Source organism: Ylistrum balloti, unplaced genomic scaffold, assembly GCF_031769215.1.
Source record: "Ylistrum balloti isolate Yb309-2 unplaced genomic scaffold, AGI_CSIRO_Ybal_v1 Utg370024, whole genome shotgun sequence".
NCBI classification, from domain to species: Eukaryota; Metazoa; Mollusca; class Bivalvia; order Pectinida; family Pectinidae; genus Ylistrum; species Ylistrum balloti.
The window spans coordinates 881599-953687 of record NW_026782090.1 but is presented as its reverse complement, the minus strand read 5'-3'; the positions used below and the strand labels follow the sequence as shown (position 1 = coordinate 953687).

General features: G+C 35.8%; 5 protein-coding genes across 5 annotated transcripts in view; 3 read left to right on the top strand and 2 right to left on the bottom strand.

The window, feature by feature from the left end:
* The window catches only part of LOC132548714 (myosin-4-like), a 16684-nt gene extending 11725 nt beyond the window's left edge, over window positions 1-4959 (top strand). The window contains exons 12-15 of the mRNA XM_060212593.1: window positions 794-959; window positions 2515-2648; window positions 2865-2973; window positions 4655-4959. Of these exons, the coding sequence (XP_060068576.1) occupies window positions 794-959; window positions 2515-2648; window positions 2865-2973; window positions 4655-4959 (714 nt within the window). The remainder of the gene's footprint in view (window positions 1-793; window positions 960-2514; window positions 2649-2864; window positions 2974-4654) is intronic.
* Window positions 4960-12960: 8001 nt separating this feature from the next.
* On the top strand, window positions 12961-13548 carry LOC132548696 (uncharacterized). Its single transcript, XM_060212575.1, has one exon. The coding sequence runs from the start codon at window positions 12961-12963 to the stop codon at window positions 13546-13548; it is 588 nt and encodes a 195-aa protein (XP_060068558.1).
* A 3364-nt stretch (window positions 13549-16912) lies between these two features.
* LOC132548695 (uncharacterized) lies at window positions 16913-17512 on the bottom strand. Its single transcript, XM_060212574.1, has one exon. The coding sequence runs from the start codon at window positions 17510-17512 to the stop codon at window positions 16913-16915; it is 600 nt and encodes a 199-aa protein (XP_060068557.1).
* A 14304-nt stretch (window positions 17513-31816) lies between these two features.
* LOC132548694 (sodium- and chloride-dependent glycine transporter 2-like) lies at window positions 31817-48059 on the top strand. The gene is made up of 13 exons (XM_060212573.1): window positions 31817-31952; window positions 36832-36963; window positions 37307-37565; window positions 39155-39287; window positions 40847-40981; window positions 42044-42147; window positions 42389-42513; window positions 43032-43144; window positions 43412-43540; window positions 43968-44067; window positions 44983-45083; window positions 45591-45758; window positions 47946-48059. The coding sequence occupies exons 1-13, from the start codon at window positions 31817-31819 to the stop codon at window positions 48057-48059; spliced, it is 1749 nt and encodes a 582-aa protein (XP_060068556.1).
* Window positions 48060-51496: 3437 nt separating this feature from the next.
* Window positions 51497-66969, bottom strand: LOC132548692 (sodium- and chloride-dependent betaine transporter-like). Its single transcript, XM_060212572.1, has 17 exons — window positions 66765-66969; window positions 64851-64982; window positions 63603-63921; window positions 61963-62095; window positions 61220-61354; window positions 60854-60957; window positions 60336-60460; window positions 59942-60054; window positions 59159-59290; window positions 58404-58503; window positions 57118-57218; window positions 56213-56380; window positions 55541-55612; window positions 54181-54254; window positions 52801-52902; window positions 52389-52558; window positions 51497-51732 (listed from the first exon to the last, which is right to left on the bottom strand). The coding sequence occupies exons 1-17, from the start codon at window positions 66967-66969 to the stop codon at window positions 51497-51499; spliced, it is 2421 nt and encodes an 806-aa protein (XP_060068555.1).
* Window positions 66970-72089: the final 5120 nt, after the last annotated feature.

Below are 72089 nucleotides of genomic sequence, written 5' to 3'. Positions count from 1 at the left end.
ATATTAAGAACAGAGAAATTTTGGAAACTTTTTGACACCTAAATTACAATGTACCTATGAAATTTATTGCTATGACTCTTTTTCCCAATTCCATCAAAATAACAGATTTTTTTCTTAAATTCACTTTCTGTGTTGCTATCACATTTTCTACACAATACATTGCTATACACTTATGGTTAGTCAATATTTTCGATGTTAGTCGTCATCTCAAATTTGTGTGTGGAATATCTTGTTTATCAAAAGATCATATAGTGCACTGCTTGTCTGTGTATATGTTAGGACACAATGTATGTTAAAGTTATGTATTCTAGAACTGGTAGCTATGTTGTTAGTTTTCAGTAAAATTACCACCCCTTGTACCACTGAAATCAAGGTGTGAATGGCATCCATATTGTGATGTCTGTCCACCTGTATGTGTGTTTATTGCCATTACGGAATTGCATACTATTTGTTTTTCACAATGATTGAAAGTAGTTCAAATTATTGCTGGTTTTGGAGCTCCATGTTTTGATACACCAATTGAAGTATCTCTCAAACACTATATGTAAGTGAATTCTAAGCATGGTTTAGCTTTTGCCTCATTTGAATTATTATGAACTAACCAGAGACTGGCATATGTTTCAGTGTAGGATTTCAATCGTTTTTTTTTTTTTTTTTTTGGCTTTATATTATTTTGGAAAATGTCAGTAAAATAAAATAATAAAATCAATGACTTATGATACTTTTAAGGTCTACATCATTGAATATGAAAAGTTAAATGCTAACATTTTTTATTTGAAATTGAAATTTGCAGCTAAAAGCTCAGCTGAACTCATTGGAGAGTAAGTACCGATCCGAAATTCGAGATCTTCAGCAGTTTCTGTCAGACACAAAAGAAAGAGCAAAGGACAGTGAAGACTCATTACGAAAGGAAGTGCAGAGCCTCAAATCTATTATTCAGGACCTGGAGAACAGATTAGGTAAGGGGACCAAGGGTCTCAAGTGTGTTATACCAAACCCAGAGAACAGATTAGGTAAGGGGATCAAGGGTCTCAAGTCTGTTATACCAACCCAGAGAACAGATTAAGTAGGGAGGTTTATCATCTCAAGTCTGTTATACCAAATCTGGAGAACAGATTAGGTAAGGGGATCAAGGGTCTCAAGTCTGTTATACCAACCCAGAGAACAGATTAAGTAGGGAGGTTTATCATCTCAAGTCTGTTATACCAAATCTGGAGAACAGATTAGGTAAAGGGTTCTAGGGTCTCAAGTCTGTTATACCAACCCAGAGAACAGATTAGGTAAGGGGATCAAGGGTCTCAAGTCTGTTATACCAACCCAGAGAACAGATTAAGTAGGGAGGTTTATCATCTCAAGTCTGTTATACCAAATCTGGAGAACAGATTAGGTAAGGGGATCAAGGGTCTCAAGTCTGTTATACCAACCCAGAGAACAGATTAAGTAGGGAGGTTTATCATCTCAAGTCTGTTATACCAAATCTGGAGAACAGATTAGGTAAAGGGTTCTAGGGTCTCAAGTCTGTTATACCAACCCAGAGAACAGATTAAGTAGGGAGGTTTATCATCTCAAGTCTGTTATACCAGACCCGGAGAATAGATTAGGTAAGGAGATCTAGAGTCTCAAGTCTGTTATACCAGACCTGGAGAATAGATTAGGTAAGGGGTTCTAGGGTCTAAAGTCTGTTATACAAGCCCAGAGAACAGATTAGGTAAGGGGATCTAGGGTATCAAGTCTGTTATACCAGACCTGGAGAATAGATTAGGTAAGGGGATCTAGGGTCTCAAGTCTGTTATACAAGCATACAAGCCCAGAGAATAGATTAGGTAAGGGGATCAAGGGGATCAAGTCTGTTATACCAGACCCGGAGAATAGATTAGGTAAGGGGATCTAGGGTCTCAAGTCTGTTATACAAGCCTGGAGAACAGATTAGGTAAGGGGATCTAGAGTCTCAAGTGTGTTATACAAGCCCAGAGAATAGATTAGGTAAGGGGATCTAGGGTCTCAAGTCTGTTATACCAGACCTGGAGAATAGATTAGGTAAGGGGATCAAGAGTCTCAAGTGTGTTATACAAGCCCAGAGAATAGATTAGGTAAGGGGATCTAGGGTCTCAAGTCTGTTATACCAACCCAGAGAACAGATTAGGTAAGGGGATCAAGAGTCTCAAGTCTGTTATACCAAACCCGGAGAACAGATTAGGTAAGGGGATCAAGGGGATCAAGTCTGTTATACAAGCCCAGAGAATAGATTAGGTAGGGAGGTCTAGGGTCTCAAGTCTATCATACAAGACTTAGAGAACAGATTAGGTAAGAGGATCCAGACTCTTGAGTCTATCACACATGAAAGGAGGTCTCAGGTTTCTATTCTATCATTTATGACAGGAGTTCCAGATTATTAAGTCTACCATACATGACAGGAGGTCTTGAGTCTCAAGTCTTTTATACAAGACCTGGAAAACTGATTGATATAATTTAAATGTTGGTTGATATAGATGCATTTCATTCTGTTTTATCCAGGACGTTTGGACTCGGGAAATGAGGAGATGATTTCCACTCTGAAACAGCAGTTAAAGGAGACACACGATGAGCTAGGGGAAACCAGACAACAGATGGAAGAGCAGGCAGGCCAGCTAAAGACTGCCAAAGAGGAGGTAAGGGGAGATAACTTTCACAGCAAAGAGGCATAACCCTAATGGCTTACCTAATAAGATATCATATAGATATTATACATTTGTTGAACAACAATAGAGGAGATGGATACAGTACTGTGCTTAATAAGTGAGACAGTATCAGACATCAGTAATTATTGTTATCCAGTCAGTATCTGTAATTATATACACATTTGGTTTGTATGTTGCTTTCTACAGAATGCTTTTCTCCAAGAAACAGTGAGGAAAGAATGTGAGGAAAGATTTGAATTGATGGAAAAATTCAGCGAGGCTAAAGAAGAACTTCTGCAGTTGAAAAAACCATCAGGTCAGATATATAAACATGTTGATATTCTTGTAAATGATGATATTGTGTATGTATTTTACTTCACCTCTTCTAAATCATTGATAGACTACTTCTATTTAAATATTTATAAGAAACTACAGGACAACCATCTCTCTGTAATTAACACCAACAACTACCATCTGCCTATATCTACAACCTGAGGTCTTCTTAATTACCATCTGCCTATAACTTTCACCTGTTTATAGCTACAAACTATATTTTCCTTAATTACCGTCTGCCATGTTTCATTATTTTTCTCTCATAAATATACTTTAAAGAAACTGTAACAAATTGTGAGTTGATGTCAAACCTAATTATTGTGCCATCATCAATGTCCCATGAAATATATGTTGAAATTATCAGTTTGTGACATAGTTATGGTATATAAATAAATGATGTTAATGTTAGGTAAGTGGCAACATAGATCGTGTTGACATTACCTCCCTACCCTGTGTGAGAGAACTTGAATTCCCTACCCTGTGTGAGAGAACTTGAATTCCCTACCCTGTGTGAGAGAACTTGAATTCCCTACCCTGTGTGAGAGAACTTGAATTCCCTACCCTGTGTGAGAGAACTTGAATTCCCTACCCTGTGTGAGAGAACTTGAATTCCCTACCCTGTGTGAGAGAACTTGAATTCCCTACCCTGTGTGAGAGAACTTGAATTCCCTACCCTGTGTGAGAGAACTTGAATTCCCTACCCTGTGTGAGAGAACTTGAATTCCCTACCCTGTGTGAGATAGAATTATCCCATCCTTAACAACTACAGGATCACCTGTGAAGTATAAAAGACATTCTTTTTACTGTTGATTGGACTTTGTTAATTGTAATTTGGCCATGTTTAAGTTTTCCAATTAAGCTCAGTATTCATCTTTATCTAAGATGTCATTACCAAACTTACAATATATTTATTGGTTATATAGTCATCCCAACTCAAATTTCACATTCTGAATTTCACCTTCAATTTACTATCAATTAGACGTTGTTAAGTTATTGATGTCACATTATTTTTGTCCATTAAGCACTTCATTCATTGCAGTTTATTTTTCTCCACATACATATTTGTGTAATCCTGATGATGTGGTGAAGCAGGAACATGCAAGGCATATAAATACCTGTCATTCTTGTTTTAAAGTGTGTTAAAAAAATTAATTCAGGGGAATTTTAATTGTTGATATATAAAATTAAATTACGGAGCTGGATTTTTATCTTATAAGTTTCACTTGTATCCTACTTCCTCTTCATTTGTTGGTCTTGTAATTCAATTAGGAATGAAAACAAATTTGATCCTTTTAGAAATAAGGAATATTGACATGGCAGTCCTGTATTGCTTAAGTCAATGTGTGATTGAAAAAAAAACACTGCATGTTAAACTTGGTTAACAGCCAAATTGTTTCTTTAGTTTTTTATCTGACCATTTAAACTGACAACAATATACATCAAAAGTGAAAGGATGCAAGAATATCAGTATTTAAAAATGAGATGGGGCACTTTGAACTACATGTATTGGTATTTTCAGAATTCTGGTTTGTTTAATTGATGTAGAGGATATGCATATATATTAAAGTGCCAGGGTATTCATATTACATTAACTCTGCACTGAACTTTTTATCCTAAAATATTTATTGTTTTCTGTTAAAAATTTTTTTTTCTGTCTCATGTAGGTGGATATTCTTCATTAAACTCATCTCGGAACTCTTCTGCTGTGAATTTGAAGAAATCAGAAAGTTTCAACACTCCCAAGCCAAGCCCTCCTGATGATGGGCTCTCTCGAAAGGATAGTGAGGGCTCCAGCCCTAACAAGACAAAAATACCATCAGCCCCTTCTAATAGGGATGTTGGTCCAAGTACAAACAATGAGTTAACATTTGGTGGAGAATCAGCAAAAACACCCGGACGATTAAAGGGCAACTCCCTCGCAGAGAACCGTCGCAGAATAGCTCAGATACTTGGACGTAGGGAAAAGTAGTGTGGTTATTGTATATGAATATATTAACATGCTGAATCTCTCTGTGATATTCAGATATGTATATTTCAGTGTTTATTCAAGAAGTTCTCGCACCTGGTTCATGATTTTTCATAATGATAAATCACTTCTATATATTGAAGACAGAGACATCTGAAATTAAGGCCAGGTAAGATTTTTTAAAGGGAAGTATACTGCTTTGCCAAGTACTGAATTTAAAGAAATTTATCTAGAATATTGAAGTTTTCTTTCGATCATACACCGAAATGATTTCTTTCACACTTTGCTATTTTTAATGATTGTAAGTTGTAAGGTGCACTCAAAACATCATACATCAGTAATGTAATTACATGATATAGTGAAAATGTTTACAAGTGTTTACCTTCACTAAAACTTAAAATTGATAAATATTGAACAAAAGGTATCAATATATATAGACAAAATGTATTTCTGATCCATTGGAATGGGAAATAATGTAAAAAAAATAAAAAACAGACCAGCTTTTAAGGGTAAAGTCCCAAATCCAATTCTGTCACTAGTTTGGTTTTATTTCAACATGTTAATTACAAAGATTTAGCTGGTGTATTTATTTACTGAAATTGAAACAAAATAATTCATATTTATGAAACATAAAGTTGTTGTGGAGTTTTGGTTATATATTATAAATCAATACTCATCAACATAATTATAATAAAAGAATCATACCAATATTTAGCAATACATCATCTCCTGTATCTCATTAGTGTTTAACAACATGTTATTTATTTATGGGTGAAATATTTACATGTGATATGTGTGTCAAAACATATATTGCCAGATTGCATTTAAATTATTTATTATGTACTATATACATGTTAATATCTAGCCTTGATAAATGATAATTTGGTTGTTAATCTTGAAAATCCAAAGATTCCTATCTCAAAACACAAATCTTTTCATCATTGGAATATATCATGAATGCATGGAAGGTCGAAGGTATTCTATTCGTTTGGTACATTATATACATGTACAAATATATATCTCAGCCAACCCCAAGGGAGATAATTGTGAACAGTTCTTATGGAAAATGTCAGCCAACCCCAAGGGAGATAATTTGTGACCAGTTCCAATGGAAAAGTAATTTTTTAACAGGTATGCTGATGTCTGAGTAAACTTTATATTTCTATAATACAAATACTGCTGAACAAAGCTTTAATTCATGAAAAGGTATTTCATTTGTAACAATAGACTGTGATACATATCTGTAAATATAGCAATGACTAGATATTATAGTTGTTATATTAGATGTATGCTTGATTGATTTCCATTTATTGACAAGTTTATTTGTGTAAATTGTAAACATTATAGAAAGAGGGATTTATAAGCTAGCATTTGGCTTATGTTAATCCATTTCTCTTTGAAACCAGACATAATAATTGGCTCCGAAATATAGACGTATTTCATGTAAAGCTTTTAATATAAAACCTTGATAAGGTGGGTCAAATTTTAAGACAAAAGATTTCTGACATAGTCATATATCCCTAGTTCAAACTTCAGATTATGAAATGAACCTTTTGAACAGTAAACACATGCATGCTTTATAGAGTACAAAGAGAATATTAAGTACATTCTGTGTAACAAATGAAAAATTCTTCTTAAGTGCCAATAACCACAATTCAGTCTAGTCTAATGTAGTGTGACACTGTCTTAATGAAAACCGGGGCTCTCAACAAGATATATACATTCAGTTTTAAATAATGTCTTCCACAGAATATTTATAGAAGTTTCACCGCAAACAAAATTGCATTCCACTGAACAGATGTGTATCAAAACATGACCGACAAAATAACTTAATATGATGTTATGTTGTTTATATGAAAATTTATGCCATAAAATTTGGTATTTTAATAATCTAAGCTTTTGTTTCGAATTCATTAACATGCAAGTTTTGAATTAATCTTTTGGGCCATATATATACACAGCCAAGCGTCAATATCTTAGTGCCATTTAACATAATTTCGTATATGTGTGTGCTGTTGATTACATATATATATATATTAATTATTTATATGAATCATATAATTAATGCAAATATGAAGTAGATATATTCATAAAATATAAAAAGCTAAAAGCTGTTTTTTTATCATGTAAAAAAAGTGGGGTGGGATGGGTTAAAGGTGTTAAGAATGCTATGACTAGCTGACATGTTGTAATGAATATTTGTAGTTCTGTTGTTTTCAAATTTTGTGATACTTCACCACCAATATTTCAGGTTTTTCAGTATTGCAGAACATAACTTCATTCCATGGTACTAAAATGATAAAAAATTATTTCAAATAAAATCTGATCTTACATCTAAATAATACACAAAATTATTTCTAAGTTCATGCTCAATATCAAGAAGAATCTTTCTACTTTCCAGTCAAATGGAAGCGTTCCATGAATGTTATATTCATTACTACATCCTTTTAATCAACAGAAGGGGCCAATTTTAACAAAGAGATACTCTAAGGCAATACATTTTATTATTTGCAAGGCTGTATATCAATCAGGAAACCCTGACACTTCCATAACCTGGAAAATATGTATTTTTGTCTACGGAAAGTGTCGCTGGTTCCCGTTTGTACTGTTTGCCAAGTTATTGTTTAAGTTATCATAACATATATTGAAACATGTAAAACACACCTGTGTTATGATGAATGGTAGATTTTGTTGTTGAGTACATGAGTACAGATGAAAATTACATTATCTAAGTGTGTGTGTGTTGTAAGATATTGATATCTATAGGACATGAACATGCTTTATTAACCTGAAGCATTATAATTTATATCATAAAATAAATATATCAGATCTAAGATTTGTGTACTGTTTACCTTATCTGAATTATTTATATTTTATTTTCCCTGTGAGTATGATTGTTAGGAAATTGCCCCTCCACTATAAGACTCCATATGAAGGCAATACCATGGCCTTCCTCTAAAAAACTCATTTGTTTGATCTGTTCTAACTTTGACATTAGTGTTTGTAAGGAGCTAACAAGTAGTTGCAGAAAGGAAGTGTTCAGTACTATTGTAGATGACCATGATGTTAGAATTATACTGCAGAAAATGTGAATATTTTACCAAGTGCCAAGGTGCCTAGTAGGGGAAGGGGAAGGGTCTAAAATACTGGTTGCAGCGACAGGACATGGTGCTACATGTGATGTTTTTTTAACGAATAGATGTTGGGTCTGTGAATTGTTGTAAACTAAGTTTGCTTCTTTCTATTTCCCTATTTGAGTTTTTATACTCTCGAAAAATCCTTCTGGGGAGAACATATTCCCAACCTTGACCTTCCCCTCATCTGTCCGTTCGTCCTTTGGTCAGTCCTTTCATAGACATGCATATTTTTGTCCACAGTTAAGCAAGGATCATGCAACTCATACATTGGTCATACTAAGGTGATGTGTCATGTACCAAATTCATGGCCCCCAACCCTTGAATTACTGCCTTTTGTTAAAATTTTGTGTCTGGAACATAACTTTGCTTGCATTAAAACTAGGAATATGAAACTTGGTGTATGCATTCATCTTAATAAGACGACGTGCAGCAAACCAGTTTCAGGGCCCACAATCCCTTTATTACAGATCTCGAGTTATTGCCGTTTGTACACTTTTTGTGTCCAGAGCATAGCTATAAATTGCTTACATTTAAACTTTTTAGGACAATGAAGCTTATTGCATACATAGATCATACTAAGAGAATGTGCAGTGTACCAAATTCAGGGACTGCACAATTACAACGTACAGTAATTGCCCTTTGTTGAAAATTATTGTCTGGTGCATAACTTTACCCACAGTTAAGTAAGGATCATGAAAACGTAGTGTGTGCATTAATCTTAGTAAGACAATGTGCACCAAATTCAGGGCCCTCGACCTGTTATTGCCTTTTTTCACAATATCTTTTCCAGAGCATATATTTGCATGTGTAATGATTGTATGTTCCACTTACTTCTGTGTTGATAACTCTGATCGACGCCAAGTACATGCTTTGATATGGTAAAGTGAAAGTACGTCTGATCGTATCTTTCAAACGCACGAAAGACCGAAATATCAGGACGAGTCCAAAATTCAGTCAACTCCCCTCATGGGATGACCCAGTTCTTTATAAACTGCAAGCTGCAGTGCTTTTGTATCTCTCTTTTTATTTCTGTACATAGATTTTGTGTTTAAACCCCTCTTGTTAGCCAGTTAGAACAGAGATTGAGGGTTCACTCAACTCCACATGTGTCTGATTCTGGTTTTCAGGTTTTGAGCAACAAGGTGCACGGCCTAAACACACGTTACATGTGGCACCACCTACACCACTAGCTTGAGCACGACGACGATAATGAGTACTATTTACCCCGAGCTTTTGACAATGGTCCACAAAGGCTAGGCTCAGAAGTGGCAGCGAATCAGCCAGAGGATAATATAACCAGGAGTGCTTTTGTTACTACACGGAACTCGAAACCGTATTCAGAAACTGTTGCAATTCACAAGAGGGCAAAGTCCTCCAGGACCTCAGGGAGAAACTCAAGCATATAAAGACTTTACATGTCAACCCTGCTAACTATGATGATTCTGGATCGTGGCTGGACTATAGGTCTCAATTTGACGTTTGTGCTGTACTTGATAACTGGACCGCAGAAGAAAAAAGGCTAAATTTAGCTGTTGCTCTCCGAGGTCAAGCACAAGGCGTGCTAGGGAATTTGACGGGTAATGCAGGTCGGTAGTATGATCTTCTCGTTAAGGCATTAGAGGAAATGTTTGCGCCACCAAATCAAACTGAACTCTACAGGACGCAGTTGAGAGGACGAAAGCAGAGATCTTCTGAGACAATACCTATAAAAGCACAAGACGTTCGTCGACTGACCAATTTATCATATTCGACGGTTCCATCAGACGTCAGGGAGCAGTTGGCGAAGGACCAGTTCTTGGATACACTTGTTAGTTCGGGTTTGCGGATACGAATCAAACAAGCACGCCCTCATACTCTCAACGATGCTGTTCGTCATGCCGTTGAATTGCAGGCTTTCTTGAATGCTGAAAGAAAGATGACAGAAGGACAGGTCTAACTGAGAACAGTCAACACCTCTACCGAAATCCGAGTCAAATGATGATGGATTGGGTCAGATACAAGATATGATTACGACCATGCAAAAATCTGTGAGCGAGCTGACAAAGGAAGTGAACAACCTGAAATATCGAATTAGAGGTCAGAATGAACATGGTTCTCAGAAGAATAATTATGGTAGTCGTCGGCATATGCAAAACTTACAGTCAGCAGCTTAAGGTCAAAATATACTCGAACGCGAGTGTTTCATCTGTGGATCAAAACAACATTTAATGAGAAAATGTCCGAACAAGAAGACAGGGGGTGCCGGAAATAATGATCAGAACGCTGATAGAGTCGATCTGAACAATATTCAGAAGGAAGCCGGTCTGTTTATCAGAGGCAACGTGAATGGACATGAGCTGAAAGTGCTTGTTGATACAGGTGCAACAGTGACTTTGCTTGGAAGTCATGTGTATGACTTACTAGAGGCCCGGACAAAGCCGAAGCTGGTTACTTTGACCTATGAAATCATTTCTGCATGTGGCACTCCACTTGAGGTCAGAGGGATATCTGAGTTCCAAATTGATATAGGCCAGTTTTCTTGTGATCATGGCATGATTGTGGCCAAGTTGGGCATTGACGGAGTACTTGGGCTCGATCTGATGCAGAAACATGAATGTTAATTAAATCTGGCAAATAAGTCATTTCAGATCGGCCATGAACAGTATGGAATGAGTTGTGAAGGTATGAAGGGGTGCTTCCGTGTACACAGTGATTATACCACCACGTAGTGAAGCTGTGATTGACTGTGAGGTGAAGATTCCTTCGGGGAATTTGACACCAATGTGCTTGGGCATCGTAGAGCCTATAGAGTCATTCACAAAAACTGACAGAGGAATGGTCGGGAAATCACTATTGAGAGGAGGAACGATCATACCTGTACGGTATCTGAATCCGTCTGAGGAGGAACAAATGATCTATGCCGGTACAACTATTGGCCAATTTAGTAAAGTGGATCAGGTCGAGACATACGAGCAAAGCGAAAAACGATATCAAAACGTTAATGCCTAAACATCTCAAAGAGCTGTACCAAAGGAGCATCAAAAATCTGTCCTCAGGAGAAGTAAAGCGGGTCCGCGCCTTACTGACCAACTACTCTGGCTTATTTGCCGAGTCAGACATAGACCTGGGGAAAAACAGATATCATCAAACACAAAATCGATACGGGAATGCAAAGCCCGTCAAACAGCCCTTAAGAAGAGTGCCTGCACATATAGTATCTGAGATTGACAAACATTTAGATGATATGCTACGCCGAGATGTTATACAACCTTCATCCAGCCCTTGGTCGAGTGGTGTGGTTTTGGTCAGAAAAAAGGTGGGTCGACGCGATTCTGTGTGGACTGTAGAAGGTTGATTGCCTTAACTGTCAAAGACGCGTACCCATTGCCGAGGAGCCCGTCAAACAGCCCTTAAGAAGAGTGCCTGCACATATAGTATCTGAGATTGACAAACATTTAGATGATATGCTACGCCGAGATGTTATACAACCTTCATCCAGCCCTTGGTCGAGTGGTATGGTTTTGGTCAGAAAAAAGGTGGGTCGACGCGATTCTGTGTGGACTGTAGAAGGTTGATTGCCTTAACTGTCAAAGACGCGTACCCATTGCCGAGGAGCCCGTCAAACAGCCCTTAAGAAGAGTGCCTGCACATATAGTATCTGAGATTGACAAACATTTAGATGATATGCTACGCCGAGATGTTATACAACCTTCATCCAGCCCTTGGTCGAGTGGTATGGTTTTGGTCAGAAAAAAGGTGGGTCGACGCGATTCTGTGTGGACTGTAGAAGGTTGATTGCCTTAACTGTCAAAGACGCGTACCCATTGCCGAGGATTGACGACTCATTAGACCATTGGTCCGAATCAAAATGGTTCACCACGTTGGACCTATGTTCTGGGTTACTGTCGGGTTCCTTTAGACGAAAAGGATAGATAGAAAACTGCTTTCACCACCAGACGGGGTTTGTTCGAGTTCAAAGTAATGCCATTGGGACTCTGCAATGCACCGGCGACGTTCGAAAGGGTTATGGAAACGGTTTTGGCCGGACTCCGCTGGTGTAAATGCTTGATATATCTTGATGATGTAATAGTGGTAAGCAAAACATTTGACGACATGGTCAAAGATCTTAAGGAGGTGTTTGATCAGTTGCTCTCGGCCGGGCTAAATCTGAAGAAATGCTTACTCTTCAGAAAACATTTGGAACTTCTCGTGCACATAGTATCAGAGGAAGATTATGCAACATATCCAAAGAAGATTGAAGACGTCAAACAGTGGACTACACCAACAAATGTATCCGAGGTTCGTTCGTTCCTTGGGTTATGTGGATACTACCGCAGATTCATAGACTCATTTGCCGCTATGGCAAAGCCGCTCTATAAGCTCACCAAGAAGGGTCGACGGTTTCTTTGGACAGATGAGTGCCAGGAGTCACTTGCTAGGCTCAAAGGAAAACTTACAAACGCACCAATCTTGGCTCATTCAGATTTCAGCATATCTTTTATACTGGATACCGATGCCAGCAACTTCGCCATCGGGGCAGTGATTTCACAGATCCAAAATGGCATGGAGCAAGTTACTTGAGAGGTCCGTTTGAGGTTGTGAAGAAATGTAGCGATGTACGCAAGGTTCTATGTGGACCAAATGGGAAACATCAAGTGATACATGTAGATCGCATGCGTCGCAGTCATCAGCAATGTCTCCGGTACGAAAACGATCGAAATCCTGACGTTAATGATGCTCGCACCTAGCGATGTTGACGAGTTATGTTGTGAAGAACATGACACGGGGTTTAGAAACTCAAGAAGAACTACACATAACCCTGTCTGGTTGAAAGATTAAGTGCAATATTAGTTTCCCTGCTAATAAGTTGTGTTCTTGTTTCAGAAAGATGCCGCAAACAAAGACTACCCCTAGGCTGCCTGAGTTGAAGTGTCCCCGGTGTTCGTCCGCAACAACAAGCAAACAGGCTATCACGAAGCATGTGATAGAATGTGGAAGAGATGTAGAGAAGAGCATCGCTTGCAACCAATGTAGTTTCCGAACTATAAAGAATTATTATTTAAATAGACATATTAAGAAGCATCATGGGCAACAGAATGAGCAGACTGAAGATTCCAGTGCCGAAACAGGAGATACACCAGTCGATGTCGATGATATACCGGAGGTTTTTGTCGAGAGCGATAAAGATGGTGACTCTGACTGGGGACGTGAGGATCCTGGTGACTTCATTAAAGATCATCATGACAGTAGCAGCGGCTCTGACAAGGAGGCTTCCGTGCATGAAGTGCCGTCCTCATCTACAGAACAGCAGTCACCCCTTACTGTCAAAGAGGAGCTGGCTAAGGATTGTGGTGACGTGGTGCCAGTAATAGGTAGAATAATCCGAAAGCCTACTCGACCTGATAGAGTCGTTTCTTCCGTACCTCAGAGAAGTGCTGTAGGGGCTCAGACCGACCCATTTGTGTATAGGCGATAAATCAAGCGCATAATTACTTTCTGTGAAGGAGGCAAGAAAATTAAAAAAAAATATAAGGGACAAAATCCTTTGAAGCGCTAACCTGAAGTTCCATTCGGATTTGCAATAACCTGAAGTCTGAGTGGTGTTGAAGGCACGACTCTTATCGAAACAGTTGATTGTTTTTGTTTCTTTTTCTTTCTTCTTATTTTGTTTTCTTTTGTTTCATCGTTGTCCTCATGTGAACACTTGTATCATCATCATTCACTCATTAAGTTAGGTAATGAATTAATCGAAAACCAGTAGTTGTTGATTAATTGTTGACTTGTACTTTTATTTCAATCGAATAATATGCGAGGACTCATATGGCATACGAAGGCGTGGTTAATGTAATGCTTTTATGTTCCACTTACTTCTGTGTTGATAACTCTGATTGATGCCAAGTACATGCTTTCACATAGTAAAGTGAAAGTACTTCTGATCGTATCTAAACGCACAAAAGACCGGAATATCAAGACGAGTCCAAAATTCTGTCAACTCCCCTCGAGAGCTACGGGTGGGATGATCCAGTTCTTTATAAACTGCCTCGACGCTCCCAGCCCCCTCCCCATTAATGTCCTAGGCTCGGTTATAACCGGAACAAGGACGTTTAGCTCCAAAAAGTAGAAAGAAGGCTCTGGTATCTTATGTTCCTATCGACCGTCAGATGACGACCATAGAAGGTATGAGTAGCAGTATAGCGTGCATGCAATATAGCAGATGAGGTTTACTGAAGATAGGTCTGAAAGACTGCCTCATCCGATGTAATTAAAGTTGCCTTAGTGAGATAGTCGCTATATGGTTCCTGTGAATTGGTTCGTTAGGCTTAGTTCGAACTACGTGTAGATTAGTTCGAGGCGACACTGTGATTAGATGCTCAACACAATAGTTTGCTTGGCTTAATTCAAACTAAAAGGCCCCTTTATGCAACTCGGTTTGGTTTGCACTGAATATCAGTGCAGTTATAAACCATAAGAGTAGGAAACCCCGAGTAACCGGATTAATTGTTTTAATAACGCTAAATAAGCGTATACAGAATCAGAGTTTATTCATTGGTGATTTTTAGTTTCCTTAACCTGTACATAGTGTAGTATAATGTGTTCCATTCGTATGCATATCTGTGTATATTTTGCTTCGTCAGTAGACCCTCAATTCGTCAAGCTGATTCAAATAGATTCCCAGCAAGGTAATCTGAGACTTGCTCACGTTTCTGACCCTCATAACAAATAGTTGATAGGGTTGGATGTTACACATGCATTTAAGATAGGATAATAAAACGTAGTTTATACATTAACCATATAAAGGAAGTGTGCAGTGTACCAATGTTAAGATCCACAACCCCTTAATTATAGCGTTATTGCTCTTTGTTTGTTTGTTTGTTTGTTTGTTTGTTTTGTCCAGAGCATAACTTTACCTACATTTAAACTAAGATATTGAAACTTGGTGTGTGCATTGGTCAAACTGCAGGAATATGAATTATACAAAATGTATGGCCTTCAACCCCTAAATTACATAATTATTGCCCATTGTTATAATCATATGTTCCATAAATTCGTTTTCGGCGAGCATTCATCAGTTTCACTGAAGCCCTTGTCTATTAGAAAGTAACATTTCAGCATCCTTATCTAAGGTGTTTATATATCTCTGTTGAATCAGTACTCTACGGATTGTTTCCAATATTATGATTTCTGTGTGGGAAGCTGATAAACTTAAACGCATGGTTTCGAGAGATATAAGGTGAGAAAGGCTATGGTAGGTGTGTGGTTTCATGGCTTGTAAATTAGGCAACGAATGATGACCAAGAAATTTCATTCATATACCTACACATGAACATATATATATGAATTATCTAAATGCGCGAAATTTGGATAACATTCTAAAATTGGGATTTAGCTATTAAAACGACGCATTGAGAAATGATTATTTGTCACAACTCTTCCGCTTGTTATGAATGCTCACTGAACTGTAATTGGCCACTATGGTCTTAGAATGAGTACTTCAATATAACTGCCTTGTTATGCTTGTCATTTTACACCTGGTATACTTTATTGTAAGAAATGTCCGATTCAATTCTGGTGCTTCAGATGAGCGGGCCTTGAAGAAACCAGATTTTTTATGCTACCCTCTTGTTCCGGTAAGAAAAGCTTGAATATTTTGTTAAATGACTCAATTTCTTATCATTCTCGCTTGGCAATTCCTCGGTTTTTGCTTAGAAATTTTGTAACCTAGAAATACGAAACAGCTGTGTGATGTTGTTTAGCTAATCATTTGACTAATCCTGACTCTGAATCTATGTGTGTGTCTTTAGCGTAATCTTAAACTCCTGTAACAACAACTATCTTCAATGATGATTCTAATGTGATGTGATATTTATTCTGTGTAAGGGGAAAGGGGATCACCTGAAACAAAGGTCTCAGTTATATTTTATTTCCGTATTGTTTTACTGCTCTATATATGATTATACTGCAGTCTACCAATAAGAATTGCATAAAATACAGCCGATACATGAGCCCAGTCTACTTTATATATTCAAAAGATGGGTCGACATTTAATCCGCTTTAAAAGAACGTTGATGACGTCAATCAAGGTGGAGATCAGTATCTATTATGTGAAAGTATTATAACTTCAGTTTGGCGTTAACCCATGTATTCAAATGTTGGATAGAAAAGTGTGACTTTTCCATCCGATGTGGTCTACCTCTTCAGAATTCTTTACATACTTTAATGATATCTATTTCATTTGACGAGTTGGATTTCCGAATCCCATTTAACCTACATGCGCTGGAGAAGGTTTGGACGATTTTATCTCCATAATAAAAGGGGTTTACAGACATAGTCTATCTATTGTGAGTTTAGATCTTTATATATACCTGTCTCTTTTTTAATATAAAGTTTACAGTGTCTTGTTGTCAAATCTCATATCCATTATACATCGTAAATTTATAGGATTATAAAGGATATTTTTATACGCTATATTTTTTCATTACTTTCGGGGTTCTTAGGAACATGATATCAGCAACATTTACAATGACAACAACTTGTTGACAAGCATGACGGGTTACAGCTACTTAATATTAATTTCCATGTTGTAGAGTGATTAAATGCCTTTACAATAATTTGACCTTGTCATGGAATACGAGACAGAATTAAACATAAGTAACATGTTGTCTAGTAACTACTTAACGTCACATCGAAGCTCAGATAAAACATCACCTGCATAACACCAGCTTATCCTCGCAAGAAACACCAGTTGTACACTGAATCTACTTTTAAAATTGTTATTCTGGCTTTGCAGGACGTACATTTGCATCACATGTCTTTTCTTTGGTACCAACGTACGTCCGACATCAATCTCTATTGCTGCTTGTATATTGGAATCTAGCAATTTTTATATCTTTTTTATTGGTGAGTCTATTATGTATTTCTTGCTGAAATGCTTCGTCTGACAAATTTCTGTCCAGTAATTGATTATGCCCTTCACAATCATCTTTCAGAACTTTTTGCAATATTCTTTGAACTTTTCTATGATCTTGTTGGTACATTTTTCGGTTAATTTCCGGTTGGAACCATTTCCTATCCAAACCAGAGTAATATGCCCTTGTTTCTAATTTCAAATGTCTTGCCGTTCTAGGTGAAACAGGTCGTAGTCTATACCTGTTGTTAAAACCTCTTTCCATTGTTTTGAATTTCCGCACAGTATAATCTTTGGACAAGACTTCTTGGAATCCAGTTATGTTTTTCAGAGAAGCTTCTGTTCGAGACATGACACGTGTCCTGAGATTGTCACTGACACGTTGATTTCTGATCATGCTTCGTTGAATTCTTTCCAATTTTTCGGCTTCTCTTTCATTTAGGCGTTTAGCGCGTTCCTCAAATTTCATAGATGCCTCCAACAAGTCGCCAAGGCAATGTCCCTTACTACTAAGTGATCGTGAAGCATTCCTCATTTAGACAGTACACCTGAAGTACACAATACAAAGAATTATACACCAATGCCAGTAAATGTCGGTTAAATAGACAAATTACACATAGGTAGTTGTAAATGTGATAATTGATGAAAAACTTGATATATTTGGACATGAAATATAATCACGAAAAAATATTACAATAAAGATGAAATTAGGGACATGTGCACAATTTCATGACTAAAACTACGTCTTTTTGAGAATTACGCCATAGAAAACGAATATTTGGGATGTTTGTCGAAGCTAACATCCCATCCTGACAAGTTTATCAGAAGGGCAAAAATCTTATTTCTCATATTCTGTTTATCTGTCTTCATGCGGCAAAACAGAAGAAACACACGCCCTGGGACACTTACTACTTATTGAATTGCTTTTCTATTAGCACAAGTTATCACTAACTCCTTAGAAGACAAATTGGCAGGTCTGATGTAGAAATTTATCATACTTATATATATCATAATTATGTTACAATGAAAAATTAGTGCAGTTTCCGTCATCTGAGTAAAAAAAACCCGAAACATCTGCGGAGAAATGACAATTCACCTACCTTTACGTAGTCTTACACAAGGGGTTAGCTCAAACACAACAACATGACCTGTGATATCGAACATCTATATACACTTGGCACCAAATATACTGCTTGATGTTCGAATCAATGAAAAATGTTTAAACAAAATCGAACAAAACCTACACTCAGGTATATTATTTTGCATGTGCAAATCGATTAACAATGTTTCCATAGTGTAACTTATCGATAACCTTTTATTCAACATTAAAGAGCAGTATGGTTGAACCTATAAATCATTTTTGATTTCAATAGGAAGTTTGCTGACAGGTGTGTCAATATTGCTCCATACGTAAACTGTATCTAATCGAACATTACGGTCAATAATTCTAACGGATAAATAATGGCAACTAATGGCTTATATACATGAGATGTTTTCAATGATTTGATTTTTTCATACCTCAGTACATTTTAATTTACCTATTCTTGCTAAAGAAATTGCATATATAATCGATATACCAAACTTTTTTATTGTTTACTTATCAAAATATTTATCCTAATTGGTAGAGATTGTGACTTATTTTAAGTGTTTTTACTATCTGATCTCTCTCTGTATATGATATTATACGACCATTGAAGTCCTAATAGAGGCGAGGTGTTTTGACGCGATGTTGTGTTGTGTTTCGTTAAGACTCTGATGGTTTTTTTTAAGTGGTTTGTTTTTTATACACGATTTACCTGCATGAAGTAGTCATTAAGAGTGGCGTGTATGTTATTGTACCTTTGAAGTATTATCACTTGGAAACGGTAGTACGCCATTCCATCTGGTAACGTTATATTACACTTAAAGTTGGGAGCAGTTTGTTTCACAATTATAAATAATATGTTTTTTTCTCTGTCAGAGGAAACTCACATCAGTTTTCGTTTGGACATGCGCACAACACTTTAACCTGAAACAAACTGGAGGGAGAAGAGTGGAGGCGTGTAATGAAGCGACACTCCAGTAGGTTATTTAGGAAGCAGAGACTGAAGTAGCCTTGTAATTTATAATTCATAGGGAGAATATGTAAAAAATATGCCTAACCGTAGAATATCGGTGTAAGAATAAAACTTATTATTGATATATATACCACAACATAACCTACATTGCTGAAATTTCTATTTTTGAGGAAGTGTTTAATTTCAATTTTCGATATATTAATTAACATAGCAAATATGGGAGACATCTGTAACAATCAGGTAAGACACCACAGACTCACCCAAAAAAAAATTGACATTGTATACTCACAGGAAGACTTTAAACAGCTGAACACAATACAATATCCAATGACAAGTTATACTATCCTTGCTCGCAGTAACACAGCGTCTTGTCGAGCCTACAAAGAATGTATGAATAATTTTAGCCCTTGGTGTGATCATATGACACGAAACAGCCGATAACATTTAAGTTCTAATGCTCCTCCATGTTTAAAAGGATAAAGCAAAGGTCAAATAAGTAGATTGAAATAGTTCCATCTAAAACTATGATCGGTATAAAATCCATTTTTTTCCGTTTTTGATTATGCATTATAAATTCCATAGCATGATTATTTTAGTTTCTCCAGCGTCTTAAAGTTTTCCACTTTTGACGTGTTAAAATTGTTAACGTATTTGGAGGGATATTTGTCTTACACACATTGATGTTTTGTGCTTGTCCTGCCATTTGTCTTACATATTTCAGGTAGAAGATAGAATTTTGTTTCTTCGACTTCCAATATTTACGATTTCTAAGCGATGTAAAGAAATTATTATAAAATCTATTATTAGATAAATGTCTCGGTGCACCCCTAATACAGAGTGACTTGGGTATTGTTAACAGTAAAAACATATCAATCAAAAGGTAGTCGTTGAAAAGTCTATAGAAATCAAATTATTACTACAAATGGCTCGTCGTCACGATATTTTTTTAGTTTACAATTGGTCTTTAATATGTCTGAAATTAGTTTCTTTCTTTACTCTCTATTCCTGGTGCTTCATTTGGCAATGTCTTATTATTGCAGAGATTAAAAGTTGCCGTAAAAATCAAATTAAATTTGTCCCTGTCTCTCTCCTTTTAAAATTCAACAACAAATGTGAGAGAGGTAACACTAGATTGCCCATGTATGACCAGTATATGGTGAATGAATGGGGGTTACAAGCTACGTATTACATTAATATATTATATCTTTTATGTCCTATAACAAAGAAATATTACAGTAAATCATGTTAATAATACGCATTATATACAAGTACATGTTGACTATTACACGCCATGTTCATCGAACGGATATAAATATCACAATTATTAGAAAGGATTTCACACATTCATGACGTTTAATACGAAACTAAACCCTACCCGTCTCTGTGTACTTTTTGCATCAAACATCAAAGGCCATAATTCAACTGTTATTCTACTGCATCTAAAGAACTTCAAATATACTGCGTTTTATGTTTTTTTCATTATGTATATATCGACGATATGAACATGATAATGACGAGGTGATACGTCGATTGCAATATGGGACACTATAATCGTTTCATCTGAAAGTACACAAGTATGGAAGTTACGATGATACATTCTACATTGAGATTATACAAAATGTTGCACAGGAGAATAGCACACATCAAATAAAAATTAGAATTAGATACATAAAATAAAAATAAACTGTATCATAAGTCCTTTAATGACTCTTCAGTGATATTACGGGCAAATGGTTTGAAATCAAGTCACTAAAACGGATCGATAGTGTTAAAAACTAAACGAGGACCGGTAAAATTAAATCAATATTAACAGGGTATTTCCAGCTTTACATCAAATGGAGAATAAAAGCCAATGGCTTTGTATGTACATATCCTGTTGTTGAAAACTGGGGTTGACAAGACTGAATAACTTAAGAGGGTATGTTTCACAAGGCGAACACCTCACAACATCGTTTCGTTAGTCTGGTACAATGGTACGATCTTAAACGATTAATCTTACTGAACTTAACAGTCTGACATAGCTTGAACTTTAGGCAATAGTCATTTTAAAGTAATATCCCTCGAAACAGGGTCACTTAATCAGCAACTAAAACGGCATTTACTTACCTTAAGGTGAGTTTTGGCGTAAATACATGTACTCCTGTCCAACTAATCGTCATCTAAAACACACACACAAGTTAATATAGGCGACTTAAGACTTTTCTTCATAAAACGATCTCATGTTTTTATCGATACATAAAATGTACTAATATAGGTTGATAACACATCAGATGTAGAGCACGTAAAGGGATTTTAAATTATGACATCTCGGATTCTATTTGATCTCATTCACTGTGACAATATTGATATACCTGCCTTTACCTGGCGTCCCGTTCTGTGTACACAGTAGAGGGGGTGTATGGTATATACGTACTTCAGGAGACTCAATAACGCTACCTTGTTTACGGGAGACCATAACACGTTCCATTTTAACAGCTCAATTTACAATACTTATATAAGTTGTATTTTAAAATTGTGTTCAACCAATCTTCAATAGCACTGAACCAGAACGTGTACATACGCACTCATGTCTCAATTATATCAATAAATAAAGCATGTAAAAGTACAGACATGTTGTATAAAAATCAAAGTAAAACTACATATTATCATTTGAATTAATAAATCAGATATCTGTTACACTCAATAGGAAGAAAATCAAAATAAATACTACCGGATCTAACGTCCGACAAACAGTTATCTGCCCAACATATGAACGTCCATTCACAGTCGCACATACATACAGTATAGGTACTCACTTTATGATACAAAATAGTGGTGTGTTGATGAATTATGTATCATTAATCAAGTTTTCTCTGATTTTAATCGTTAATTAACACAGAAAATGTCATAAGGGCAAATACTCAGTGATTAAAAAGCTATAATATAAACATGAAAACAGAGATGTATAACATCAAATCGCATTGATTGGATAATGGACAAAAATGTCGTTCATATTATAAAGTTTTTGACAAAATGTGACTGTCAATGTTCAATCTTATAGAACAGCCCATCAGCTCATAGTAGTATATATGTTGTGTTTGCTAACGGTTTCAAATGCAGAGTTTTTGAGACTAGTTATAATCCATTAAGATGTCTCGTGTTATCTGAAATATGAATGACTCATTGGTAGATGGGCAAGAACAAACTCGTCTCTTTGGCTTTTGTTTGCATACCAATTACTGATTGAGGGATGATAGTATACAAATGGTTTTCGACACATTTTTTAATCTTTCGGCCACGTTGACATGAAATCTCAACGCATAAGATGTATAAAATCTGTAAAATTAAGTTAAAATCAACGAGGGATAGTTAGTAGGGTCGTTTAGCACGATCTGGTGTCAATATCGTCGTTTCAGGTTAGAAATTTATGAACGTCAACCAGCATGTATCCTTAGGAGATTCAAATAACCGAAACTGCACAAGGGAACAGAACAATGATAGAGGAGTCAAGGGTAAATACATTGTGGTCAAAGTAGCTATTTCATGAATTGGATCAATTTGGAATTATTTTCTCGTCTCTTTATCCTGACTTTCCACCTCTCGCTGTCTCACTTAGCGATTCCTTACTATTAGTACCACAGCAGGTTTATCATATCAGGTGTAAAACAGTCGTTAATTTTTACTCGATAACGTTTGTAAAGCTCATTATAAATGGATGAATACCACATCCAATCGTAAAATTGTAATAAATCCATATCATTAGACTTGTAAAAATGTTTAGATAATTTTGAAAAGAATTTGAAATTAGATTTAAAGAACAGATGGCTGTTATTGTAGAAAATTTTCTGCAACGTACGAATTATAACACATCAACACGCCGATTTATTGAAATATCCATTAGAGACGAGAGGACGTTTCAACCGGACTGGGAAACATCTACCTAATTATTCTCATATTATTTTCTAAATTTGTTAGGTCATCAATTGGTCAATACTTGGACAAATTCGTTCATCAAACAAGTGCTGGAAAGGTAAAATATTTTTTCTTAAAGGTATTGTATGTGTCAATAATACCTACAATCGTAAAACTATATGTCCAGTTTTCAGGGTGTTACAACCCTTGTCATTATAACATATATGTATCAACAGTGGGTTGTTAATTCGTGACAATTCATTGTGTCGCCAACGCTATCCTGTAGACTTACTCATTCATTATCACCTGAGAAAATAGGTCTGATTTTTTGCCAGAAAAGCAAAAAGTATGAATAGTTAAGGTATATAACACTCGATACTAGACTATGTTTCTTAATAATACCTTGCTTATGACCATTGTGGAAAACCTTTCTTTAGTTTAGAAAGGCTAGAGATTTATTGCACAATATATTATCCAAAAGTTTAATTTGAACGTGTTATACACTTGTGTGTCTTTTGTGGGAACCTTTCAAACGTTGACAACTTTGTTCTGCAATACCGTTTACATTTGGGAACTCGTAAAACAATTACATAGAATTATGACTTCTGGTGTAATCTGTCCTAGTTTCATTATACTTGATCCATTCAGTGATCTCATGGTTTGTGTTGCCAAACTTCATTATCAGTAACATGTGTGTCGTAGGAGAACTGAATATCACCAAAAGCAGGTAGATACTGCCTTACTAACCTGGATCTTACGATAATCAGTCTATGTATCTTGTTAAAGGATACTTTCATTTCAGCTGAAATAAGACTCCTAATAAGATGATGCGGAGCTTCATGAGACAGGTGTATGTAAGCGAACACAAACACACCATATGGAGTTTTTACGGTTCAGTAATCTGTATCGTAATCAAGAACAAATATGGTGTTTATTCGATGTAATTTCTTGACAATGGTATTTACTTATCACAATAACCGCGAACCGATCTGTTCATTCGAACTTTTGACAAGTCCTTCAATATTTTACTTATATATAAATACAAATGATGTCGGGCTGTAAAAATAACACAAGAAGTGTATGACCTACGTCAATTTTATATACTCTCCAGAATTTGAAGTCAGGGATACGAAAAGATAGTACAGAGCCACGACATGTGAATCGAATATTTTGTTCCGTTCCTTGCGTTGCATTTGTTCAAACATTAATGCAGCAGTTTTGGATCCATCACTCATGGCGGTATCTCTGTGCCTTGATAAGAAACTGTTTCCATCGAACGTGGAAGACACGGATATACTTCAAAATATGTCGTTTACCCATATTAATTGTATAACTTATAATGATAATACATGGCGCCCGAACGGAAAACATTGGTGCTTTTAGTTTTCAGTTACAAAAGTATAAGAGGAGGGAACATAACGCAGGGCTTGATATTGTCCTTTACATACAACCAACGTTTTTATTAATGGAATCATATTGTTAAAAAAACAAAAAGTAGCAGTCACAATCAGAGTCGTGGTCGTCTAGACGAAATTTTGAATAATGTACTCTGTTGATATATCTGTCTATAGATATGAAACAGGTTCTGATACATACTACGAAGAGTGCTAATTTGAATACTGAGTCAAATATGCTTATTCTTCCGTCGAGGTAATTATGTATGGATATTTACAGCAACTAATTAAAAAATTTTACAATGTACCGTTAAGAGCTTATGTTTCGTGGACCCTAATGTTCTGGGCATGGCCAAAGGCTCAAGACATGTCAAGGGGTAAAAAACAAGTCTCAATTAAAACAATACTTTGTTCCATCGTTTAAGATTACGAGTAACCTTGAAAATGTAACTGATGTCTCTGACATTCCATTGATATATTTTCTAGTTTGTTAAAGACATAAAAAAATATGAATCTCTTCCTCTAACTATTAAATAACATTAATATAATCCTTGTGCCAGAAAGTACATATGGATAAAATTGAAACATAGAGTCAACCTTCTCGATTGAATTATTATATCTGTGTTTATAAACAGAATTCCCATTCTAATTTCTAAAATGAAGTTCTTACAATACTTTGTTTGTACAAGTATATGTAAGAGGTTGAGGAATGTTATTTCTGATGTGCAAAGGCTTTTTATATTCGACGTTGAAGATAATTCTTCTCGGTTCTGATGAGTTGATACTCCTCCGATAACTGTGGAACCATGCTCGATATTTTACTCGCCAGTTATCGTCTTAATGTGGAAACGAATGTTAGTCGTTTCATTTTTTATTCAGGTTAGGCAAAATCAATCAGATTTTGATATTCCAATTATTTCTAGTCCTAAAACGCCCGAAACATGCAATCGTTATAGGGTTGAGTATGCACTCCTAATTTATTACTGCAATGAAGTAAATCCATGGCTTACAAAAGACGGCTGGTTAATTATTTTGTTCACAAAGTAAAACATAGTAAATGTGCTGAGATACGAAACAAATAATGTGTGTTTGATGTTTCAGACGCTCTGTTTATGAAATAAAGCTATAAAAAAGGTGTCAGTGCAATTATACAAATACCTCTCAAACAGAAAAATGCCAATAAGTGTCATGGAGAAATAGTTGTATCTAATTCATGAGGATCTTCTTTCGTTGTTTACTGCACGAGCTGATATATCCACAATGTCGTTTTCATAACTAAAACGCTGTGACACGTGACAGAGGTTAACGCAATGGGATATGTATTACGACAGAACACAATAATACAGCAAGTTTTATAATTTACCTGACGATTATGTCACTATAACCAAATTTTTTTATATTGCGTCGAGACATTTCAACATGAATTCTTTAAATGTCGATCTTTCATCGATTTATTAAGTGTGAGCTTTATTGTGTCGGATACCTGACCCTCAAACAGTGAATAATTGTTTTTATTTTATAGTTATTTATGTATTTATTTTGAGAGCATTCAGCAAATATGGTCTTTTTATACGACGGTTCCAGAGATAGATAAACACACATCATATCTCTGAACGTTTGTAATAGGAAACGTCATCTTGATACTTCATCCGATAACAGTTGCCTAACAAAGGCTAGAATATTATCGCTATATCAAAGTTGTCCAGTATCTATGACAATAGTAAGTTAACACGTTTAGGTGGTTACGTTTTTAGCCAGATAAAAATGTTAAAGATGTATACCCGTTACCATGCCACATCGCAAGTACGTTCTTATAAAACCAGCTCATATATTTACATATCCCAATAACAAAGCCTACATGGGTATGACGCTGTGATGCTATTTACGGATACCATATTATATACATACCCGTTCATGTAGGTGTACAGCGGTAATTTCATCGTGCAGTGTAGAATTTACAGGGTATTCCTTGTTGTAATTTTAACTTTTATCCTGGTGTCTGGACTGGTGTCTTCAGAAAAAGGTAAGATAGGTTTTCTATATTTTGTTGCTTCCCAAAATCATCCGCCGAAATATTTACATGTATTCGCTGTTTTGCTATTTCGTTTAAATGTTCCATACTTGTTATCTCTATACATTGGTGGTAGGCGTGTGATAATTTCCTTTCCACGAGATTTTCTTGGAATAATTTATACAAGAACGAACCAGCTTTATAATACAGTTTAAATCATTGTTTGGCTTAATTGTATCTAACTGTGAATTTGTATCGTTTGTGCACTCTTCGATAATGCAAGTGGTAGACACTGCTTGTTGACTTTACCTCCCCGAGGTTTGCCGTAACCTGTTCTAAATCTATCAAATATATGGCAATTACGGAACATATTTAATTATCTAGGTTACAACTTTTCTTTTCAATTATTTTGACAGGTAACATTTGACACAAGGTCAAGATGACTATTATATGTAAAGTTTTATTTATTATCCATGACTATTTATTGATGGTGGGTTGATGCAGTTTTGCGATATATTGTTTTAAAAAGTAGGCAAGACTATGTATCAAATACCATTGAGGGATGCACACGTCAAATTAAAATCTTAGGCATAAGTTCAAGTTCCTGTTACAGTGACATGCTATCGCATTTTGTTTAATTTGTATATATGTGTCCTTCTTGCGATCTAGATGTCAACTATGTTTTTGATTTCTTTCTTTGAAGGGAAGAAAACTGAGCGGGAAGAGGTTATGTCAATAAAATAAGATATCACGAAAAAATGTATCAGACATTCCTAGGAATCAAATTACCTCGGTTGTGTTATTATGACGGTAACCTTATCCCACGAACTCTCTCCCATGAATATCAAGAAAACATTTCAGTAAATGACACGCCCAACTGAATATGGACATTTCATTTTTTAAACATTAATTTTTACAGTCACTGATCATGATGTTAGTTTCATTACCGCTACCTTTCCTCAGCAATAAGTTCAAGAATAATGGAATTTTCATGGAGAAATTTCAACCAATTCAAGTTTTGGAAAACTGTTTGTCATATCATTGTTGACTTAAAATATTTACAATTTTACCGAAATCAGAGTCCGGTAAAATTGTTCCAGGGACAGATTTTCTTGTGAAAGCAAAATCATGAAAATATTTCTAATTTTATCAGTATGTTTTTTTGTAATGGAATAGAAACAAAAGGGCGTGGTTACTACATACATGTGTTTCGACACTGACGAAGCTTTTTGAAATATCTTCCTAATCAAAAATAATTTCTGATAATGATTGTTGCCATATTTCAGGCATACAATCATAATAGTTAACAAATATTAACTACTTTTGTCAATTCAGATGTCTGGCACTTATTTTCTGTTAGTTCATAGAATAGAATCTTCAAGTTTGTTACTGTGTGGTTACACGTGATACTCCAAAATTATTGATGCAACATGTGCATACATTCTAGAGGTATCTTTCCTGCTGGACATAAACAGTAGTAAGCCTTCACAAGATCGTCAAATTCATTCTCGACAAACTGAATCAAAACATTGTAGTTCGTTTGAGATTTGTGATGAGAATGAATCTGTCCTGGAATGAGATCATTATTGTGCTGGTTTACCCAAATCTCATAATCACCATTGTCTGTATGATGTTTCACAATGTAACCATGTCACTGTTTGATTTGGTACGTACCGCATGTGATGTTCTCAAGGTTTTTCAGATCCACACGAGGGAATTAATTATCAGATGCTTCAAGTTTTCATGTTTAGCTCGGCGTGTCATGTTGTGGTTTTCATCAACTCGATTTGCCAAAAACGTTATTTTTTTGTAAGAGTGAAAGCATTCGCGGAGCCATTTTACCGTACCATTTGCGATTATTGTCGAGATTATGGGCTCCCTCCACACCGTTGTCGATAATTGTTCACAGAATATGTAGACGTTTCGTGAACATCTGTTATCTATAAGTTGATAGTTGTATTACCAATTGATAATCTCGTCAAATATAATGTTGGAATTCCAAAACAATGATTCTGGCGTGTAGATATACCTTTTTTCCCGTCGGAGTACTTAAATTTTAAACATACCAGCCACGTGATTTCCGATCTGGACATCTGATATGATCAATCGTAAAATATATAATGTTCCATTACTGAAATAACGTTGTTAACATGACTGCTCCCTTGGGTTTACAAACTGACATATAACTGTATGTAGGACATGAGAATCGCAAAAAGCTACACTACGTTCAACGCTCCTGGTATTCGAGCAGCCATATAGATCCTAGACTAGAGTCTGATTGTTGTGAATTATTAAATGTTTAAGTCTATGAGAAGAAATAGAAAACTCTTCAGTATACATACTATAAATTAAAGCTACTCTAATGTTAAAAACCACTACGAGAAAACGATACAAAACGTTCTATTTTCCAATAGTATGTTACAAAAATAAGACTTTCTGTTAATTACTAAAATTAAAAGTCACTGCAACCATTTTTTATTGATATCTAAAAAATAAAGAATGTAAACATTGCGGTCTTGATTTAATTCATATATTACCGCTCGTAACTCTGATGCTGCGCATGCGTGTAAGCCTAGAAAGAAGCAATATTGCGGACGCAAATACGAAAAGGCGACGAGGACCTAAAAGTTACCTTACAGAAAATTCCAGAAAGCGTAAGAGGAAGGAGTCAGGCCAGAAAAGAGGACAGGCAAGAATTTATATTAGAGAAGAGATCGATAGATGGCGAAAGATGAAGGAGGATCTTTGACTGAATACTAATTTGGAATCTGCGAAGCTGCTGCTTGACTGGTTAGCTTAACGTCAGCCATATAATTATAATGTATCCGCCTGTCATTGATTATAATCCGATATCCAGTGTTTGACGGGTGAATATGTTATTAACAATACTACTAAAAGTGTTATATGATAAATGTTGAATAAAAATAGTTGTGTTTGTTGTTGACTGCAAGGTGGGGCCCAATTGCGGGTATTCGTTCTAAGTGTAAAAATATGACGGTACTGGTGTTATTGTGAGAATAACGACCATGGTGATAAACATATTATTCATAATAAACACATAGACACATGTTGAATGGTAAACAATATCTATTAATGTGTACAGACAAAGTATTGATTCCTGTGCATTTCTGCACAAAGAGTTTTTTTCTTTTCCGATTGCAACTACCCCCTTTTGGGCCCCACTAGTTTAGCGCCCGCAATTGACATAGATAATTCTCGCACGACAAGTCTAAACAAAATGAATTTCTAAGATTGATTATAAAAAGATACATATTATAAATATATAGAATAATTTACTGCAAACAAGAAATAGCAAAAAGGCGCAAAAGCAAGTGTCATACATAAGAAATGTGCGTTTGTTTACACTTTCCGCGTAATCGATTTTTTCTTCGCGGCGGAAGTGGAAAACATGCTCTTCATTATCATCAGAGAAATCGGGCGAGCAATCTTGATAATGATCTGTTCAGGGCAAATCTTACAGATTCTGTCAATGTGAACATCCTTGTGATTATCATTTATTTTGTACTTGTTCTTGATATGGGTTGGACTAAATATGCAGTTTTGATGCAAAGTGTTGATAGACCACATAATTTAAGAATATAACTGTTCCCGCTTGATCAAAAATAACTCATGTGTCATTCAATGATGAATTGATTCTAGGGAAATGTGTTGCCTGGACAACAAATCTTCATTTAATGACAGCATCAATTACACGATATTAATTATTAATCATTTTAGGCTTAGTGGCATTGCTGACTAGTTTTACTAACAAGGGCACAGCTGACTAGTTTTACTAACAAACAACCAGGTACACAATTCAATCAAATGTATCCCTGGTGGCTGACGGGCAAAGTTCACCAGTTCATGGCCTTCAGCTGCTTACCTCAGCTTCAGCTTGAATGCTTTACTCATGGAGAGATACTACCATCTGATTGATTCATAAATGATGCACAGAATGCCTCATTGACATAAATTTTATTTTCTAAAAACAAGAGCAAGTAAAGGTCTTTTCCAATGAGGCAAAATGTGATTAGATATTATTTCCAGTTAAAGAAGAATAGAAACAAAGACGGAAATTGAAATAAATGTACATTTGGATAAAAAAAAACACTCTGTGTAAAATATCAGAAATAAAAGTTGTTTCCTGATACTGCCACCTCAAGAAAATCTGTGTCAGGAATAGTTTTACCGATCCCAGAATTTGATGAATTAAGTGTACATATCGTTGGCAAAAAATATGTCAATATTTCAGGTGGACAGCAACTGAAACTTTGTCAAACAAATGTTCTAAGACTTGAGTTTATTGAATTTTTTTATGAAAATGATTATTTTTCCCAGTCAAACATTCATAACTATTATATTCATGTAGCTTTATTATTGAGTTAAAACAACAGACTTCAATGAAGAGGATTTGGGTTTTTATGATTTATTACAGGTTTTTGAACTAATTTTAGGGTAAGATGTACACCCTGGCTCACACCAACTACCGAATCATAAAATAGGTCACAGTATAGGCCATATGTGACTGGGATGTGTGCAAAGTTACATGTACCGTGAAACAAGCCCTTTGGGAAAGCAATAGAAAATCGTAATATTAGATTGCGCTCGTTTTAAATTTCATTGTGAGGATGAAGTTCAACAGAGTTTTTTTCGAAGCATTTTGCTATATAAATTATCCCGAGATTTTTTCTTTTAATCACGCAAACATCAATACGGTTTATATGTAATTTGCGAGAAAAGTTATGAATATTTTGTCGAGTGAACGACGACTTAATCGGATTGTAAACAGGATCTATATCATATTCATATTAGGATTACGTAATGACAGTTGTGTTATGTACTAATCACTTGGACTATGGCTTAATTGTCATCATCTTTTTATAGAAATCACAAAAATGTATTTGATAAGACTATTCACGTATATTTAAGAGATGGCGTTAAACTATAACAAATATTATATTTTATATCGTCTAACAATGTTTGTTATCCACCCCCAGCCTGCTTTCCAATTTAGGATGAAAATTAGTTTTCGTGATAAGATTTTGAGTAGACTTCCAGCATCGACAGTTGAACGCATTGTAGAAAAAAATATTCACAATCTGTCTGGTTAAATTGTATGAAATATCACGTGAAACATGGTGGATCGCCACGACAAATTTTACTCTTTCGACGCGACCTTGTTTACGGAAATGAAACTGCACAATAGTCGGTGTTTCAAGCAATGTCACTCAGATGTGCAATGGACTGTAAGCTACGGTCTAACATTTCTTCCGCTAACATTGTACTGAACCGGCCTTAATATCCATTAATGACGGGTTACAATTCCTAGTATTTGTTAGAATAGCTTTAAAGTTATAAACCAAATGCAAATCTGTCTACTGCATAATAGATGAATATGACGATTAAGCCATGGTAACGAGTTGATGGTTGAGATAATTTCTTCACACATAAATGATCTTTGTTTAATCAATTTTGAACAGGTGAACATGTCGGATGGAAAGCGAGAAAACAAACGTGGGAACTGGAACAGCTGGTATGAGTATCTGTTTTCTTGTATTGGCTGTCTCGTTGGACTCGGAAATATCTGGAGATTTCCCTACGTCTGTTACAAAAATGGAGGAGGTGAGGTTATCTCTGTGTGCATACTTGCTAACATTTACTACTACATGATATTCTCAAAACTGAATGGAAATGTCGATTTCATGTTCTTTGTTTTTTTATGATTCTGGAAGCCACGTGTTGTTTACCAAATCATTTTTTCTTATCATTAATTGGGATTTGATCAACCTTGACTATCTCCTGTATTTAATCTTCAAAAATGATAAACCACACGGTTATTATTATTCATATAACATGGCGTAGTTAACATGATATACAATAAACAGTTGGAGTTTTATTACAGTTGTAACATTTTAGGTGTTTGCCCAGAACTTCAGAATATGAGATATAAATATAACAACTTTACACGTACATTGTAACCTCTTGTTGTTAAGCTAACAAACGTATACATAGTGGGAACAGTATAGTAGACACTATCAAAATATTGGCGTCTTATATTAGAATGGTTACACTCTAATCAATTGTGTATTTGTCACCAATTTCACCAACATTACATAATTCACATTCCCTATCATTCCTTGTAACATCATTCTATCTGCCAACCTCGATAGGGAGACGATGGTTTTCCAATCTGTTTTTTGTTAGACACTGCCATTAATAATTTGTAATGTTACTTGTTAACTAATCTTCTAGGTTCAACTCAGGCTTAAATAGTTTATATACAATGCGCCTTTGCTCGATTTTGCAACAGAACTTGACCACGTTTGTATATATTGATCGTGTATTTTTTTGTTTTATGACATGTTTTAAGAAATTGTTTTTAAAAGATGACTGGCTATACCATACATCACATTCTTCTTACATCTTTATACCTGTTATACCTAATTGTATACTTGACAGTACTTTTATGAGTGGTTTATCGCATACTGTTCATGTACTACAAACTGGTCATCAGGAAGCGTGTGGATGCGGCTGTCCGAAATGCTTCTCTCTATTTGAAGTGCGTAAATTTAGCTATGATCGAGCATGTGCAATAACATTTAACAGAACACCTTCAGTATTTCACCTGCTCTTTCGTTCATGCCACTGAAAATCATATTCTCAAGCATGCTTCGACACTGTATATCCAGTGGCTCATCCCTCAGATTTCTGTTTTCAACTGTTCATTTTTGGATAGATTCCTTCAAATCAAATCCTATTCTATTTAGATCTTGTTTAGCAGTTTTTTCTACAGGTGCTTTCAGGGCCTTAACTTCCTTTTTAATATCACGTGGATTCTTCTGAAACTCATCATATTGCTTGCTGACAAAGTTAATACTGTCCTCCATTTTCTTGACCATTCGTCCAGATATTTTCAGCTTCTCTACAACTGTATAAATTTTGGCTAGAATTGTGTTCACTGATTTTTAATGAAGACGTGCTATTCTATTGTCAGTACTACTGTTTCGAGTTTGGATACATTTTCTTTAAAAATTTCGTCAAGAGTTGGGTTGGATATCACTGGTGGTACCTGCATGGGTTGAGCATAATGCGTACCCCACTGCTGGTCATGTGGTCTAAGTGACATCATGTTAGGGACTTACTGACTTGATGTATTCATAGTATACAGTAGATATGTGTTTGTGTCTAGCTTGGGTTTAGTGATCTGTCTTTTCCTCTTGGTCTGTTTAAGACTTTTACTTTTTGTGTGTGTGTGTTTTCTTAGTCGTTTCCATTCCAAATTGTTAATTACTAGAAAGTGTACGTGCTGTTCCAGATAACTTCTTGGCACGCAACACAAATGTCTGTACATAGTGTGCACAATCACACCTGGGAGAGTCCAGGTAGGATTATGACAGGCCGTGCGTTACACTTAATTGGATACTGCTTATTTTAACAATAGCATTGTATGAGTCACTTAAGCTACCTTTCTTACATTGTCCCTGTAATACACATTCTGAGATGTACCTAATGCACATTGGTTATGCAATTTCTATAGCAGTTTTCATATCTGTGCCTTGTCCACTACGAGATAATTGTATTTGCCAGAGCCACTAACACACATTTGGCTGTAACTACACCATTACCGGAAGTCGTCAATCATGCACAATCCTTGAACTTTAAGTTAAACAAAACATGTCTCTAATACAATAACCATCTTGGGAAAGTGTGTGATGGGATGACAATATTTGATATTCGTTAATATTCTATATATCCATGACTGTTCTCAGTAGGTACTTTTGTTGGAACATGTTTTGCAACGGCAGATGTGGTGACACCGACATCTAGATCGGTCTGTAAAATTTGATCAAACGAATGGTTGGAAGCACAATCATTTATTACATAGTATTGTAATATTTCATTGTTTCCTACTTTTGAGCATTTCTAGGGCAGTTAAAACGATGATAAGCCAATAATGGTATGTTCAATAGACCGTGAATTTAACACATTTTAAATTCATATAAGGTGAATCATTAATAGAAAGATGACACTGACTACGAGAACCACCATAAAACAAGTCAACGTTCAAGACAATACAAGACTATATTTCAATAAGTAATTACAGCATCATCAGACAAAGTTAAAGATTCTGTTTATTGTGTTACAATATCACATTCATTACTTATTAGTAACAAGACTGTAATATTTGTAGTGACAGTGTCTCATGTATGTAGTATAAATATTTTAGGTTGTGTTTTTAGACAAACGGCTTTCGCACTTCCATTTAAGTCAGCTGGGCCAGGGGTGTATTCCCGCCCTTATCAATTACTATCAGACGTCTTACAACACTTAGTCAGTTCCCTGCCTTCACTATCATTTGTTCATTATTACATATATAATAAATGTTTTAGTTATAATTGTTTGTTTTTACGTTGCGTAATCATCTTCACAGTTTCTAATCACCAATTCCCCGTAATAACATACTGAGAGGAGCAGTTTATACTTGTTTGCTAACAAATGCAGAAAAAAGATTAATATTCTGTTGCGAAATTTCTAAACCCGCCATATGAAAATATGTATGTATGATTAACAATATGATCACCAAAACATATATAATAATGGTGTGCATGTTAAATGTTTATAGTCTTATGACTATTTTATATTTGGTATGTAACTAGAGAAGGGATCTATGTGTTAATATGCCAGTTTCTTTCGTGCTGATTTGAAAATAAAATGTTCACATTACAATAAATGAATATTATTTCTGCATGGTTATTGCAACTAAATACTTTTATGTTCGAAATAGGAATACTCCAGGATGGGATCAGTGTACAGTGTTTGTGTCAACTCGCACATGTACAAGAGTTTCGAGGTCCCCATAGTTACAAAGTACACTAAAGTAAAGTCGTATGCAAGGTGCTCATTATTTATATTAATCGATTTGAATCCCAATGTAAATCTTGGTAAATTCGAGTGTAAAAAATCACGTTCACAAATGAGAACAAGTTAAATTTCGAAACAGTCAGGCTTAGGAACATCGAAAACATCTAATATGATATTGAACGAAGCAATAGGTCAAATCGTATAATTGTATCTAATCTTAATCAATAATCACTGACACAATTTCCATTGAGGACTACTATGCTTATAATATAAAACCACCAAGCATCCTATTTATTATCGAACCCTTATTACTTCAAATTACACAAGGAATAAAGTCGTACATTTTGTAAATCAAAACCAGTAAGTGCTGTCATGTTTTCTAATGAGAACTACTGTAGGTTTATTAAAAGGCACCTTCTGATACTAACGTGTGCCGAATACAGCTATCTTGATATTTCCCTGATAGATCATAGAGATGACCAAACACTTTCTTGGAATCGTTATGGCTCTCCATCTCGCAAAGGCATCTTGCAAAGCCAAGTTTTGTACGTTTATTTGTCAACTGTCGCCATCTTCTACGAAAATTGTGAAACTGGGAACAAACAAACGGTTTGTAGATTTAAACTCGAACTAAAACACAGCTATGAATGGTTTTGTGGTTATTTGAATTAAAAGTGTATATCAGTTATAAATATCGCTTTTTCAACAATAACTGGATTCTTACTCAATTTCATAAAAACAATGGCAAAACATGAATAAAGACATGTTTATGCTTCACCTCTGGTACACTTGGCCTTGTTCTCCTAGCACATTATCGGGAGTCTCCATGCCAGTCTTTTGTTCTTATTTTGTCATAGTTTCATCGAAATGTTGTACGAATAACGATTTATGTCGAAACCACTAGATCAAACAAACTTACGAGCAGCAAACAAGTCCAGCGTCATATTGTACATAAATATGGTATGTTGTTACAATGAGGTCAGTGTGACGACTCTATTAGATTTCAAATAACCTTCATCAACCCTGTTCTCTGTGTTGAGGATTTTTATGTAAGCTGTCGACATCCTGCACGGAAATCGTGACATTACGAGGCAAAACTAGAAATGAAAAACTCACAGAAGCAAAAACTAAATCAGCATTCCTATCATAGATTAGAAAAATATTTGAAGCAGAATATGTAGAAGTGTCTGTCATGTCCTAGCTTTCAAATTATGTTTAATTTCTTGTTGTCCTAAGACAAGACACATCATCAAGTGTAATTGATGGAATTTGCATGGGTTTTATTACCAGTTGTGATAGCCTCTTCGAAAAAACTCTTATGATTATAAAATCAAGTGATTTTATAGAGGGAAATAGTTTCAACCGAAAATTCGATTTTTTTTTTTTTTTTTTGTTTTTTTGTTTTTTTTGTTTTTTTGTTTTTTGTTTTGTACGGTTTCTCCTATGTCAATTGAGATAAAAGAACTGTTATACTGACAAACATTTCGTAATTTCATAAAACGAGTTCATCTAAAAAGATATATATTAGTTATTTTATAGGTATTTAACAATATGTTCGAGGATTTAACAGACTTTTAAATAATTTGTTACATATTTGTTTTGTTTTTTATACATAATTTTATTGTATGCTTTGTTTCAGGCGCTTTTCTCATCCCGTATTTTTTCTTTATGGCCGTTAGCGCCCTGCCACTCATGTTACTTGAGATATCATTTTCACAGTTTTCAAATCTTGGACCGGGTAAAGTGTGGATATGCTGTCCTCTCTTCAAAGGTATTTTGCTACTATCTTGATGGATTAAAACTAAATTGTCTTCCTTGTAGAGAACGAAAATTATCTTACATTTGTCTCAAGTGGTAATTTGTTATAGCTAGCAGTGTCGCGAAGTACTGTTATTCCTCTGAACTATAAAATGAATTATTGCAAAATAATAAAAACAATATCATACCGTAAACACGTTCATTTTGAATTCACATTTATTTTGACGTGACAATGATATTGTTTGTTACACGAAGTATTTATTTATTGATGTACTAAAATGTGTTATATTACCAATCAAATAGATATTATTCATATTACAAATTGTAAATAGGATGTATTGATTTTTCTACAACAGGTATAGGTTATGGTATGGTAACACTGACTGGCCTAGTCAGTATCTACTATAACGTCATCCTTGCGTGGACACTATATTACTTTGGAATGTCCTTTTCGTCGGTATTACCCTGGAGTCACTGTGATAATGAATGGAACTCTCCTGACTGTTATACACGTATGGGCTTCGTCAATAATTCAGTAACAGATAATGTCACCCAAACAGCGATCAACAGGACTGTCAACAGATCCGCCATAACATCAAGTGAAGAATTTTGGCAGTAAGGCGATTTACATGTACAAGTATAAATTTGCGCTCAGCAAAATTGTAGAGCCATCCTTAGAACGCCTGCCCATTGGCCTGTATCAGGCCTTCTTTATTATTTCGTTTCGATGAAATCTTTTATACCGTTTCCCGTGTAAACCCTGGTAATAAGAAGGACATTAAACTTTTATTGAACTGATGCATCCTGGCCTGTTTACGTTTTTGAAAATATCATATTGAATAATTTATCCTGCTTTGAATGAACTACATTACCTTGTAGAAATATAATTAAACACAATATAATAAGAATTAAACATTACATTTGAAATTCGAAAGTCTTAGTGAGGAAGCACAAAAATATATACCCTAAATGCCACCTTAACACTATATTTTCGTTAATTTACAGAACATATCAATATGAAAATGGCAATGAACCAGTGCAAAAATGAGCCAAAACGGAAAACAGAGCAGGCAGACAAAAAATGTCCTTAAAATTCAATTGCTATCTTCAATGTCCAATTCGAAGTCAAAACAGAAGAAAATCTCGATTCTTAAAGAAGCCCACAATTAGCTGTATGTTGCGTCATACAGTGAAAAAAAAGCACACATTGCCGCTCCTACATTGCTTACCTTGTTTGTTAATTTCACACGTTAGTGACGACCATTTGCCCAAATAGTGAAGGTTATGGTATCGATACCGTGCGAAACATTATTTTTCATTTATTCTGCAGTATAGCTATCTGTATCTGAAGACCGGTTTGGAAAAAAGTCTAGTGATGCTTTCAGTTTTGACATCCTCGACATGCTTGACCTACATCTTTAAAGGAGTGGACAGATTTTGTTTTCGTTTGTTTGGTTTTTATTATTTTTTTTTTTTTACCTTTTGTTCTATCACGGACAACATTGAAAAATTGATAGTAAGAAAAAACCTCCTACCGGTATCTCTGACATTATCATTTACCCAAGTGGAGTGTCCTGCTATCATATCGAGGTTTTTACATTTCAGTGTGATGACGCTATAGAAACAACACTGAGTGGTCCTATAATCTATGGATACTGTCTTTATATGACATTGGCTGTTGTTAGGATATGAAAAAAACACAAACAGAAATTACAAATTTACATTCTTGACCGTCCATCTACAAAGAAAAACAGCGTAAACAGAGTATGGAAAAACAACATGACATGTAAAATGAATGGGATTAACATCTAAAGATTGAAAGGGCAAGACATAAACGGAATAAATCTATATCACAAACACGTTTGAAATCTGAGATGTGGAAGCTATGAATCGGAACATTTCCTTGTTTGACTGACCTGCAAATAATACTACCTTACATTTAGAATACTTTGTAAACAGGTTTAATTGGCAGTTAAGGCAGCATTATGAAAAAATCATGTATATAACGTATAAAAAGCTTAGAATTGATCATTATGACGGTTTATATGTTACTCGACATAGTCGTTAAAACAAGTTTTCCATTTCACGTTCTCTGTGTATCGAATACATCGTTTATTAGCAAACTTCATTTGGCTGTGAAAACAAAATGTGCGTGTAATATATATATTTTTATTCACGGCATGCATTCATTTCTTTCTCTGCAGGCGAAACGTTCTTGATATTTCTGATAGCATAGATACTATGGGAGGGATCAGATGGCAGCTCGGACTCACATTGCTTGCTGCATGGCTGGCTGTGTTTCTTTGTCTCATAAAGGGAATAAAGACTTCCGGCAAGGTAGACATTTGCACGTGTATTATGTGGCAAAGACCAGTACCTATTCAATTTAGATATGCAGACTTAATGATATTGGCGATAGTTTATGGAATATTTATGACATTATGTGCTATTGAATCAAATAAACCAGCAATAACGCGATATGTTTATAAAAAAATATCTGACAACAACAAAAGTGATGGGGAAAACATGACACACGTGAAAAAAATGCTATGATAATAACATAGCCATATACCCATACATAGTTTACACATATACTTCATATAAATACATACTTCACTGCGCATGTATATTAATGTTGCTCCCTGAAACTTTACCCATTTACGTATTCATTCAAAGAATACATTGTAACAAATTCCTGAATATGTGACGTCACGATTTTTTACGATGCCAAAATGCTGATGAGTCTCTTAATCAATATCTCAAACCTTATTTTTCCGTCATTACGGTATGAAATACACAGTTAACATGGTACAATACTTTCGCATAAATACATGTGTATGATTCCCATCATCTCCAACATGCTAACTATTATCGCTTTCTATCCCAGACCCCAGCAACTCGTCTGTGTTGATACAGTGAAGTTCTGTTGACGGTAGTGGTATCCAGCGAGTAAATCTATCCATCTTTTCGGCAGTTTTGTTGTTGTATAGTTGAATTTATAGCAGATTTCTATTATCTTTACAACATTTCATGCATTTTTAAACGAATTTCGGAAGATTTCTATGATTGAATATATCTTCTTACATGTTAATATGGCAGTTGTCATAGACGTGTGCATACCGAACGAGTTCCATTCATATTGAGTGACATCAATACCGATGCCGATTTTTCAAAAGTGCAACCTTTCAGCCTACATGGAAAGGAAAACTTTTGTGTCAGAAGTAGACATAATAAATCTTAATTCTAATGTCCACCTGAATAATTTCAACATGAATTATCAAAATATTACATTTTCATGCAATGGTTGCCGTAACCCTTCTCCTCGCTTGCTTTAATCATCCTGCAAAAATCAAACAAGGAAAACTGTTCAGATGGACAGTACTTTTTGACCGGTTAAGACAATTTGTTATCCTATAAATGCCATTAAGAGGTTGTACTCTCTGAAATTCGATGTCGATATCAAAGTTACTCAAAATCTCTGTCACGTGACTTAAAGCTAAGTGCATGAGAACCCAAAATGTCATTATGATGTCGGATGAGATATGTATCAAATATATCAGTGTCTATGAGACCTGCATCGGGTAGGACATGATGAAATTAAGGCATGGAATAAAAAGTGGTGTATTTTTAACAGTACAATACTGAAATACAACATCATTGGTGATGGTGTTACATTTATTTTCATTATTTTATTGCAGATAAATGTCAATATGGCAGAGTGTAGAATCTAACTTATCTGTGTAACCATGTTTCCAAACCATTTTAGACCATTAACTGGATCATGTACAATGGGAAAATAAAACCCGTACGTCTATCATGTTAACAGTATATTTTACCACGTTATTCATATATTAGAACACAAATAACCTAGCTTGGATTTGATGTATATTCTTTAGGTGGCCTATGTGGCAGCTACGATTCCTTATGTTTTTCTCCTGACGCTGTTTATTCGTGGAATGACATTGCCAGGATCTACAGATGGCCTTCTTTTTTACCTGATTCCTAGGTGGTCAGATCTCGGTAAACTATCGGTACGTTACGTGTTTTACTTTATTCCTAAGTGGTCAGACCTAGGTAAACGTTTCATACATGTAAGTTATGTGTTTTCCCGATTTCTAGGCGGTCAAACAAAGGTCAAATGTCGTTACATATAAGTTATGTGTTTACACGATTTCTAGGCGGTCAAACAAAGGTCAAATGTCGTTACATGTAAGTTATGTGTTTACACGATTTCTAGGTGGTCAAATCTAGTTAAATTATTTTTACATGTAAGTTATGTGTTTTTCCTAATCCTATGTGGTTAGATCTATGTAAACTTTCGGTAAGGTATATCATAAGTTCTAACGTAATTGAATGGTAGTTGCTTTTTATTTCATATGAAAATACATTTACTATGGTAATAGTATTCTTGAAGACATCACGTCAATTGATTCGCTAAAATAATGATTCTCTTAGTTTTAGTTTAAACATATTTTATTGCCAAAATAAATGATTCTCTACCCGCCACATAAGTTATTTGTTCCCTAATTATTTACTTATCTATTTATTATTTGTTTATTCTTTATTATCCCCATTTTTGTCATTTTGTCATCATTTTCCCGTATTGTCATTGGTGAGATGTGTCAGTTTGTCAGATAATCCGTGATTTTTACAACGAGATTTATTCATTTCTGTAAAGAAATTCAAGATAAATCTTCATTTCCGCTGTCCTTTTTGGCGTTGTGTACTTGAATGTCTGTCGACGTGTGGCCATTTACTGATGAAAGGCTATTATCGGCACCTAAGAATAAAAACGATAAAAACGAAATTGGATAATAGATTTTTGAAGTGAACTATATCAAAAAAAAGCAAGAAAATTTGAATAATATTTGAATATCATAAATACTTTTTATCTATTTTCTTCTTTTCTCTTGATCAATGTTGAACTTTCACCAAAGGAAAGTTTTGAGGTTATGTCGTATTGATCAAAATCTAAATTATAATCTAGTTTCCGTGTTTGTTCCTTGCATCAGTAATGAATGGAAATACAAGAAATGCAAAGTGCTTGCAGTATATTGTCTTTAGTACCAATAGACTGTCCTTATTGTGTGAAGGTATGGGGCGACGCGGCTGTCCAGATGTTCTACTCGGCAGGGATAGGATGGGGTGGTATGGCCACACTAGCTAGCTACAACTCCTTCAACAACAACTGTTACAGGTAACACGTATACAGAAGTCTGTAGCGCCCATCGTCCTTTGGTAGAATAACCAGTTTAAGTCCATCCTGCTGCGGTGTTTGTAAATATCGTTTAATAATCTACCCAAATATATACTTCTGAGTTATCAACTAACAAAACAAAAAAAAAATGAAAAATATTATAAATGATTATGAACTCGTTGGTTCCGATAAGGAATAACGACCTATATATCAGGGTATTTTTACCTTACTCTATTTTAAGGGATGCCATGTTACTTCCCCTGGTGGATGCGTTGACAAGCTGGTTTGCCGGAATGGTGATATTCGCTACCCTTGGTTACATGGCCAACCAGGCTGGAGTACATATTGGAGATGTAGTAGCAAGTGGTACGTATATATATATATAGGTAATGTTTCCTTGTTGCATTGATCTTGTGAAGGTAAGGTAAGAACGCGTTAAATTTTCCCTTGATTATAACTTTCGGACAAATAAGATATGGTGGCCATCGGGTGTTCTCTAACCCTGTTCCTGGATATTGTAATGTGGAAATTAGAGCGCGATATCTTTGGGGTCCAAAACAGTATTACATCATTATTGCCCTTTGTAATAAAACAATAAACGGTTAGAAGATCAAACACGTGTATAGCGCCGTCAAGACGTTTGTATACTTAAATGTTGGAATATAATGCTTTGATTTAGTGTACAATCAATGGTGTTCTTTTAATCAGTTATTCGTTTGTCATTTTCTTAACTACACAGCAGCAATATTGACACGATTAGAGAAACACATTTAGTAAGTTGTGTGCGGATTGTAATATGTTATCCTATCGATATCTATTCGTGGAAAGTTGATACACTGAACTCAATCTGATTTTATATTTATTTGGTTTCTCCCTTCGACAAGGCCCCGGTATAGCGTTCATGGTTTACCCAGAAGCTTTGTCAACACTTCCGCTTCCGCAACTCTGGTCTTCTCTTTTTTTCCTGATGTTGTTTACAGTCGGATTGGACAGTCAGGTGACGTACTTTTCTATTTGAGAGATTGATATATTAAACGTGATAAAGCTTTCAAACTCACGACAAATTTGATATTAAGATCTATACCATCACAGTATTTTGTAAATATATAAGTAGTTTGTGCTACAGTTTAAAGGTATATCATTTCAACACACACAAAAAAAAAATTTGAATCTGCTTTTGTTATTGACACTCATCTGGAGCAAATAACTCCGGGTAATGGATATGTATTTCAACTGTTTACAGCAAGCATTGTTTGTTTTCCAGATGGTCCATGTTCAGACAATCACGGGAATGTTTACTGACAACTTCCCAATTTTCCGGAGCAGGAATACAATACTTACTGCATGCGTGTGTTTGATTGGGTTTCTCCTCGGAATACCGTGTATTATGCAGGTGTGATACAGAAACAAATGCTGTTATCAATACATGCCTTTCTTGGGAGCGATCACTACCATCGTAGATAGGAACAAGATTGCAGTGGGTGCTATAATCAGTGTCGCCTCTTAGAACTGTGCTGTTTGAACAGCAGGCATAATGCTTACTCCCTTTCTATATAGTCATGAAATTCAACAGAAAAATACGGGGAAATGTTACTATTTTCAATTCGTACATCTAACATTTTTACAAAACATAAAATATTTTCTTGTTTTATTCAAATTACAATATATTACACTTGTACAAATATTCTATGGTTAAAGTTCAGTTTTGCTGCAATATGATGTTTACATTAGGTATAACGACGCCATGTTTTCAAATGATTACAGCTATATGTTCCCTTGTACATGCTTTCCGGATCTGAATTAATTACTTGATATTCCAGGGAGGTATTTACGTGCTGACGTTGATAGATTGGTACTGTGCCAGTGTCTCCGTGATGTTCCTTGCCCTCCTCGAAGTAACTGTTATCGCCTGGATATATGGTAGGTAGTCTATCACACTTTACTAGTGAATTCTCGTCCTGACATGTTTTATATACAGGAAGTATAGCATAGATGATGACATATCAAAGTGTGTTGTTAAATGGCATAATCCAATTAAAACATTGCTTTTTTATCATTGTTTGTAAATTGCATTTAGGTTAGAAATTTTGCAATGTGAATATGTGTTAGCATGAAAATAAAATTACCTTATAAATCGAGTTGGTTGATGTGGTGTATTGTCCAAATTGCCCCCCTTATCAATATCTACCAATATTGTCAGCATTGCAGCTCTCGATTTTTAATTGCTACACCTACATATCCCAGATCGATCTTGTCGAAATAACAATGGTATGTGAAAGGATCACCATTATAGTCCAAATTTTTTGTCGTTATTTGTCCTATTTCACAATTGGATCCACTGATTGAATCTTGGTGCCAAACGCTATAGTCAAGTAAAACTTCATGATACTGAAATGTGTGTTTGATTTACAACATCACATTAGATTTATTTTAAATGAAACAAGTCTGCCTAAAGCATGAGTTTTATTATCGTTCATTTATATTTAATACCTTTCTGATTTTATTGTTGAATCAATGGCTTGCGCGAAATCATGAGAAATAAGGAGCACACTATACCGCAAACTTTCAAATTTGACTAGAATCCAAAATTTAAATTGCTTTACTTCGACTGAAACAGGCTGAAAAGATTTTTAAAGAAAAAGACACGTTGATCGAATCTTAAACTTCGAAGTTGAATTTTATTACTTATTATGTAAGGAGGCGAATGAGCTTTTTAATTAAATAGAATGTATTTCCATTATCAAGAAACTTTGCCTTTAAATATAAACATGTGAAGAATATCGGATTGAGAGCCAAATGGGAAATAAGATTCTAAATCACACTTTCTTTATATAGGATGTGACCGCCTGTTAAAAGACATTGAAATGATGATCGGTTATAAACCAAATCCTCTCTGGAATGTTATGTTGAGATTTATAGCACCAGCAGTGATCGTCGTAAGTTGAAAAGTATACATGATATATTGGAAAGGATAAGTTCATTTACATTGTACGATAATTAAATGACTTGATACAAAATCATCCGAATGATGTTAGGGTGACCTAATATATCTGTACCTTAATATGAGTAAATAAAGTCTATATAGTTGTTACATTTCACGTAAAGAGCAAGTGAAACTTGTCTTTGTTTATGTATAAATTGTAAATTGATTGTTCAATGAAAAACTGTGACCCGATATGCGTGGGAGAACATGTTTCTGTGTTTTTGTTTTTTGTTTTTTATTATTGGCTTTTTCTAACGATATAAGCATTTTTTTACTCGTTTGAAATTCTTTTTTTGATTCGGAGTTATTGTGCTAGAGGAAACTCTGTTTAATTTAGTTTTCTGTTTACATCTCACACAGGTGATTGTGTATATTGTTATGAAGGTTGCATATCAATTGCCAAGCCATTATTGTGTTTAGAGTCTAGTAATCATAATGAAAGTGTTACAAACTGTTTCAGTTCATTTCGGTATTCAGTGCTGTGAAACTTGAACCAGTGGAATATGCCAAGCAGAGTTATCCTGACTGGTCCGTTGGTGTCGGCTGGATAATAGCAATTGCTGCCCTTGTCCCGATACCTATGAGCATGTTTCGTGAACTGTACATAAGGAAAGGAGGGATGATGGAGGTAAATGAAATACTTTTCTGTTCCACTATCAATCTTTCTCAACCCACTTCATAATTTTGAATTGACAAGACTTGTACTTTTAGTTTTTTTAGAATTAGCAATATACACAGGTTCTCTGTTCCTTTGTGTTTTAATAAAATGTTGTGTGTAACTACACGATATTTCCGTTAAGCACAACTGTTAGATAGAATCGCATATTTTGTGTGGTAAGGTAAAACTAGTTGGCTAATATAACAGATTAAATGGAAATATCGTGTAGTTATGCTTAAATAGCGACAAGTACGCTTGACCCTGCATTAATTGGTCTTCTATCGTTTAGTTTGACACTCCAGAGAGTGGCGAGAGGTGAGCTCCGGGCATCATAAATAGCCTGTGTACGGGTATATATGTGACTGGTACGGATCCGCACCGGCTAGGTCTCCTGTGTAAGATAACACTCTAGTATGTCTTTTTGTTTACAAAAATAATAGGAGGAATACAGAAACAAGAAAATACTATTTTCTTTCTGACGTTGTGCGATTTTAACTGAATCATGCTACGTCCATTTAATGTTTACATATACAGTGTATATAAAATGAGTGTCTGTACACTGAGGCTGGTCACTTGTGAAACTTTAACATTTCGAGTGTGTACAACTATTCGCCGATAAATGTCTTAATTACTCTTCTATATATAGAACATAGATAAACCCTATCATACAATTATCAATATGTGATTCTAAATTTAGATCAACCACGGATAGAATAGAACGACGTGCGCACAATTGTGCGCTAGCTTATTTCGTCCAGTTTTCATATCATTTTCAAGGAGTCGGCAAAGGTTTTGCACAGACTCTATTACCCAATAATGTTTCAATATTATCCGTTTCAGATAGCAATATCCTAAGATGTGAATCTTCTCCAAAACAATGCGTATTTATAGCAAAAAAGTCAAACAAATGGCCTAAACTTGACCAATTGTGATGAGACAGAATTACACAACTGCGAATCGTTAACACTTGTTTAGGAGTCGGTGTTTGTCTGTTGTCTTTCGGTGATATGTACACTAGGACACCAAGAATTGCATAAGCGTATCAATAAATGAATAGGTTTTAATGTAGAGAAAGGAGTTCGTCGGGTAATTTTTATGATTAATTATACAGTTGAAACTCGTCTTGAAATTGCATGAGTCGTAATACCGTTTAAGTCGAAATGATTTTCAAATCCTGATTTTTGTTCCTTCTATATATTTGTAATTTTAGGTCGGATGACTTGCATTTCATTGAGTCGAAATTTCGGTTGAGTCGAAGCGAGTTTTCAGTCCCTGCAATTGAAAAGCAAGGGGAAAGTAATTAGTAGTCTCGAAATGAATTTTTGTCAAAACATCGACACGTCTTTTGACGAAATTGGTCAATACATACACAGAGGAGAAAGTCACTTGTGCCTAATACATGGCTAATTACCGCGTATCGGTGGTCAATCGTACACACAACACTTGATCTCTGGCGACTAATTACGTTTAATTTTCCTATTAAAAAGGTTTGGCTTCTTAAATAGTGTCACCAGCCTGTAGTAGTGACTTACTTGTACGTTAAAAAGCAGCGCGTTTACAAAAAACATGAAAACATATAGCTTGGTTGCGTGCATCTTCAGGAACGATAAAAATGAATTCGACAAATCAGTACGAACTTTTTGACGAAATCTGACCCCCATAATTACGAGGGAAACTAATCTTAAGCTTATTTACTAAAGGATTATGATTTGTAACTTTGTCATACAGTCAGCAGTACAGGGATCTGACGACGAATCCCTGTAAATAAGTCTCAAAGACATTCTTATATTGCATTATGGTGAAGTCCACTTGTAGTAAATCATCCTCACGTTGCATTGTTGTGAGGTACATTTGTAGTAAATCATCCTAAATTGTATTGTGGTGAAGTACATTTGTAGCAGATCACCCTTACATTGCATTGTGGTGAAGTACATTTAAAGTAAACAATCCTAACATTGTATTGTGGTGAAGTACATTTGTAGTAAATCATCCTAACATAGCACTGTTGTTTACTATACTAAAATACATTAACCCGTGTGAAAGCATCTATCTTATCAATCAAAATGATTCATGAGCCTGATTAGTATTTACATACGTACATAGCACGCACAATCTTAACAATATTTTATCCCGGTGTATTCTAAATTTTCATTTCAGCGCATTCGGGCTAGTACACAACCATCCCCGGACTGGAAACCGGCTGTCTGCCAGGTAAACGGAAACACAGAAGCACTAGATTACATCACGGTTCCGTCCCAACAAGAGGATTAATTAATCAAAATATTGTTATATCATATAGGCATCAATACATGTCAGGCTCGTAAAACTTTTTTTTCCAAATGAGATTGTTATATTATCATTGTATTGCTCAAGATGAAATGTCGTATTTCAGTATCACCATTTACATACAGCTGTATATACAATCAGAAGGACTTCACATAGAGCAATTCCAACTATTGCTGATTCTGTAGTTTGCTGTATTTTGACCAACGAATCCTAATACTTATAGCAGCAGGTACAAATAACGTTTGCATAATTCTCAAATTCACTGCACTGCCTAATCATTGCTATATTAAAACAAAACTTTTTTTATAGATTTATGTAAAATAAAGATAATTATTTCACCCTAAATAGCTTATGTTTATAATTATGACATTTGTTTATTACGTACTCCGCAGTAAAGTTGTGATGGCATTGTACCATAGACACAGTTAACGGTAGTATTACTAAATGTTATTAACATTACCTTATCTATCATAACAAAGTCTCCGCCTCTGTTTTTTATCAGTCATATTATAAACTTAACTCAGTCTCTACATTTCATCCATCTTATCAAAGACATAACCTTTCCTCTACCTTTCATCCATCATATCAAAAACATAACCTTTCCTCCATCTTTCAACCATCATATTAAAGACTTAACTCAACCTCTATCTTTCATCCATCATATTAAATATTTTAACTAATCCTCAATCTTTCATCCATCATATTAAAGATTTAACTCATCCTCTGTCTTTCATCCGTCATAATAAATATTTTAACGCATCCTCTATCTTTCATCCATCATATTAAAGACTGACCTCTTTCTCTATCTTTCATCAATCATACTTAAGACTAGCTCAGTATTTACCTTTCACATATCTAACAAACATATTATACCTTATTCCAAACCATTCCTTCAAATGTAGGCTGTACTTGCGACTACGCACTGTCCTTATTTCATCCATTATATTAAAGACTTAACTCAAACTTTCTCTTTCATCCATCATATTAAAAACTTGATGCAGCGTCTATCTTTCTTCCATCAAATCTAAGACTCACCACTGTCTTTCACATATCTAGAAAACATAGTATACCTTATTCCAAACCATTCCTTCAAACATAGGCTGTAACTGGCGACTTCGCACTGACCTTTCACTTGTTAATGCCATGAAAAGGATATCGACCTCACGTTATGATAATCTTTTCAGCAAATTGATGCATGTGCTAATTTTTTGTTAATTTCTTATTTATTCTGTCAAGTATTTGCCATTAAAGCCCCAATATACGTAACATTCACCAAAGTGTAGAATCACACATAATTAATGAGATATTCTCTAAGATGTAATTAAAATTAAGTTATTCAAACAATAGTTACCATGACTTTGTGCATAAAGTATTGATATATGAGCAGTTGAAACCCGCTATTTGTAAACACACCTTCATTTTAAACACACCGCCATCGAAATTACGATTGTTGCCGAACCACGTCGGAGAGTTCATGACCTGATCTCGCGAGAGATGAGGTTACTACTTATAGAGGAAGCACATTTAGATATGTCTACGGTATGTTTTTTTGTTTGCGAAGTCTTGTCGTAGACTTGAGGTATTCCTGTGATAAACATTCCGTTTTGGGGAAATTATTAGAAGGAATAATAAGTTTAGAACAGATACGACGCACAATTATAACGTAAGAATTCAGAACTGGCCTGATGTATGATTGGAAAAAAAGGAAGCGACTGGTGAACGTCTGTACTGTGTCTGCTATGTTTACACACGCGGAATATGCGCATGCGCAATGTCATCACTACGAGCGGTAATGTATGAATTATTGTTGGTCCCACATTGTTTATTTTCCGATTTTTTCAGTTTTTATTTAAATTGAAAACAGTCAGTTTTATTTTCTTTAATTAAAGGAAAGTATTTGTTTTGTTACATATATTACGGGGAAAATACGATAAAATTGTTTTTTTATAGTGATGTTTACGTATATTGGGGCTTTAAATTATCACTATGAACATTCCTTGATATCAAAAGACAATCGTTATTATAGCTTCAATGATTTTCTATTAATTTTATATAAACTTCTATGAATGGTATTTTGTTTATGTTCGATGTTTCAACTCTTTCATTTTCGTCTTGGATCTTAGCCCTCTGTCATCAGATATTGAGCTATTAAAATCGCCATACGTCCTTGCTCTCTTGACCGTTTATGAGCCCATTTTGATAGATATTTCCCGAATTCCATAAGTATGGTCACCTTGTTCCTTAGATGTGCCTTTTTTATTTTCGTTCTGATAAGAAAATCAAAATGGCCGACAAGCGATCTTCTTTTATTTTACATTTATATATTAGTATTGCTATTTCATAAGAGGAATTTTCATATTTCATATAACTAAGAGAGGACATTGAGGACGATTGTATTTGCTACATAGGATTTTATCCTAATTAAATAAAGAAGGTAAAAGTTTTAAAGTACAAATGGAAATCAAACAATTGTGGTTGCAAAAATCCCATTGGAACCCAAGGAGAACATATGTTAATCCCTTAAAAATATACAACGTATTGCTTTACAGTAATATAAATTGCCTCTTTACATAGTGTTAGTAGACACGGCGTATCATAGTTCTACTTGCCTTGTAGTCTGGTGGCAGATACCATCAGGCGTGCATCGCGGCCCGTACAAATGAAGGCCGCCATTACTTAAAATCTTGTTTCTATCAATTTCTCAGTAACAATGAATGGTATCGAAATAATTTTGGTGTCTATCCCCATGTTTTGAGTGGTGAAGAATCAGAATAAGTGAAGGACGCATCAATCATTGTATGGTGAATAGACATATTGAAGTTTAGTACATGATAGGCCATTACTGAAAATCTTGTTTTTGTCAATATCTCAATAATTACACGTGGTATCAAAATAATTTTTGTGTTCATACCTGTGTTCTAAGGGGTTAAGCATCGGATTAGGTTATTCCAGTATTAATAATGGATAATCAACTTAAGCGTGTTTGTGAATTGTCAAAGAACATTACTTGTGTTGATGTATGTTGTCAGTCACCAAACAAGTAATAAACATTGTCGCTGTCATCAACACGTCGGATGTGCTCATTCTGGCAGTGTACTTCCCCGTGGCATAAAAACATCGGCACGGCAGGTGAGCTTAGTAGCATCCACAAATCGTTGTCGAACAGGGATTTTTCGTGGCTCAAACACACCTTATCATTGCCAGCACTTAAAATGGAGCAACACTGACGTCTGGTTATACTGTTACTTGTGTCAAGCATCGGGTACGGTCGTCACGCTCCCATCAAAACTGGACAGAATCTAATGCTTGAGGTTCTGAATCAAGAGCAGACTTCCAAATGGCACTTTGGGTGTACACATGCTTTACATTCTCTTTGAATAACTCTTGGGAAGGTGGGAATGACTTGAGCTCTGGGGCCTTTGTTACGTTTTTTCTGCCCATCCTTCTTGACCAGAACTCTCTCCCCGGGCCTCAGTCATGTTCAACGTGACCGAGACTTTGATCCCGTAGCATTCAGCCATGAATGCTTTTGCTTCTTGAGTTATGTCATCCATGTCCTCAGATAGTACACCCAATTTCTGCAGTGCTATATTATTGTTGAGAACTTTGATGACTGTGTTTTTTCCTATTCCGAAGCACTGAGCGACAGTGTCACAGCCTGAAAGGCAGTTGTGACAGCAAGTGTCCATGTTCATTTGCAGTGGCCCCAATGTCTATAGTAGTTCGTTCAGTGCTTGGTCTTTCCATTGTAAGACCACAAGTCAAGTTCAGTCTGGAGGATTGTGACTCTATCTACCGCTTATGGCATTTGTAACAGTTGTAAATGAGAGCGGCTGGTAAAGTGTGGTCCAACTTTGTGGAAAGTTTGACAGCAATGATAACAAAGTGGCACTGACACAGTCAAGGGCAATGTCCATATTGACTCTGGCATGATATTTTTTTTGATTCCGTTACATCATAGACAATCTGGTTGGCATTTTTTTACAAGTCCAATCCCAATATCATCTTCATCACTGCTCGGCACTAGCCTAAAAAAACCTAATGCTTTCCTTCGAAGCACAACAACACTAGCAACACCTGTGCCACCCAGCAGGAGAGGATCCGACCCAAAGTAATCTAACAACCTGGAGACTAAAGTTCGGCGTCTAATGCCTTCTCCGCCATTTGACTGGTATAGGTCGTATAAATCGACGGAATTCCAAACTCGCGATGATTCTGCTCCCAGTGTATTGACTGACGTTTCAAAAGCCTCATCCACCTCCTGTTAACTGCTACTAAGTGCTACATAAGCTTACGTCACTGACCGAGATGAACAGCACTTCTTGTAGCAGTCTATGTGGTATCTTCCATCGGCTGCATGCAGATCACTCAGTGCCTCAGCCAAACGTGTCTCTTCTGCGCGTCCCCAGTTGTCCTTACGAGATCTGCAGATATCTAGAAGGGTTTCCTTATCAATCTTCCTCCCCTCACCTCGGTCTGCTATCCTACAAAGAACAACCCTTCTCCACCGATCTGGATGCTTTGGATTAATGTCGAAGCATTCCTCGCCACAGAAAAGGCAATGCTGCATGCAGGTGATGTCTTTTTGGAACATTTTGATGAGATGAGCTTATTCAAGTGCCTGTTGATGTGCGTTTTGGATGTACATGTAAATACACAGTATCTATGACTAAGGTCCTCTAAATGTTTGCGGAAATTATCATGGAGAAAATCACATCTCCGTTACCTTGATTCAATGATAGTCTGTATCCTATCAATGCTTGCTACGCTAAGGTCCTTCTTGCTTCCATCTTCAGCACAGAAGAAGCAACACTCTTCAATTTCTAAACTGTACATTGAAGATATATTGTTGTTTCTATTCTGATTATTATTTGCTGATCAATTACTGAAGGTGACAAAAAGAACTCAGGTTATCTAACAAATCTATCTATACGATGTCCGAGTTCCACATACCATCTGAATGACCTGTTTCTCCACCTTCAGTTAATGTAGCTAGGATGACCCTGTCAGCTTGGGTGACTGTACAAAATGTCGTGGTCCAACGTCCATCCGAATAACGGTGCTGCAATTCGTCTACTCTTTCACCTTCATATAGGTTTTTCAGTTCTGTAGACCTTGTCAGATTTGGTAACTCTGTAGACGTTGACACGGTTTAACGTCTCCGAAGAACGACGGTACTGCGGTTCGTCTGTTCCTTCCCTTTCATATAAATTTAGGCGATTAACTGCTTAATTATCAGAAAAGTTTCTACTTTACATGGCCGTTACTGCTGATATTACCAATGATGGACGTCCTCGTTTGAACATTTCGCAGATAACAGTTGCATGGTGTTTAATGGAATCGCCTAATCTGATTCTGTGGCCCTTAAAACATGGCGTAAAACGTCCCTTTTTTCTCTTGATACCGTGTGGTCCTTACTGAAATTTCTCCATCCGATTCGTTGCCTCTTATAGCATGGGGGTAGACACCTAAATCGTTTTGACACCATTAATAGTTACTGAGATATTGATGAAAACAAGATTTTCAATTGATACAGTAATTGATATGAATTATCGTTATTGACGCATTATGCTGTTTCAAATTTTGTCTTTAGTAACACACATAATGATTCTGGTTACGACCTGAAGTAAAAGTCCAAATACTGAGAAAGTTGTCTTACTTCCCAGATCATATTGTGTAATTACTGATTTCATTGTACATTAGTATAATGTCCGAGGTTTTTAGAAAGTGTATACTACTACAACCTTTTTTCGTGGATTTTGTATGTCAAAAATTGGGTAATATATTTTTTTAATCTTTAGCCTAAAGCATGATATTTTTTCTCTGGTTGGCATTATGTACCTCCTATAAATTAAGTTGTGTTTTGATCAGAGGGCATGAGTGTATTGAAGGGAGTGGAGAAGGTCGTGTTTATTATGAACATTAGGAAACACTATTGAAGGCAGTATGAACATATATAGGAAACTGTATGCAATGCTTGGACATAATAAACAATTGCTTGTAGGGACAGGTTATGCTCCCTGATAGGAAAAAAATAAGTATGAAAAATAAAAAAGACAAATAAGTAATAACTTATGCAAAAAAAGTGATGTTTCTTGTGCAATACACTTTGCCATGTGGAGATTTATCTACCTGATGAAGGTTCATGTTGATACCTCTTACAGGTTTAGTGTAATACTCCTGACAAAAAATAAGTACAAAAAATAACAAAGGTCAATCATTCCTCACTTATGAAAAAAGCGATGGTTTTCGTACACTGCACTTCTCCTTGTTGAGATGCATCTATCTATGAATTTTTACGTTGATAACTCTTATAGTTTTTGTGTCATGTTCCGGACAACATTTTGACGGACAGACAAACGAAGGGACGGGCGGACGGACAAAGCGGCGACTATATGCTCTCCCATGGTTTTTATCAAAGTATTAAATTGTATTGTACTTACAATTTGATCTTATAGATTTCTACCTTCGCCTTTGAGGTTTGTAAAAATTTGGAGAAATAGAGGACTTTAGGGCATACACTACGTAATCAGTAAATCATCATCCAAAGACTGCTGTCATTGACATCATTGTTTTTTAAATAATCTCAATTTTCAATTAATCATAGATATTTACTTATATTATTATGTTGTTTCATGAATGATGCAAAAAATTTTGCAAAAAATCCCCCACACCTATAACAATAGCTTACTTATATTCTATGATCTAAATTATCATATCTGTTCTTTTGTCTGTCGCAGTCTTTTCTCTACATGGGTATATTTATCGTAATACCTATATTATGACGAAAAACTCGTTTTCAATATGTCATCATTTTTATCGTTGTGCTAGGTAACACTATAACAATTTATAATGACGAAGATTAATATCATAAAACAATTATGATCCCCATGACACAGTCAGTTAGAGCGTTGGCCTGTGAAGCATTAGGTAAGAACCTAATTTGCATGTTTAGACACGCCCCGTAACTGTGCTGATTTGTGTTTCTTTGACAACAGGACTGTGCTGCCGTGTATTGATATACATAAGATACATTTCCCCAATTGTTTCAAATGTATATTGTTCATTAAAGTTGCCACCAATAAAAAGAGACCTTGAAATGACCATGGCTGTTCACTATGCAATAAACATGACAAGCAAAGAAGCAATAACATAACATATCTATATTGATATATTGTTTTTAATTCAGCGACTAAATAAACGTATATGCAATACCGTTTCTCGCTGGTACTTTATTGACACTATATATATATATATATATAAACATAACATAATGATACCTAAATACCGGACTGTAAATGATATTTGAGGGGCAGTATCAGTAGAGCGAGAGAATTCGTATAAGCAGTATAAAAATCTCTATTGTCTATTATATTTTATACAGTTCATACATCCCCAGTGCACAAAGGTGGTCCAAATATGTTTGTTTTAAAATCTTCCCAAAATCTGCCTGTGTATTCATATACCTCGTAGGTCAATTGAGCAACAGTATCATTTGGTATCCATTGGTTATTTGGTCTTAACGTATTGGTCAATCTCTGAAACAAAAATAGGTCAAAGATGAGAATACTTATTTGTAAATCTGACTCTCAGTGGTTTTATGAATGTTTTAAGTTTCGATGAAAACATTCTAGAATATACAGCATTTTAATGAATATGTTTTCCAGGGAATATCTCAGAGTTTTTTTTTCTGTTGGATAGAAACTACTTGAAACAATTTAAGTTTTGTCTGAAAGCAGTGAATTACATTTCAGTACAGAACTGGATACAATACATATAAGAATACACACATATAAAACTGCGTCAATTAACTATCTCGATTGTCTTGGACCCGTCAGTAATGTTAAGGAACAAGATATTCACAGCTAGGAGACGACTTAGGAAAATCATAATGGAACTTAATATAAACACTTTTCAGACAACCCTGAAGCACAACGTTCTTAAATTGACCACTCATTGCGATACAGAAATAATTGTATGGTCTTTGTTAAATTGTAACGCTGCCGTAAAATCATACAAAAACAAAAAAATACAGAGTTGAATTCAGCAAGATTAATAAACTTGACAAACGTCTAACTGAAGTTATCAGTCAAGTTATCAATTATCATAATTTTACTTCAAGCAACTGTAATGCATACCGTTCTTATGGGACCTTCAGCCCGTAGAATACCTTTCAGGGCTATCACAGGGATTGGCATCACGGCAAGTAGTGCTATAAAAACTCCTAAAACCTGCGTATAGCTTGGGAAGATGTACTCACTATATCGCGGGATTTCCAATGATAATAGACTTGCAAGAAACGCAATCTGTTAAAAAATTGATAACATTTATTAATCAATATAATTATACATGTTACAATTTTGACATACGAACCAATGATAATGATACCTGCCTTTTACATTGTTGACAATTGTGTTAACACTCTCAGCATACAAACATGTGTAAAACGAGTGTAGCGAAACACGGACAGCCAATACAACAAAGGTAGCACAAATGTACACAAAATCGTAATTGAAACTCAAATGTGGTGAAACTAGGACAGAATTTGAACAAAGGTAATATTTACAGTAGACTACTGACAAAATACAAGAACAATAAGACCAGATGTTCTGCAAGGTTAAACATCTTTTGTTTCATCGCCAATAGCCGCCATATAAATCTTTGTCAATTTAAATAAGAGTAATGTCATGTTCCCAAATGAGAACAAGGTTAACAACATTTGAACCATCATTCACACAAACTAGCACCAAACGTGTCCATGAACTGTTCAACATTTTTAAATTGAACGCTCATGTCTTCTTATTACTAATACTGATTCACTTTTATAATATAGACACCAGGATAATACCGGCATGTAAAAGAGACGAGAAGAATAAAATGTATTGATATCGTATATTGCCCACAGAAGAAAAGTTTGTTGTTTGATATATTCAGGTCCGGTGAAATGATTATGATATTCCCTTGTAAGAAGGAATATTACTTTACATGCGCTAGGAATAAAATTATGCATCGACGGGCTACCTGAATCTTTGAATGTACTTACAAAGGTGGCTAGGGGTGTAACTATGCACCATGATATACGTATGGCAGATGGAACTCTTCTACCAGTCATTACTTCCACGTCTCTGCTGAATCGTTCTGCACCTACATATTTAAAAAATTATCAAAAACAAGTGTCTTAAAAGGTTTCTTTTAATTACATTCATATACACTTAACTACACACGTTGGACTCTATAAATACACAATTTTTCGTTCGATTTTGGTAAATAGATCATGGAAGCAAATATACACTAGGAATAAAACACCCATGATAGGGGGGCACGGTCATTGATATTTGTTCAAGTCTATATAAATATATTCGTTATGAGAGTTATCATGGACAAACAAAAATATTTCAGGTCAGAAATTTCCTCTGTAGGCGTGTTATTTGTTGAAAGTTTGTGATCATCATAACTTGTAAATTATTAAAAATTCTAAGCTGACAGGAAAATTTTAAAAAGACATTGAAGAAAGTAAGTTTTCTGTATATAATAGTCAATTATGTCATTTACGTATTTTTTTTTCTAAAGTTACTGATCCCGAGTAATTCTTATATCATCAGTGTGAATTGGAATTCGATTTCAAACAGATCGCGTCAGGGGATGTGGTGTATATTCACTAACTCTTCGAATGAGAAGACCTCTACATGATATTTCGCATTAGTACGTTTTGGATGTCTTCTGATGTTTAAAATGCAACCAGTTATATTGAAATAAATGAAAGATTCAGACAACGCTCGTGTTACAATCCAATAATCACAAGAACATTACTTGGAGTTTTCCGTCATATATTGACAGCAATAGTAAAAATCAGTTATGTAAAGACTTCAAATTAACGTTATGACGGATATTTCCGAGCAATTTCCGGTCGGCGTTTCTTACCTGATAACAATGGAAAAGATTATTTCGTTCACTTATAATGTAAGTAGGTTATCGTATTAGAGAAAGTATTTTATCCTGATATAAAAGTATCTGTCTTCAACATACGTTTGGGCTTTGTACCGCGTATTTGTAACATTGATTACGGTATCCAACAACGTTCCTTTTAAGGACAGCATCAGCTAAGATGTTACGGTATCTATTGAGGATGCGAAAAGGCACAGGGTCATTTTATAGTGTGAAATCCCTTATCTGGTAACATTATACCACGTCGCATTATACTGACAACGAATCAGTTATATGCCCACATTGCAAAAGATAAAATAATAACTACCTAAACCATTAACTTGAATCATCAAACTTACTCATGAATGAAGAAAATACTGCGAATTATGTGATATCGTTTCGTACCGTATATCCATCCAACTACAATGCATTCAAAACAAGATGTCAGGAAGATGCAGTAAGCACTGGAATACCAATCAACCAATGTAAACACAAAAACTCCTCCCTGAAATATAGAAATATTGCATCGAACTGTTGTTGGGTTATTCTACGCCACATTATAGATAAGTCATTTAAAGATGGTATCTGTAGAATGAGGTCGACTAAATATATAATGAGCTATTCTATTGAAGAGACAACCTTTCTTTATAAAGGGCCATATTCAGTTGAGCACATCACCTTAATAAATTCTGTTGAAGACGTCAACTGAATATGAGATAATCTTTAGGACTATATATGTTGGCAAACTGGCATGTTCTTCCGCCAGAAATGGCCAGTTCTGCTTCCTTCTGGAATCTCTTTTGATTCATATAGTACATTTACTTTAACGAAATTTGGTCTGGGTAAAAGGGCATAAAAGCCAATAATACTCATCGTTCGAGAGGATTTTAAAAACTGAGGCAAAACAAAAATCACAGACATAAATAGGACGTATTGTATATCGGAATGCTAAGTATGTAAAAGATGTTCAACACTAAGGCCAAACAAAATATTTGGAAAATAAATACTCTTGGAAGTAGTGTATGTACTGAATGTAAAAGATGTTCAACACAAAGGCCAAGCAAAAGAGCAGGAATATAAATACAAGTAGTGTATGAAGTGATGCCCCGAACGTCAAACTTTTCATCAATTCGATTCGTTTATGAAGAAAACAAACTCACCGGTGTAGCAAAAATCAGACTTAAAAGGAAAACGACACAGAATACAATCAGAAGCGAAAGGTTTTTTCTTTTCCCAAACGAGCCTGGGTACATATCCCGCAATCCTCCAATGATGGTTTCCACTTGTCCAAACTGAAGCAAAAAGACAAAGAAAAAAAATTAATAGTGAAATTCTGATTTAGAGAGCTATTATGCCATACAAATCTACATATAACTTCGGTCATTTTTCGGTCATGTTGGATATTTCATTCAAACGATGTTCAATGGACCATTAACGTTCGCATGCAATCGTTCTAATTTATGTTTACCTCATGTTTCTCCTAGGTAAAATTCATTAATATAAAACTTTACATCATTTTTTATTAATTATTAAGCTGAATTACTGAACACGTAAAAATCCTTGCAGGGTTCTTTAAATTCAGTTTAAGACGTATTTTCGATGTGATTTCTTATGAAATTAAGACAACGATGGACCATACCAAGGGAACACATTACACAAGGATCCTTGGTAATTAAATCACATGTATCCATCATTAAACTTTAATACGGGTAAATTATAAGATTAAATAATTTTGCAGCATTTCACTATGCCTACCTCTCTCGATATTATTATTATCACAGAAATAAAATAATGTGACAGGCAGATGTCACACAGTGCCATAACGAAACATCAAATTGGACAAAAATGGAAAAAAAAAAACTGTACTGCATACCAAGTTATATTACCGATATAATCAATGAAATAGATCTGACACGATACAATAAAATTGATATGCTCTTTACCTGGCTATCCAAACCTACAGCGAAGAGCATCACGAAGAAAAGGATGGACCAAAGGTGAGGTAAAGGCATTCTGGATAAAGCCTCAGGATAGACCTGAAAAACTAGACCAGGCCCTGCAAAATACACCAAGTTGCTATAGGTTGGATTTTCGTCGTGGATATTTGAGGGTGTTAAAGGAGAAATCTGTTCGATTGTATTTTTGTACTCATTTTTGTTTTCAACCTTAAACTGCACATTTCTGAGATGATTAAAATAATATATTTATTTCGATTTCAGTTTCAGTATTGAATTAGGATATATAAGTTGTTCAATGACATAATTTTCTGGTTTGCGGTTAAAGTAACAGTCTATGTAGAAATACATGAAAATAAGTCTTGACATGTGGTACGGTTACCTCCTTCTGCAACGTCCTCAACCGATAATCCGGATTCATGAGCAAGAAATCCGAGAATACTGAACACAACAAAGCCACAATAAAAGTTGCTGAAACAATCCACCGCGGTGCATAAGGCCGCATCACTGTAATAAAACCAAACCATACTCCATTGTCCGTAATTATAAAACCTTTATTATGCTCAAGTATGAATTTTGTGCTCAAGCCTTATGTCTTGTTTAAGTTAAAAATAAATAAGTAATGCTTATTTTGTCGAAGATTTAAAAACAATTTTGAAAGGACTTCAAGTCAAGCTAATTAAAGGTTTAAAATTGACATTAGCATTATTTTATATTATTTAGGTAAATTGTAAAAAAAAGTTTGCTTGAGCACAAAATCTATGCTTGAGCATGAGAATGGTTTCATGAATACGGACCCAGTTCTTACTGTAAATGATTTGTATTAAGAACTGGGTTATCGTCAATTCAATCACGTAGGGACAATAATTAATCTCCGGATATATTCAGTATATAACTTACCCTAAACACCTGTTGTGAAACTTGTTATAGCTAGCCATGGTAATCACCCCACCATAGGCTGGTCCTAATGAATAAAACACTTGCAGCGCCGCCTCAAACCATACCTAAACAATGTGATATCAGTTGCCACTGATTATGCATGTTATGAACCTTTGTATTCCGTAATACAGGATTTTTCCCAACACAACAAAAGTGTAATCTATATTAATATGAAATTATCCGTCGCAATATCGTGAATCTCATATATGGAAAAATATTATCTCTCGACTGAAATATATTTGTGCTGTTTCTACAATTAAGTATATTCGGATGTTCATGAGTCGGCGAACGACATTATGTATTAAAACTAGTAAATACAAATGTTACCTTTGTAGTTAAAAGTCGGGAGAAGTCCGGTTTTATATAATATAAAACTCCCGTTAGTGATCCTTCCAGCGTCAGACTCCGAATCAGGATGACGGTTAGGAGGACATAGGGTAGTAAGGATGTGACGTACGCCACCTGTTTTAACACAATCACGGATGATAATATGGATTAAATACCGGTGTTTATTAATTCTTAATTCGGCCTTCATTAAGATAATTCGGCTAAGTGTATATAGGTATAATGGTTTGAAGACTGACATTTAGATTGTTCTCAGAAAAGGTTAGGTCTTTTGAAGTGAAGAAGATGGCGTCAGGTAAGTGGCGAAGTTTTATTCACATTGAGTTTTCATAAACTGTGATTAAATGTATGGAACTTCAGAACTTTGGAGGAGGTGGATTTGGATCTATTTTGGAGGGTGTTATTTACGAGATATTCCGCTGTATTCGTGCATAAGATAAAATGTCTTGAACACAACATCAATAGATAATTCTAGTGTCCATTTGATTACTTTCATGAAAAATGCTTTTTTATAGTGGCCTTTGCTGAAACTATGAAAATTTGAACTATCGATAATGTTCCATTCTGTTTTACAGACGCTATAATGTTACATGAAACTGTGCTATTCCTAGATTTTGTATATATACTTTGATGTAAACAAGATACTTGTCTTTTTATGTTTGTGTGTTCATTCGTAGTAGATTTTAACAAATGTTGTTGCGCACTAAAGTTAATGGTACACTTACCTTACCAACTGACCTCACTCCCTTGACAACACACAGGAAGGTCACAAATGTCGCGAGGAACAAAGCAAGGACGAGATGCCATTGTGGTGTACCGATAACATCAATGCCAGATGATATACCGAGAATTTGGTATCTATTGATGAAAATATATCAGATATTGTAAAATGATATACACTGTAAATGATATTGTGAAGCCTATGATATACACTGTGAATGATATTGTGAAGTCTATAAATGTTAACATGTTCTAAAGTTGACGAGAGCTCTCCTGACCTGTTTTGCTAATCTACAACTGATAAGTGAAGAACTCGTCGCGAAAACTAAACAAAACTTAATATAGGTAAAGAACGTAGCAATATTTTAAAACACAATATGTTATACGGTTTGAATAAAAACCTCTCTAACCACGAGTATGTCATTGCTATATTATCATATGTGTCGTCTTCGCAGCAATTCGTCATGGACCGATGTAAAAATTGCGATACTTTTTAAAAGATTTTACTGAAAGATGTTATTCATATGTGTGTATTTTCGTGCTTGTTGTAGGAAATACACTCTTCTAATAGAATTTACATCCCACGGTTGCCGTTACCTGCATGCTACATTCTAATTCATTTGTGCACGGTTTAGAGTATGCACATGTACAGTACTTGAAGATTGTACAAAAGACAAATTAGAATTAAATACTCTAGAACCAAATAATGTTGTTTACTGCATCAAACAGCTTTCTTAGTTCATGACTAAACATTAATGTTAACAACCTACACTATTTGTAATAAACCCAGTACGTTTGGGATTTTTTTTTTTTTTTTTTGCGGGGGTTAGTGGGCGTTTGGAGAGGTGGGGTCAAAAACCAATTGGGAGGTTATCATCTTATTATTTTTACAAATTTCGATTGTCCTTGGTCGCTTAGAATTAGCATCATGATTTAGATATTTAGTATCACTGACGTGTCAAAAAAGTTGTAAAATGCAGTCTAATTCACTACTCGGCTCACCGCATCTAATTTTAAATTTGTATGGAAATTCACTGTTGTATATCTTTATAACATCATTATCACATGCAGATGTTTATGCTGAAAGACTGCCTCATTAATTTTAGCTTGACAGATTTTTATCTACTTTGATCTTTATTTTAATGATACTTAGTTTGTAATTGAATACTGTCTACTCCATAAAAATATTATATTAAACAGAAGAAAAAAGACAGATACGCCTCTAAATTTCTCAACATTCTTCCTGGTTTAGCTTTTATATTGAGTGTCTGTCGAAGCAAGGAAATTTTACGAGTTTCGTCCCTATCCTGAGGTGATCTCGTGTTAACTTTGCGCTTGCTATTTTCATTTTTTTTAATTCAGATGTGTTATAACGACATCTTCTCCCGTTTCATGAACATATAAACGTAAAACGTATTCCTTTTCTTCTTTGTGGTTTCGTAAGTAATATCATTAATGATGTCATCGATGAAAATAAGAAATAAAAATGCTGTAAACATGATGACACTGTTTACTAATACGATTCCAGCAAATTTGTATGTTATTATTATTCAATTTTCGTTGTTTTCACCAAACCCCACGTTAATCCATTTCATGGTCATAGATGTTGCAAGAACTTTGTTTCCAAACAACAGATCAGCATTACCTCCAAAATTCTGTTGCTGCGGTTGGATAGAAGTCCGTGTTTACATCCTGAGAAGACGATGCATTGATACTGATGGGCTCCGATACTACATATGATGTATTCAGGAATTCGCTTCTATTCGGGGTTTTGAAACCTGACGAATTTGTCGGGTTCGCTGAACGAAGAACGACACAGCTATCGGAGTTCCACGCATTATCACATGAAGCCCAGGGTAACGTCGGATAGAAAGAGTAGAACAGGTAACAGAGAATCCAAGCCACTACTAGACCATAGTACAAGGTTATTATGAACGAAATCGTTACCATACAAAACCCTAAACCTGCAAAAAAAAAAAAAAAACACAAGCAGATAATTAGAAACGTATACAAGTTTGCAAAACAGTATTCGTTATATGAACCATTGTCATGAATAAGCGCAGTCGAGTGGTTCAAATCAGGCAATCTGACATTGAACAGTCTTTGCGACCGGTTTTTATAGCTCTTCGATAGATTCAGCCTCGTATGAAATCAAAAGCAAGTCAGCCAACAAAGGGGCACAGATAGTTCTCATAGGTATGGCAATAGTCTGTTGGAAGATCATACCACCCAACTCGACGAAGACATCGTTCGCGAGAAACTCAGTCACCTTTTTATGATTTCGTCCTCCAGACCCCAATGCTTTTGATATCTGGTTGGTCACGAAATATTACCCCATTCACCTTCGTGATTATGCAGAGTCATGTGAAAATCTATTTGTAAAGCAGTATGGACGTAACATGATATTTTGTGTAATAGGATAGAAGTTTTTACGAGGTGTCAGCTTTTACTATTAACTCTGTAATGATATCTAGTCAGAGCGATGCTGGGGCCCGTTCTATTACGTAACCAAAAACATTTTATCTGGTGAAGGTGACCGTGTAGTTATCAAAACATCACTTCTCTTATCTTCTACTTGTTGTGTTATAAGAACTTCTATTCTGTCCAGTCGTTATAGATTTATGTATTAGCTGATATTTAGCTATTACTGCAGTTCAACATTAATGTACTATCAATACCTTCCATGTATTACATACTTTATTAGTTGTTAAATATGGAAGCACTGACAGGAAACCGAATCATCCGAGCACTTTGTGATCTATTTGGAAACATTAGACATACACAATGGTAGGTCGATATTTTGCATATATCCCGATCTGCAACGACAAAAATTCTACATATGGTTGAAAACAGGACCGATACGATTACAATCTATGTATGATTTCTAACTCACCTTGAAATAGAGGACAAATGCACCACAGTACCAATGGACTTTTCCCGGAAAACTGTCCAAGACTTAATTCCATGAAATAAAGTGGAAATCCACAGATGAACATAAAAATGAAAAACGGAATCAGGAAAGCACCTAGGAAAACAAAGAGAAGAAAACAATTAATAAACGTGAGAAACCGTGCTATAGAATAGTTGTTCTTATAACACAACCAGAAGTAAAACTGTTAAAAGGCCTGAGAAACCGTGCTATAGAATAGTTGTTCTTATAACACAACCAGAAGTAAAAATGTTAAAAGGCCTGAGAAACCGTGCTATAGAATAGTTGTTCTTATAACACAACCAGAAGTAAAAATGTTAAAAGGCATGAGAAACCGTGCTATAGAATAGTTGTTCTTATCACACAACCAGAAGTAAAAATGTTAAAAGGCCTGAGAAACCGTGCTATAGAATAGTTGTTCTTATAACACAACCAGAAGTAAAAATGTTAAAAGGCATGAGAAACCGTGCTATAGAATAGTTGTTCTTATCACACAACCAGAAGTAAAAATGTTAAAAGGCATGAGAAACCGTGCTATAGAATAGTTGTTCTTATCACACAACCAGAAGTAAAAATGTTAAAAGGCCTGAGAAACCGTGCTATAGAATAGTTGTTCTTATAACACAACCAGAAGTAAAAATGTTAAAAGGCATGAGAAACCGTGCTATAGAATAGTTGTTCTTATAACACAACCAGAAGTAAAATTGTTAAAAGGCATGAGAAACCGTGCTATAGAATAGTTGTTCTTATCACACAACCAGAAGTAAAAATGTTAAAAGGCATGAGAAACCGTGCTATAGAATAGCTGTTCTTATAACACAACCAGAAGTAGAAATGTTAAAAGGCATGAGAAACCGTGCTATAGAATAAATGTTAAGTAAAATCTGAATGTGACGTTTCGATGACTACACGGTCACCTGCACAAGACAAATGAACAATGTTATGGGTACTGGCCGTGTGCCGACGTACGCATTCGACCTTTTTGTATATACTATAATCCTATGTACACCAAGGTCAAAAATTGTGTGACGAGATGTAAACAGGTTATAGAGAGAAATATATATGTGTAGATATATACATATATCGCATCATCAACCTAAAGGAAATGCCACAAGTTGTGTACTTGGATTGGAAGGAAACATTGGAACATACGTATATCCATTCCAGAAAGCTTGTTTAACTCATAGTACAACCGACTACATGTTACATGTCATTGATGTTAACACGATGACCACTTAAATAGGACATTTTGTAGAGTCATTACTATGTAATGTCGTGAAGCAGGTACAGACACCAGAAACCAATTAACCATGAAAATGTTTACATACAAAATTGTATATCGTGACCAAATGGACTGTCATACAGGTGTCCAAAGCTCCACGCATGACCCTCAAGGATGACACAAGAGCGACCTCATCATCCACGATTGTTGTCATCATGTCACTCTAGCTAGTTCGAGACCACGAACATAATATACCAACCTAACGAATCTTCTGAAAGAACTTTTGGTCTTTAATATTACGTATTTAAAGGCACTGAGATCGTAGAAAGACTGCCTCGATTGGGCAATGGGACCATTTAACAGTGTCTTCATATTGTGATATTTGGACCAAGTCACAGTCCCGCGACACTTCATCATATTACATTTAATTGACAACAGGCTAACCAGTAGTCCTGATCTAAACATGAAGTAAAACCTCTATAATATCTTCAATCAGTCTCCAAACACTTAATACAAATACCAAAATTGAGTTTACTACTTTAAAATGTGTCTACAATGAATACGTTGCAAGCATTGCTATATATTTCATCTATATTTCTCTTGGCTCATTACATTAATACATATTAGCAGACTGGCATATTTCAGAATCCACTTACCTCCTCCATTCCTCATACAGAGGTAAGGAAACCGCCATACCACGCCTAACCCCACAGAGAAACCGATTAGAGCCAGCAGATATTCCACCTTTCGTGCCCATACATCACGGGAGACGTCACTTCTGTTTTCAAGGTAATCATCACCTTCACGTTGAGAATTGAGAGCTTTTTTCTCAATTTTGTCGATTTCTATATGCTCATCCATTGCATCTGTGATAATCAATTACAATAATTTGTCACTGGCAATTAAAGTACAACCACAACGAAACGTTTACAAATTATGTCAGTTTTTTTCATAACCGTGAAGCAAGCTATATCAACATACACATGTTATTTAAAAAAAAAAGTTTTTTAATGATACTGGGTTTGAGGCAAAGTATATTATGTTTATGCCGGATCATCGGTGTGAGTCATCACTGCGGTCCTATAATCGTTCCATTTCCACACACCAAAAGAAGAACATTAGCGACACACTATCTGCCATGATAGAAACTAAAAGCCCTGCTCCCTCGGCCACTGTCTCACGTCCGATAGAAATGGTAGCCCTGTCATCCTGTCAAGCTGTCGAGTCACCGCCCACCTCTGAGAAGATACAGCCGAAAAATCGCACCGTAGCACTCACCTCAAACAATGTAAACACAAAAAATGTAATGTCAGCACCAGGTTTCTTCACCAATTCTTCGTTTGAACACTGTGTTTTTAACCGTCGCTGGTAAACACGTGGAAGGATGAGACCTGGGCTACCTCTGTTGTAACACTACACAATCGCTGAGTGCACTCATCCGCGATTTTGACAAAATTATAAGATTGTAATATTACCTTTTGCAGATGACAATTGAATTAAACATTGAAATATGTATTGTCCGTTTGTTCATGTGTATTAAACTTTGTTAGTACATTGAATATTTTAATGTGTATACTTATATCCAGCACACTATCTTTTACGCGGGAAAAAAACGGTAAGTCTGCTGACAGGTCTCTAGACAATTATGGCGGGAAATTTTGATTATTTTTTTATAAATTAAGTGTAGTTGGATCATAAATCACAAGTGATAAATATAAGCTTTGAACTGCTTTCAATTGAAATTCATGGGCCTGTGAAAGAAAGTTGTTGCCTATGGACTCGTGACCATGTCGCGCCATCCAGACGGTCAGAAACGGGTGTATACTTAGCGAGCATCTGTGTGTGTCCTGTTATTTCTGCGTGAATGGAGCGAGGTATAGGAGAAAGGTATGTGCATGTTGAGGGCCAGTTAGCGCTTTCCTGCAGATAATCTGAGGGCCGACAACAGTTGCCAGCGTTCCGCGAGGACCTTTGTTATTTAGATAGTTCCTCCAGAGGGATCCCTTGAGTTGTCAATCTCGCTTTCAAAAGAGATCAACTCTGATCTGTACGGCTGACGCGTCACGCATTCAGTATTAATTGGGCATTTGTGGGTGCACAAATGAGACTGTACGAGTGTCCTTCTCGAATGCATTCGAAGTTGACCGGCAGGGTATCTTGACACTAGGAAATCAGGCTGCGAAATGAGGATCTCTATCTATTTTATAATATACAGGTTTATATACTGAAAGGATAAAGAAACGCAGGGTGAACTTTAAACCAGAAATTAAGTATGATATCGGGCTTTTGTATACTTACAGATAAATTAAAGCTTAAACATTTCAAAAGTCTGTATTTTGAATCTGACAATTGGTTTAGAGGTACTAACGATTAAATTGAATGGACCCATAGGATTTTGAAATTGAAATTGAACTGAGTCATCAATATTTTGTGTGTCCGCCGTTTGCTGTGGTCACGGCCTTTATTCTTCTGGTTATAGAGTTCATGAGAGCGTTAATCGGTCTTATGGGGATGTTGTCCCACTCTTCAATCAGAGCTCTGGTCAACTGCTCTCGAGTAGCAGGGGTTGGCTGGCGCTTTTGAACCTGTCTATCCAACTGGTCCCAAAGATACTCGATCGGGGACAAATCAGGGCTATATGGCGGCCAATCTAGTGGTTGAATGTTGTTGTTGGCCAGAAAGACTTGGCAAATCCTTGCTACGTGGGGCCTAGCATTATCCTGCTGGAGGGTTAGATTATGCTGCTGTAAGAAAGGGATAACACGGGGTCGGAGGATCTCATCTCACCTCCTCACACCATTAATGAACCGCCCCACACCTATCCCTCTCTACAACGCAAGCGTCCGTAAAACGTTCGCCACGACGTCGGTAGACACGTTGACGGCTGTCAGATCGATAAAGACAGAATCGAGACTCGTCCGTGAAGAAAACTTGTCTCCACTGCCTCAGTGGAAACCGTCGTGGAGCATGTGCAGCGACCCAGGCCATACGATGCTGACGTCGAGCTGGGATTAAGGTGTGGACCTACGTAGGGGCGACGTGCTCTTACACCAAATTCACGTAATTGATTCCTTACAGTTTTTGAACTTATGTAGGAGTAATATCCCCGTTCCTCGTATACAGATGACCCAGGTTCTATTCTGGGGTTCCATGTAAATAAATAAACAACTCACAAAGAAAATATTAAGTAGTTTATTACGCGAGGGAAACATTTAACAAGTGCAGACAGGACGAGGCCCTTACCTACGGCCGCCGCGGGGACATATAACATACAAAAGGGTCAGCTACTTGGCTTCGCCCTGGACACGACAAGACATATGGACAGTACACAAACACATTCAGACACCCACCTTGCAGGAAGCAGATCCGTCAAGCTGACGAGACGAGAGAGAGAGATGGACGAGTTGGACTCAGCTCAGGGAGCTACTACCTAACTCCCGAAAAGCACGTGTATTGCCGTATTTATAGAAATAACGGCAGCCAATCACAGACAAAATGAGAGACAGCCAATCGACTTCGGTGACACTTAAGAACAGCACCGGAAATAGTTATAAGCAGACGGCACGAGCATCATGGACAAATCAAGTGACAGCATATGAGCCCCAGCAGAGGCAAATACATTGTTAACAGACAAAAGGTATATATACATACAAAGCGATCACTCCACCCTCACACAACCATCGCATTACCCATTCAATATCACCATACGACCGCACCCCCATCGTACCACTCACATACAACACACCACTGGCCAAAATCCTTTCATAAACAAAACACAACTCTCACACGCTTCCCTTTCTTTTTTTAGAAAAATAATTATTATTTCTCTACATAAAACACACGCGAATAACAAAATTTCAATGAATTATGGTCCATCAAATATTTGCTACTCTAAATTATCAACGGCGATAATATAAATGTAACAATATTAATTTAACCACATTTATAGCTGTATAGATATAAATGTTAAATGATTCATTAAAGGTTCCGGGATATATTCCCTAACAACCTGTATATAAAAGTTGTCCCCTTTCCTTTCCCAACAAAGTAAAAACTTAACAAACAAAATAAAAATTTATCAAAAAAAAATTAACTACACAAATACTAAAAAATTAAATACAAAAATCTTCCAAAGTTCACTCATAGTAAATACTATTTACAGCTCGCAGTAAGGGCTCGCTCACAAACACATGACAACTGCTACTTACTGTTTTCTTTTCCTTTCCCTTAGACAGTCGGAGCGGTCATGCCCTTTAAATGTTCCCCTTATCTTCACCTAGTGCCACATGTCGTCCACATATGTCAAAAGACTATCCAAAGGGATTGCTGGCTCCTCAGAATCCTCATTCGCAGCTGGGCTTGCTGACCGGATCGGGATTTGGACCCCTCCTGAGGACACGAACTTAGTGTTCATCACCCGCTCCCTTTTTGCTGCATAAATCAGCCTTTTGGCTTCCTCAGACTCCACATGGTGCCTGAATTTAAGATGCCGAGTCACCTGTTTGACCCTAATATGAAAATAGGTACAGCGGGGACAATGCACCCTCAGTACCGTCCGAGCATGGATTTCCGCCCAGTGCCGGAGCATAGCGGCGTAGGTCCTGATAACCCCTTGGCTACAGACAGGGATGAGGCATGGCATGACACCGGGCACCCAGATTGGTCTGGTGTCCCTCTGGATATCACCTAACTCAGTGACAGGTACTTCTATCTCCAATATATCCATTTCTACAATTTTTTTTCCTTTTTAATTGCATTTGGAACCAAGATTAAATCCTTCTCACCCAGCCTTATTAGTCGAAATTCTAATATAAAAAAAAATACATCACTTTTTGAAACTCAGCAAGAAATAAAATTAATATTCCCTAAATGTCACTTTATTGCAGATATAAACGATAGGACAAGAACACCACCAAACGAAAGACAAGACAATCACGACGGACGGTATCTGAAAACTACATGGTTGGGCTGAAAGGAACTTTAGGCTTTATTTTCCTGCCAAATCTACTGGTTCTAGGAGTTATTGAAGGAGGCTGACATGGAGAAATATCCATCCTGCCAAGGTCATTGTCACAGTCAAGGTCATGGCCAATGTCAAGGTCATCATCAAGGTCAACGTCATTGCTGACTTGGGGAGACACAGATATGTCAGACATCAACTCACCTTCCATATTACCTTCTCCTCTCCAAGCCCCAGGAATGAACCCCCCTTCAAACGGCTTTAAATGGTCAACATGTACAGTTGTGGGTCGTGAACTGGGTTTAGTCTGTATAATATATGTCAGTGCGGATTTCACTTCTACCACTTTGTAGGGACCTGTCCAACCCTTGCCTAATTTGCAGGACACTGCGGGAGGATACCACCTCCAGACAAAGTCACCCACATCATATTTACGTGGCCTTAAGCCATAATATTTTTTCTGCCTTTCAGCAGCTACTTTTAAATGTTTTGCTACAAAGTCAAAAGTGGTACACATACTGTGTTGTAACCAATTGACATATAGGTTTGGACAAACTGGGTATTGCTCAGGGGAGGGAACTCCCATAACAATGTCTAAAGGGCAAGTTGTCTCCCTTCCCAACATGACTAAATTGGGGCTGCACCCAGTGCTCTTCTGAGCTGTTGCACGATATGCCATTAGATCATATGGCAAATGATCATCCCAGTTACCATATTCAGCATTAACAAAGGCAGATAGCATCTGGATAAGGGTTCGATTGAACCGCTCAACAAGGCGATTTTGGGCTGGTCTAAAAGCACAAGAGCTTTTCTTCTCAATTCCTAATTTCTGACATAACAGTGTGAACAGATTTCCTTCAAATTCAGCACCACGATCTGTCAAAATTTGACATGGGACTCCAAATCTACTAATAAACTTAGAACATAGCTTATCAGCCACAGTTATAGCTGTATGATTAAGGAGAGCATAAGCTTCTATCCATTTAGTAAAATAGTCACAAACCACCATGATACAACAGTT

Coding starts and splice junctions, on each gene's coding strand:
- LOC132548694 (XM_060212573.1), top strand. CDS start 31,817: ATGTCGGATGGAAAGCGAGAAAACAAACGTGGGAACTGGAACAGCTGG. Junction 36,964..37,306: donor ATGCTGTCCTCTCTTCAAAG/GTATTTTGCTAC, acceptor TTTCTACAACAG/GTATAGGTTATGGTATGGTA. Junction 40,982..42,043: donor CAGATCTCGGTAAACTATCG/GTACGTTACGTG, acceptor TATTGTGTGAAG/GTATGGGGCGACGCGGCTGT.
- LOC132548692 (XM_060212572.1), bottom strand. CDS start 66,969: ATGGATGAGCATATAGAAATCGACAAAATTGAGAAAAAAGCTCTCAAT. Junction 60,461..60,853: donor TTTCACAACAGGTGTTTAGG/GTAAGTTATATA, acceptor GTTTTATTACAG/TGATGCGGCCTTATGCACCG. Junction 51,733..52,388: donor AGACTGCTACAAGAAGTGCT/GTTCATCTCGGT, acceptor ACTGCCTTTCAG/GCTGTGACACTGTCGCTCAG.
- LOC132548696 (XM_060212575.1), top strand. CDS start 12,961: ATGCCGCAAACAAAGACTACCCCTAGGCTGCCTGAGTTGAAGTGTCCC.
- LOC132548695 (XM_060212574.1), bottom strand. CDS start 17,512: ATGAGGAATGCTTCACGATCACTTAGTAGTAAGGGACATTGCCTTGGC.